This window comes from Salmo trutta, chromosome 12, assembly GCF_901001165.1.
Source record: "Salmo trutta chromosome 12, fSalTru1.1, whole genome shotgun sequence".
NCBI classification, from domain to species: Eukaryota; Metazoa; Chordata; class Actinopteri; order Salmoniformes; family Salmonidae; genus Salmo; species Salmo trutta.
Genome location: NC_042968.1, coordinates 45,904,243 through 45,973,570, shown reverse-complemented (window position 1 = coordinate 45,973,570; position 69,328 = coordinate 45,904,243). Strand labels below are relative to the sequence as shown.

The 69,328-nt window shown below is 42.0% G+C and overlaps 3 protein-coding genes across 7 annotated transcripts; all 3 read left to right on the top strand.

Moving 5' to 3' along the window:
* Nucleotides 1-9,036: 9,036 nt before the first annotated feature.
* On the top strand, nt 9,037-12,622 carry LOC115203652 (GDP-fucose transporter 1-like). Of its 2 annotated transcripts, XM_029768552.1 has the most exons (3): nt 9,037-9,189; nt 9,721-10,229; nt 10,519-12,622. In XM_029768552.1, the coding sequence occupies exons 2-3, from the start codon at nt 9,752-9,754 to the stop codon at nt 11,088-11,090; spliced, it is 1,050 nt and encodes a 349-aa protein (XP_029624412.1). In that variant the 5' UTR covers nt 9,037-9,189; nt 9,721-9,751; the 3' UTR covers nt 11,091-12,622. The 2 variants fall into 2 exon arrangements, with proteins under 2 accessions (XP_029624412.1, XP_029624411.1); XM_029768551.1 differs by lacking the exon at nt 9,037-9,189 and having other exon boundaries at nt 9,211-10,229.
* Nucleotides 12,623-16,961: 4,339 nt separating this feature from the next.
* Nucleotides 16,962-43,096, top strand: LOC115203651 (cryptochrome-2). Its single transcript, XM_029768550.1, has 12 exons — nt 16,962-17,268; nt 23,866-23,974; nt 26,179-26,321; nt 34,098-34,282; nt 34,412-34,500; nt 35,006-35,146; nt 35,953-36,264; nt 37,170-37,321; nt 38,089-38,291; nt 38,467-38,547; nt 40,653-40,825; nt 41,397-43,096. Exons 1-11 carry the CDS (start codon nt 17,111-17,113, stop codon nt 40,820-40,822), a joined length of 1,743 nt encoding a protein of 580 aa, XP_029624410.1. The 5' UTR covers nt 16,962-17,110; the 3' UTR covers nt 40,823-40,825; nt 41,397-43,096.
* Nucleotides 43,097-43,692: 596 nt separating this feature from the next.
* On the top strand, nt 43,693-62,831 carry LOC115203650 (inactive serine protease PAMR1). 4 transcript variants are annotated; one of them, XM_029768546.1, is made up of 13 exons: nt 43,693-43,993; nt 44,258-44,391; nt 51,358-51,433; nt 52,211-52,336; nt 54,893-55,007; nt 55,269-55,486; nt 55,704-55,811; nt 56,558-56,758; nt 57,463-57,690; nt 58,555-58,621; nt 59,322-59,584; nt 60,006-60,322; nt 61,939-62,831. In XM_029768546.1, exons 2-13 carry the CDS (start codon nt 44,350-44,352, stop codon nt 62,509-62,511), a joined length of 2,334 nt encoding a protein of 777 aa, XP_029624406.1. In that variant the 5' UTR covers nt 43,693-43,993; nt 44,258-44,349; the 3' UTR covers nt 62,512-62,831. The 4 variants fall into 4 exon arrangements, with proteins under 4 accessions (XP_029624406.1, XP_029624405.1, XP_029624407.1 ...); XM_029768545.1 differs by lacking the exon at nt 43,693-43,993 and having other exon boundaries at nt 44,061-44,391; nt 51,254-51,433; XM_029768547.1 differs by lacking the exons at nt 43,693-43,993; nt 57,463-57,690 and having other exon boundaries at nt 44,061-44,391; nt 51,254-51,433.
* Nucleotides 62,832-69,328: the final 6,497 nt, after the last annotated feature.

Genomic DNA, 69,328 nt, shown 5'->3' with positions numbered 1-69,328 from the left:
CTAGAAAATCGAATTGATCCCCTCAAAATTGATAAATATCACATTTGGTTAAAACTGAAAAAAGAACTTGTACTGACAGAAAAAGATGTGTTCCTTTGCGCAGTATATATCCCCCCTCAGAATCCCCATATTACTCAGAGGAGATCTTCCCCACCCTTGAGGAAGAGACGTGCCATTTCCAGGCCCAGGGAAATGTGCTCATCTGTGGGGACACGAATGCGCGCACAGGAACACTACCTGATCTAACGAGCACACGAGGGGACAGCTTTATTACAGGCCCTACTGTCTCTAACTGTCTTGATCTCCCCCATAAAAACAACAGTGACAGCATCGTCAACAAAAACGGAAGGGATCTGTTGCAGCTCTGTAGAAGCCTGGGTCTGTACTTTGTCAATGGTAGGTTACAGGGGGACTCTTTGAGGAGATTCACCTACTGCTCACCTCTTGGCCACAGTACAGTAGACAATATGATTACAGACATTGACCCATTCTCTATCAGCTCATTCACTGTCAAGCCACTAACACCTCTGTCTGATCACAGCCAAATCACGTTGTTCCTCAAAAGAACAGACATGGAAACAACCACACATTCGCAGCCCAGTAAGCTGTACAAGATCAGAAATTCATACAGATGGGCCCAAAACAGCACAGAAGAATACCAGAAAGCAACCTGGAACCAAAATATCCAAGCACTCTTAGATAACTTCCTGGATACCACATTCACTCACACTAAAGAAGGCATGAATCTAGCAGTAAAAAACATCAACTATATATTCAGGCAAACGGCAAAATAAGCACAATTGAAATTGACAAAAAAACTAAACAAAAGATCACAGATGACAACTGGTTTGATGCAGATTGTAAAATTATAAGGGAAAAACTTAGAACACTATCCAACCAAAAGCACAGAGACCCAAATAATGGTGAATTACGCCTTCATTACCGTGAGACTTTAAAACTCTAGAAACATACATTCAGAACCAAAAAAGCACAGTACAACAGCAAGCAGCTGACACTAATTGAGGAGTCCATAAACACAAAACTTCTGGCAAAATTGGAAAAAACTAAAAAAATCTAAACAAGAGGAATTAGCAATACAAAATGGTGACATATGGACAACCCATTTTAAAACACTCTACAACACCGTTCAAATTGACACAAACGCAGAACAACGCCAAATTCATGAGAAGTTGAATGGATTAGAAAAAGCTATAAAGGACAATCAAAATCCATTGGACTCTCCAATTACTGACCAGGAGCTCTATAAGAAACTTCAGGCTCTCAAATTTAAAAAAGCATGCAGACCTGATGGCATCCTAAATGAGATGCTCAAACTCACTAGTGCAAAATTTCAATTGGCTATATTAAAACTCTTTAATTTGATCCTGAGTGTAGGTTATTTCCCTGACATCTGGAATCAAGGACTCATAACCCCAATCTTTAAGAAAGGAGACAAATTTGACCCTAACAATTACAGAGGCATTTGTGTGAACAGTAACCTGGGGAAGGTTTTCTGTAGTATTATAAATGTAAGAGTTCTAAACTTCCTTAATAAGCACAATGTCTTGAGTAAAAGCCAAATTGGATTTATAACAAAACATCGCACAACTGGTCATATTTACACCCTGATAGATAAACATGTCTACCAAAATAATACCAAAATATACGCTTGCTTTATCAACTTCCAAAAAGCATTTGATTCTATTTGGCATACAGGACTGTTCTACAAAGTTATTGACAGTGGTGTTGGGTGTAAAACATATGACATAATTAAATCAATGTATACTGGCAATACATGCAACAATAAAATTGGCAAGAAAATAACAGAATTCTTTAACCAGGGGCGGGGCCTTCATCAGGGTTGCAATCTGAGCCCTGCACTCTTCAATATTTACATCAACGAATTGGCCACTATTCTAGAAAAATCCTCAGCCCCTGGTGTCTCCACAATTCAGAGGTTAAATGACTACTCTTCGCAGATGACCTATGTCTGCTGTCCCCCACAGCACATGGCCTACAGCAGAACCTGGACCTGCTAGAGCAGTACTGCCAGACCTGGGCCCTGGCAGTAAACCCCAAAAAGACTAAAATAATGATTTTCCAGAGAAGATCCATATCTCAGGGAATTAGACCAAAGTTCTCAATTGGTACAAAATATATAGAGTACTGCACACACTACAATATCTTAGGTTTAAAAAGAAGCTCAACTGGACACCTTAATGAGGCAGTGAATGAACTGAGAGAGAAAGCACGCATGGCATTCTACGCCATTAAAAAGCAAATTCAATTGAAATACCTATTAAAATTTGGCTAAAACTAATTGAATATGTCATTGAACCAATTGCACTTTATGGCAGCGAGGTGTGGGGTCCACTTGGAAAACAAGATTTCATCAAATGGGACAAACACCTCATTGAAACCCTGCATGCAGAGTTCTGTAAGATTCTCCTACATGTCCAGAGGAAAACTACAAACAATGCATGCAGGACAGAATTAGGCCAATATCCACTAATAATAAAAACTAAAAAAATAGCAATTAAGTTTTAGAAATATCTAAAATACAGTGACCCCCTCTCATATCATTACCAAGCCCTGCAATGCCAAGAGCTGAGCAAAGAAAATAGTCCGCTCATCCAGCTGGTCCTGGTGCTGAGTTCCACAAACCTGTTCTACTAACACACTGAAGCCTCAGGACCAGAACATCCAATCAATCAGGATAAACCAAATTACAACACAGTCAAAACAAAACTACATTGCTTATTGGGAAACACAAGCAAAATGTAGTGCTATCTGGCCCTAAATCGACAGTATACCGTGGCTAAATATTTGACCATGGTTACTGATTGAAACCTTAGAAAAACCTTGACAAAGTACAGGCTCAGTGAGCACAGCCTTGCCATTGAGAAGGGTCGACACAGGAAAACCTGGCTCCCTGTAGAGGAAAGGCTGTGCAACCACTGCACAACAGCAGAACCTGAGACGGAGCTGCATTTCCTGACAAAATGTAAAAAATATAAAACAATTAGAGAGTGTAATTTCCCCAAATTTGAAACCCTTATTCAAGGTTTCAAAAACCTCTCTGATGAGAGTAGGCTACCCATCCTGTTGGGGAAGGACACAGAGAGCTGTGGGTTGGCAGCGCACTACATTGCTGCCTGCCATAAGTTGAGGGACAGTGTCTGACAGACCAATCAACCTGCACATGTCCTCTACTGTATGCTTATTGTTATTGTTCAATTAATGGTTATTTTGACACTTGGTTATTGTTGTTACTGTTGTCCCATTGACCATTTTGATTCTCATTTTTATTTTTATATTGTATCCAAAATAAGCTTTGGCAATATGTACATTGTTACGTCATGCCAATAAAGCAAGTTGAATTGAAATGAATTGAGAGAGAGAGTATGAGAGATAGATGAGAGAGAGAGGGAGGGAGGGAGGGATGGATGGATGGATAGATAGATAGATAGATAGATAGATAGATAGATAGATAGATAGATAGATAGATAGATGATAGATGAGAGAGCAAGATATAGCACGTGTATCTAAATATCAGCAACAGAGGTAGCTTTCACTTGTCTGTGAATGAGCTGAGAGACAAATCAAAAAGATCATTCTATACCATTAAAATTACAATCTGGCTCAAAGTTTTCCAATCAGTTGCTCTACATGGCAGTGAAGTATTTTTTGTTATTTTTTTTAATCTTTATTTAACTAGGCAAGTCAGTTAAGAACACATTCTGATTTACAATGACGTCCTAGGAACAGTGGGTTAACTGCCTTGTTCAGGGCAGAACAACAGATGTTTACCTTGTCAGCTCAGGGATTTGATCTTGCAACCTTTCAGTTACAAGTCCAACGCTCTAACCACTAGGCTACCTGCCACTCTGGGGTCTGCTCTCTAATTATGAATTTACCAAATGGGACAAACATCCAGTAGAAATACTGCATGCAGAGTTTTCCCAGACTGTATTGCAAGCGCAAAGAAAACCTCTAAATTACGCATGCAGAGCAGAATTGGGCCATTACCCCCTCCTCATCCAAATAGAAAAAAGAGACATCACATTTTACAACCATCTAAAAACAAGTGACCCCAAAACATTCCATCACACAGCTCTACAATGTCAAGAGATGAAACAAGACAAGAGTCCCTTCAGCCAGCTGGTTCTGAGGCTCATTTCACTAACCCAAACCAACCCCATAGAGCCTCAGGACAGAACTCAGAAAATCTAGCCCAACCATCATCAGAAAGCAAAAAGAAAAATATATCACCTATTGGAAAGACACCACAAAAAATCTAAGTAAACGTCAATGCTATTTGGCTCTAAACAGACAGTAACATGGTGGCAGACTATCTGACCACTGTGACTGATAGAAAACTGAGGAAAACACTGACTAGATACAGACTCAGTGAGCACAGTCTGGCTATAGAGACCGATTGTCACAGGCAAACCTGGCTGCCCAGAGAGGACAGTCTGGCTATAGAGACCGGTTGTCACAGACAAACCTGGCTGCCCAGAGAGGACAGTCTGGCTATAGAGACCGGTTGTCACAGGCAAACCTGGCTGTCCAGAGAGGACAGTCTGGCTATAGAGACCGGTTGTCACAGGCAAACCTGGCTGCCCAGAGAGGACAGTCTGGCTATAGAGACCGGTTGTCACAGGCAAACCTGGCTGTCCAGAGAGGACAGGCTGTGCTCACTCTGCTCCAGGGGAGAGGTAGAGACAGAACTGCATTTCCTATTACAGGGTGACAAATACTCAGACCTAAGTGAAACTTTCTTTTCAGCATCTCCCTTGCAGAAGTAAAAACCATAAAAGATGAATGAGCTATCCCTTCAGAATTAAATAGCAGAGCAGAGCTATTAAGAGTAAATTCCATAAACAACTTCTTCAGGATTGGTGGGTCCCCTGCGCGACAGTTGAGCTAACATAGGCTAATGCGATTAGCATGAGGTTGTAAGTAACAAGAACATTTCCCAGAACATAGACATATCTGATATTGGCAGAAAGCTTAAATTGTTGTTAATCTAACTGCACTGTCCAATTTACAGTAGCTATTACAGTGAATGAATACCCTGTTATTGTTTGAGGAGAGTGCACAGTTTTGATACATGAAAAGTTATTAATAAACATATTAGGCACATTTTGGCAGTCTTGATACAACATTTTGAATAGAAATGCAATGGTTCATTGGATCAGATTAAAACTTTGCACATACACTGCTGCCATCTAGTGGCCAATATCTAAATTGCACATGGGCTGGAATAATACATTATGGCCTTTCTCTTGCATTTCAATAATGGTGGTACAAAAGAAATACAAAAAACGTTTTTCTTTGTATTATCTTTTACCAGATCTAATGTGTTATATTCTCCTACATTCCTTTCCCATTTCCACAAACTTTAAAGTGTTTGCTTTCAAATGGTACCAAGAAAATGCTTATCCTTGCTTCAGGGCCTGAGCTACAGGCAGTTAGATTTTGGTATGTCATTTTAGTCGAAAATTGAAAAAAAGGGGCCAATCCTTAGAGGTTAACTATTCAGAAGTCGCTGGCCATCTCCCCAGCAGGAATATGTAGGACACTCATATTTCCTGTTTATTACAGCCACATAGATACAGGTTGACATTGGTCTGGTTATGGTATGCTACTAGTTGTTGTAAAGATTATCTCTACCATAGGAAGAACATAAACAACTACACTAAATATAAACAATTACAATAGCATCTAAAACCAGCTGAAATATATAACCACAGCGTCCCCCAGTGGCCAAATACAGCATCGCAACCAGAAAATGTCCAATTCAACAGGGTGTGATTACTGGAGAAAGGTTTACTGAACTGAATTTCAGCTGCTGTATGAGCGAGGGATTTGGACTAACGACTACATCCCAGGCTTCCTCACATTTACAAGCATTTTTCTACACCAGCAATAACATCTGCTAAATATGTGTATTTGATTTGATTTGATTTGATTTTATCTTGAGCTTGATTATGACAATCTTCATTATGACTCACCATGTCATTCCAGGTCATAATAAAACACAAGTGGGACTTTCACCCCTCATTATTAAGTGGTGGTGTGTTGTCCATGGTGCTGGAGTAGGGGATAGAGTGGATGAGTTGGTAACTATGGTTCAAGACAGTGGTGGAAAAACTACCCAATCGTCATACTTGAGTAAAAGTAAAGATACCTTAATAGAAAATGACTCAAGTAAAAGTGAAAGTCACCCAGCAAAATACTACTTGAGTAAAAGTCAAAAAATATTTGGTTTTAAATATACTTAAGTATCAAAAGTAAATGTAATTCCTAAAATATACTTAAGTATCAAAAGTATAAGTATAAATCATTTCAAATTCCTTATAATAAGCAAACCAGATTGCAAGATTTTCTTTTTTTGATTTACGGATAGCCAGGGGAACACTCCAACACTCAGACATAGTTTACAAACAAAGCATTTGTGTTTAGTGAGTCCGCCAGATCAGAGGCAGTAGAGATGACCAGGGATGTTCTCTTGATAAGTGTGTCAATGGGACAATTTTCTTGCCCTGCTATGTATTCAAAATGTAACCATTGCTTCAGTCATCCTACAACAACTTTGTAAACTAGCTCATAACTATATCCCCATCTACTGGTCATAAAGGAATATTGCATACTGTCTGAGGGGCTGATGGAGAGGGATGAAGCCACATTATGGCTGAAGTTTCTGTATTGAACTGACAGTGTTTACCATTGTGTAGAAGCACATAGCGCTGCCCCACAGACACTACATAAAGAGCGACTGCACTTCCTGATTTGGCCTAGTTTTAGATTTGGTTCATTAAGAAATGCTATGACTGAATTCAAATGTGAGTTGGTTTCGGGATGTGGTTTGATGTGGGTGTGTTCCCATGTGGGAAGAGTTAGACAAATGTTTTGTTGATGGGGAGAACAGAATTAGATAGGAGACCTGACACTCAACACATCCACAATGTTATAAACTCTGCCTATTTCTACAGAAGGACTGGAGATGCTTTTGTCAGACTGTCTGCCTTTGTCGTTTGATGGGGAGTCCACAATTGGGTAGGTTTCATCTGACCTGTTCATACTTCAACATAGTGTCTGTCTGTGTGTCAGATATCACCTATTCTAACTGCCATTGGTGATAGAACAGTGGCTATGTGTGTATGTGTTCACAGAAACATGTATGGAGCCAGGACATGGAGACTTGCACGATGATCTGATGAAGTCCAGACTGACAGACGGGCTTGATACTGATGTCAAATCTTTTATTGTATTTTTTAGTATTAAATGTAATGGTATCAGTCAATATGGGGAGGGGGAAACACTGTGTTTTCTGCACCAGGACCAGGGACTTCCTGTTGTATACAGGACACCACACAGGAAGGTATGACCACTCTGTCATGTTTACCAAGGTAGCACCATTACCACCAGACAAAATGCTGATAGACACAGTATCTGTATCAGCTGGGAATGACAATAAAAGATGAAAGGCACACATTGTTATATTAGCAGAACACTGCTTCTATGGTATTATGTAAAGAGTTGTTCATTCTACACGGACCTGTTACTACATTTAAAAGTTATCAAAACACTTCGTTTAGAACATCAAAAAATATATATCAGAAATGGTATTCTTCTCATATTACTCTGCGACTGACCGATTGACAGCTTCCTCCAGCATCTCACCATATGTTAGTTTAGTTAGCGACTTCCTTCAAACTACACGCAGATACATACACATGGTCTCCACTAGTTCATCTGATAATGGACCTCTTCGCCAGATAGCAATAATTACATTTCACAAGCTAATTAATGGTCATATAATAATTTATGTGATACTGTACTGTGCATAAAGCAACACCTAGCGACCTCATCAAGATGTTCAGATCTCTTGGCATAGTGGCTAAGGTGTTGAGTTGACAGTCGCAGTACCCTGGTTTGTGTCTCTGTTTGGACTACCCCTGAATTCGCTACATCTGTCTCAGAAGTGGGATGGCGCCCACGCGTTGATCGGAGATACGTGAGAGACTTGGTATAGATAAGCGAGCAGACACGCATGCTCTCCCGAAGGAAGGGGGTAGTGCAAGGACTTTCGTAACCCAACACCTAGTTAGTCGTTGTGGAATTATTAGATTACATGTTAAATATTGCTGCACTGTCGGAACTAGAAGCACAAGCATTTCGCTACACTCGCATTAACATGTGCTAGCCATGTGTATGTGACCAATAACATTTGATTTGATTTGATTTAACCTCTTAGAGGTTTGGATCTCCTGACAGAGGGTTGGGGCTACACCCCATTGTGTTATAATTAGGTGAGACACTTTTATTAATAACAGTATTCAACGGGTAATACTTCATTATGCTACTTTAAATCAGGAAATATTGTGGTTTTAGCGTTTTCGTCAAGCAAGCACCAACACCAACATTTTTATAGCTGTAATGAGCAATCGTTTGATAAATTATTTTCCTGAATTTGATTTACTGTGGATATGGGTTGATACCATATTTAGTAATGAAGTAGATGTCACTTGTTAGTCTATCTGTTGTAACTAATTACTGACGTTCTACCGTTGACCTGATCAACTGCCCTCATCATGTCTCCCAGTGTTGAATGTTATGGTTCAAGTTTGATATCAGACTGGATTCGAGGACACATTGATAATGTATCCGTGAGTCTGTGACACTGTGTTATTCCGTAGCAGGTGATGTTGTGACTTCCAAGCTCCTTACAAGCTCTCGGGCTGGTGTTTACAGAACATTCGGTACTATTGTGAAGAGGCATAGACATTTTCTCTGATTCTGTTCTGGAGGCGTCTCCCTGAATTGTTGCATTAGACCGACTTTATCTGTTAACCTCGAATTCCCGTAACAATAGCCTACTGGGCTTATGTGTGTTGATGAAGTGAGGCATGAATGACAGAGAGAGAGAATTGGGTGAGTGAGCTCCCCATACCTGGACTAGGCTGTAGTATAGATAGACAGTGGCACAGGTGTCTCTGTCAGACAGGTGGCAAATCAGGAAAAGCAAGAAAATGATGTTTCAACCCGGACCTGTGGGAGGAGTAAACTAAATACTGTATGATTCGTTTACTTCCTCGTTTACTGTGCAATGCGATAGTAGCAAAAGTCACGTCTCTCTCCAGCTCGTGAGTGAACATTTTAAAGATATTGACGGCAACTAAGGTAAGGCATTATTAAGATGGGAATCGTAACATTATGGAGACAAATAAAGATAAAGCAGTAACTCATCATTATTTAAAAGGTGTCTGAATGTGTCTGGGAATTAGGTGTGTCATATAGCATAAACATATCAGGTAATTCTGATCGTATTGTTCAGTCTGTCATATAGCATAAATATATCTGGTAATTCTGATAGTATTGATCAGTCTGTCATATAGCATAAACATATCCGGTAATTCTGATCGTATTGTTCAGTCAGTATTAGGCTACAGTCTGTCTGACTGAACTAACATGTGCATATTGCGTTCGAGCTTCAAGTTGAACTGGTTCTTCTTACAGGATTAATGTCGCACTGTCTCTTTAAAAAAAACTCATATTGTCCAGGAAGTTGTCACGTAATCAGAGGACTGTGCTCATTGTTTGTATCCGATAGGTCGAAGGTAATAGGTATACTGTTACTTTGTAGCAGAGTGTTGTAATGATCTTACCTTAACCTATTCTATATCTTTCCTCCATGATTTCAATCATGAACAGGGTGCAGTTGAAACGCTCGAACATCTTGAGAATGGCTCTAGCAGGCTCGGGCTCCATGGATGAAGGAAAAGGCGAGACGTTTCTACTTAAAGCCATCAAAATAGGTGGTGTGGTGGCACTTTATTGGTTCATTTCAATAACCATGGTGTTCTTAAATAACTACTTGCTAGACAGTAAAGATTTGGACGCGCCGCTATTTGTGACATTTTACCAGTGCCTTGTGACTGTCGGACTGTGCTATGGCATGCACTTGCTATCCCACTTATGTCCGGGTGTCATCGACTTCCCCTCCGTCAAGTTCGACCTAAAGGTATGCCGGGAGGTTCTACCCCTGTCCATCGTGTTCATTGGAATGATAACCTTCAACAACATGTGCCTGAAGCATGTAGGGGTGGCCTTCTACACGGTCGGCAGGTCACTCAGCACGGTCTTCAACGTTCTACTCTCCTACGTGATCCTCAAGCAGACCACGTCCTTCTACGCCATCCTGTGTTGTGGAGTTATTCTAGGTAGGTGGTAATAATAACCAACCTATATCTGGCCTAATGCAAGTACTTTGACCTTGTAGAAAGTTCTCATGTCTAAGGCATATACCCAAGCCAGGCTGGTTAGACGAAGTCCTTCCTTCCAGGTAACCTATAATAAGTAACCTCACGCTTCTATAAAATTGCACCACAGGTTAATTAATTCCTACATGGACCACACCTGTATTGGCCATATATTGAACATAAGGTAAACTGCAAATTGCTGCTAAAGGACCATGTTGATGCTTCTTTCTTTGTCTGTCCCTCCCATCAGGTGGATTCTGGTTGGGTGTGGACCAGGAAGGTGTGGCGGGCTCCCTGTCGTGGACGGGTGTGTTTTTCGGTGTGCTGGCCAGCGCCTGCGTCTCCCTCAACGCCATCTTCACCAAGCGGGTCATGCCGGCGGTAGATGGAAACATCTGGAAGCTCTCCTTCTACAACAACATCAACGCCTGCATCCTCTTCCTCCCACTCATCCTCGTCTTCGGCGAGGTCGGCCACCTCGTCCATTTCAGCCGCCTGGGTGACCCCACGTTCTGGGGCATGATGACGCTGGGCGGCGTGTTCGGTTTCGCCATCGGCTACGTGACGGGCCTCCAAATCAAGTTCACGAGTCCGCTGACGCACAACGTGTCGGGGACGGCCAAGGCCTGCGCTCAGACCGTCATCGCTGTGGTCTATAACCAGTCCAGTAAAAGTTTCCTGTGGTGGACTAGTAACCTGATGGTCCTTGGTGGGTCTTCTGCCTACACCTGGGTCAAAGGCATGGAGATGAAGAAGGTCCATATTCCCCAGGAGGAGTCCAAAGAGAAACTGCTAGGGGAGAAGAGTGGTGCCGGGGTATAGTGGGACTAGGATGACCTTCCGTCATGGTGGTGGTGACCCGGGGGTATAGCGGGATGAGGATGACCTTCCGCCATGGTGGTGACCCGGGGGTAGAGCGGGATGAGGATGACCTTCCGCCATGGTGGTGACCCGGGGGTAGAGCGGGATGAGGATGACCTTCCACCATGGTGGTGACCCGCTGGTGACATAAGACAATGTAAACACTAAGGCCTAACCACGGAGTTGTTTCTATAGCGATGTTATGTTGGAACAGTTGGGCTGTGTGCTGTCAATCTAAATGAACATTACTATAGTAACACAAACAGGTGTAGGAAGGGGACGGGGTTGTTTTGTTACTCAGTGGACCCTTATTGTTTTATCATTTCCTTAGGTTACTTTGTCCAATTATTTTATTTGTTATTTATTTAGATTACTCAGTGTGTATGGGTGGGGGGGGGGGTCATGAATTATAACCTAAATCATTAGTCTCTGCTTTCAGAACAGCAGAAAACCTATTTTGTTAATTATTCACATGCCATGTCTGTAGGATGGTATCTAAATAAAGTGACTTTCCTGTATGCGGCATCAGGAATGTGATGCAAAACTGCAATATGAGACGGCGAAAGACAGTTTTTTTTATGACAAGTGGGGCTCTTTATGTTGGGTATACAGTTTGCATGTGGAGACTGACTGTAAGGCTACAATAGCTCACCTTAGTTAATAAGTGATTAAGCCAGTGCTGGTTTGATGGACAGCTTTACGTTATATCTTTGAAGCAGTGACACTGTGGGTGATAAAAAGTGAAAACCGTCAAAGCGATGGTCGGTTCTCTCTCGCTTCAGTAGGGGCACTGCATTTTGAATAATTGATGACAAAGGATGTAATCTGAACTGTTTATGTCCTGAGATGGAGATTTTCTATGACTGTTTCAGTGTGTGTGTTTTGTCTTCAAAGAAATGGATTATAGAAGGAATGTTAAAGATCATGTATGTGTTGATGTATTGTCTGTGTCCAGAAACATCAATCCTGAAGGAAGACTGTTGGGTAACCGGCCAAGTGGCCTGCAGGAGCATTATTATTATGTCATAACTCCTTCCTGTCTCAGTGCTGGGTTGAGACCCTGCACTCTAAAACAGCCTCCTTTCCTAAAGTCCTCTCTGCTTGTCCTCTTCTGTAGTGTCATCATTTCAGACCAATGAGAATAAGGAAATGGGACACTAGAAAATGAATGTACATAGAAAGACTCAAGGCTGGTGATCTGAGAGATCCTAAAATGTGGGTCTCTCAGATTTCAGGTTTTGCTTCTTTGATAGCATTTGATACAAAGTCTGTTTTTTTATATATATATTTTTTGCTCAGGGTTTGTAGTGCGTTGGAAGATACCGATACCGTACATGGGATTTCCAAAACTGGTTAGCCTACATAGATGTTTTTTTCCAGATTGTTTTTTTAAGAAAATATACAGATTTATTTTAGAAAATATAAAGTTATTCAGTGACTGTGACTTTTATATGTGTACTTTAGAAAAATAAATGAACATTCTGTTAATCATGTGTTACTCGCCTCTTGTAAATTTATTTTATCTGTATTCATGATCAAGCATAAATGTTATTTTTTTACACAGAACAATACTTCACTTGCTTATGCCTGAGCAGAAATCCCCTCTTCTAGGAGTTTGGTCAACTGAGAAGAGCTGAGGTAGTTAATGGTGTCAGACCTACGCAGTAAAACCCATTGGAATCGGCCACTAAACACAAAGCTAACACTAGATGGCACCAGTATAAAGGAATGAATACCTCTGTCAGTCCCTCACACTGTTCTGGTCAGAGGGTACCATCTGGCTGTAGTTAGTTACCTAAACAGCGTTAGTCCCTCACACTAGTAGTGTCCAAGTACCATCTGGCTGAAGTTGCTTTCTCACGGTCATCCCAACACCCGTGGTTATTTTGGAGTATTTATGGTGGTGTGCCTGTCTCTCAATCCCAACACCCAAGGTTATTTTGGAGTATTTATGGTGGTGTGCCTGTCTCTCAATCCCAACACCCAAGGTTATTTTGGAGTATTTATGGTGGTGTGCCTGTCTCTCAATCCCAACAGCCGTGGTTATTTTGGAGTATTTATGGTGGTGTGCCTGTCTCTCAATCCCAACACCCGTGGTTATTTTGGAGTATTTATGGTGGTGTGCCTGTCTCTCAATCCCAACACCCAAGGTTATTTTGGAGTATTTATGGTGGTGTGCCTGTCTCTCAATCCCATCACCCAAGGTTATTTTGGAGTATTTATGGTGGTGTGCCTGTCTCTCAATCCCAACACCCGTGGTTATTTTGGAGTATTTATGGTGGTGTGCCTGTCTCTCAATCCCAACAGCCGTGGTTATTTTGGAGTATTTATGGTGGTATGCCTGTCTCTCAATCCCAACACCCAAGGTTATTTTGGAGTATTTATGGTGGTGTGTTGGTCTCTCAATCCCAACAGCCGTGGTTATTTTGGAGTATTTATGGTGGTGTGCCGGTCTCTCAATCCCAACAGCCGTGGTTATTTTGGAGTATTTATGGTGGTGTGCCTGTCTCTCAATCCCAACAGCCGTGGTTATTTTGGAGTATTTATGGTGGTATGCCTGTCTCTCAATCCCAACAGCCGTGGTTATTTTGGAGTATTTATGGTGGTATGCCTGTCTCTCAATCCCAACAGCCGTGGTTATTTTGGAGTATGTACGGTGGTGTGCCTGTCTCTCAATCCCAACAGCTGTGGTTATTTTGGAGTATTTATGGTGGTGTGCCTGTCTCTCAATCCCAACAGCCGTGGTTATTTTGGAATATTTATGGTGGTGTGCCGGTCTCTCAATCCCAACAGCCGTGGTTATTTTGGAGTATTTATGGTGGTATGCCGGTCTCTCAATCCCAACAGCCGTGGTTATTTTGGAGTATTTATGGTGGTGTGCCTGTCTCTCAATCCCAACAGCCGTGGTTATTTTGGAGTATTTATGGTGGTGTGCCTGTCTCTCAATCCCAACAGCCGTGGTTGTTTTGGAGTATTTATGGTGGTGTGCCGGTCTCTCAATCCCAACAGCCGTGGTTATTTTGGAGTATTTATGGTGGTATGCCTGTCTCTCAATCCCAACAGCCGTGGTTATTTTGGAATGTTTATGGTGGTGTGCCTGTCTCTCAATCTAAAATGTTTACTTGTAGTATTCTCTGCCCTTCTACCCTTCATGTGTAACCAGATAATAAATGACTCATGATAACAACATGGACAGTGTGGACTGCACCCACACGGAGGACATGACATTCCCAAAACTCATTCTGTGAAAGATTGATGAATCGTTCCAATATATTGTGTAAATGAGACAACCATATACCCAATACATCCTATACTTTTCAGTAAAACTGTAACAAAGCCTGCAGATATAATAATGCTTTATAACTTCTTGTTGGTATGAGCCTTAATGATGTGTTGTAGTAAGGCTTATAACCTACAGTATATTATGTCTCTCTATCAACATTTCAGTTGACTAATTCTTACAATGTGTTCTGCAACATAATGCATTATACCTGCGCAGTATAAGGTTCTGAATAAAAAAATATTATGGAAATATAGCCAGCAGGTAAATTATAGGCTTAAAATACTACAAGAGTTATGTTTAATATATACATTCATATTTATATTGAACAGCTTGCAACACATTTATGTCCATCTTTTTGGCTACAATTGTATGAACAGCTTCTACCCCCAAGCCATGAGACTCCTGACCAGCTAATCAAATGGCTACCCAGACTATTTGAATTGTCCCCCCCCTACCCCCTCTTTTACGCTGCTGCTACTCTCGGTTTATTATCTATGCATAGTCACTTTAACTATTGGGCTCCCGAGTGGCGCAGCGGTCTAAGGTACTGCATCTCAGTGCTAGAGGTGTCGCAACAGACACCCTGGTTCGAATCCGGGCCGTATCACAACCCGGCCCGTGATTGGGAGTCCGATAGGGCGGCGCATAGTTTGGCCGGTGTAGGCCATCATTGCAAATAAGAATTTGTTCTTAACTGACTTGCCTAGTTAAGTAAAACATGTTTTATTTGACTATTGAATCATTAGGTCTATATCAGAGTCAGCATAACTGTCTTTATTATGGAGAATATCGATAATGTAACCTCTCTTATCCTCAGCAGTAATTGGTTTTACCCATCGTTGGTAATTGGTTTTACCCCTCATTGGTAATTGGCTTTACCCGTCGTTGAGTGATTGTTCCAGATTTGTGCGACATGGTAAATAACTTACATAAAACAATGAGGTGGTTGCTCACATATAGAAATATCACCGGTGGCGGGTAATATGCACTGCACAAAACAGGATAAGAGACAATTTATGCTTGATCTGAAAATGTGGTCGGAGTTGCCATATGGATAGTGTGACGCAATTGCAGAGCCTCTGGAAGCATGCAGAGGCCAAATTGAGCTCCATACCGCACATTCATGCACCTCTCAATTGTTTAGCTATAGTAGGCGCTGCATGGTCAATAAATGTCTGCAATGGCCGTGCAGCGGTGATATGGCCTCTGCAGAAGTCAGGGCATTTATACTTCTTGCGCTTCTCTGAGCAGAGCTGTTGTGAAGGAAGTTGTCAAAGAAGTGGGTTTGTGTTTATATAGGAACTCCCGCACCCACCTGCCCTCAACCAATCATGACAATACGTAGCTATACAGGAGCCCTCCCGCCCCCAATGCAGACGTCGGATTGACCATGCAGCACCTTTAAGTTGGCTTTAGTGCACTGCTGAACATGCAGCACCTTTAAGTTGGCTTTAGTGCACTGCAGACCATGCAGGACCTTTAAGTTGGCTTTACTGCACTGCAGACCATGCAGCACCTTTAAGTTGGCTTTACTGCACTGCAGACCATGCAGCACCTTTAAGTTGGCTTTACTGCACTGCAGACCATGCTGCACCTTTAAGTTGGCTTTACTGCACTGCTGACCATGCAGCACCTTTAAGTTGGCTTTACTGCACTGCTGACCATGCAGCACCTTTAAGTTGGCTTTACTGGACTGCAGACCATGCAGCACCTTTAAGTTGGCTTTAGTGCACTGCTGACCATGCAGCACCTTTAAGTTGGCTTTAGTGCACTGCTGACCATGCAGCACCTATAAGTTGGCTTTACTGCACTGCAGGTTTGAGTGGCGAGTAGGAGTCAGTGAAAGCTCATTTTCTCTCACTGTGATAAATTCTATCTCTTGAATGTGATGTGAATCATCTAAACAAATGTACTGTATTTATAGAGAACGTGTGAGAGTAGTTTTGAAAACATACCACGGAAAAGTGATGGGGCTGAGACAATGATGTATATAAACCCTGGGAAACAGTTGTTGGCCATTGAGAGGCTTTAAAGCCACCTGTCGGCCATATTGGCACTCCCCAGTAGAGCAGTCCTCCATGGGAATTAATGGAAAGTTACAGTATTTCACTTAAATGTTTCAAGGACAAAATTACATGTATTTAAGTATTTTGTTGTAGTAGTGGGGACAGTAACATTAGTCATCTCTAAAAATGATACTTAAGGGAATTTGTTAAAATACATATTTTGTATTTATTTATTATTTGTATAAATATTCATATAAATTTAAGTTCACATAATATATCTAAAAAGTATGCATTAAGCTGTCTTTAATAGAATAAACGTGGCACAAACGAATGTACACATTAATAAAGGCATTTTTTAGTGATTGTGCCAAGATGGAGGCGCGATGGCTTCAACACAGCGTCCCCGAAATATATTCTAGTGCATATATAAATCATTGTGTGGAGACGTAAGTCTATGGGTGGTGACTACACGTGTTGAACAGCCAATGAACGGAGAGAAAAACCTCTTGCTAATTGTAATACTACTGCACATGCCGTTTTGCAGCCAATGGAAGACGAGAGGGAAGGGGCAGACAATGTCCACTGTTGTTGAATGTGCCACAACTCAGTTGATACGTAATGTGGTGGATGCAAATAGTTTCGCCATAATTAAATTTAACGTCGTTACTTTTTGAAGGGACTTGATTTCAATCATGTCTGTGAATTCTGTCCATTGGTTTCGTAAAGGTTTGAGACTGCATGATAATCCAGCGTTGCAAGACGCATTGGACGGTGCTGAGACAGTGCGTTGTGTTTATATTTTGGACCCTTGGTTTGCTGGTTCTGCTAATGTTGGACTCAATCGATGGCGGTAAGTGACCATATAGCTAGGACTTCTATATTCTGTATAAGAAGGAAAGAAATTCCACAAATGAGTTTTTAACAAGGCACACCTGTTAATTCAAATGCATTCCATGTGACAACCTCATGGAGACATCGAAACTATGAAATAACACATATGGAATCATGTAGTAACCAAAAATGTGTTAAACTAATCAAAATATATTTCAGATTCTTCTAAGTAGCCACCCTTTGCCTTGATGACAGCTTTCCGCACTCTTGGCATTCTCTCAACCAGCTTCACCTGGAATGCTTTTCCAACAGTTTTGAAGGACAGAAAGAATAGTGTTGTATCTGCAAAAATTCACCTCACCTCTGTCACAGACTGGTCTTCCCTGGCTGCCTAACTCTGCTGAAACCCCTGTCATCATCTGATCCTCCTAAAATGAAGCATGACAAAGAATTACCTTTGTGTACATTTCTACATTATATTATCCAAGAATAGAATCAATGGTTCAATAATTGAAACGACTGCTACTCCCAGATCCCAGATCCCAGAGTGTAGCTTTAAGCTTAACCTGCTGTCCTGTAGCTACTGTAGGTCTACCCATCAATTCAAGATGGAACTTTGTATCATTCACTGAATATACTGCAAAATTCACTGAGCTCCATAGACTGGTCTTCCCTGGCAGTTTGACCCTGCTGGGACCCCTGTCATCATCTGATCCTGCTAAGACATGATGGGCACTAGAAGGCTGCATTCCTGCGGGATGTCTGCGGTCCCGACAGAGATCATTTCTGCACGGTCAACATTTTTCATGCTGCAGGCGGGAGCGGGCGGTCAGATAGACGACTTTGGGATGAAAATATTTTTGTTGTCCCACAGATTATTTTGAAACGATCATCTTTCTGCTTTGTATGCGTTAGCCTACCTATTGTATTAAAATCACATAGTCTTCGCATTATTCACTCAGAATTCGCTGCTTCAACTTCAGTAGCCTACCTCTCCTAGTTGGGCATAAGAGTTCAAGTGTGCCTAGTATGTGTGGTCTCATTGAAATAGAATAGGCTGCCTACATGGGTGGAGAATCAAGTGGCAGTTGAATATTAAATTAACTTAAATATGATTAGACTAGTTTACTACAGTGTCGTCTATAAATAAATATTGATAATGAAAAGAAGTGGAGGGTTCTCAACCAACGTGAGTCGAAGTGCGATCTAACAATGTAATGTGATTGAAAAGGAAAGACACAATGCACACACAGGTTAGGTTACTATGGTGACCACAGGTTACTATGGTGACCACATGTTAGGTTACTAAGGTGAGTGAGTGTTGCGCCTTTACATTTTCAATAAGTATGGATTACCCATTTATTTGCCTGCAAATCGTCCTCCTAAAAGGTAGGCTATATCCTATAGGACTATGCAATACGTAGCAAGTGTCGCTGTCATCATTCTTGCTGCCTCCAGTTCAGTAGCCATACCTGCAAGATCAGGTGCGCATGTGGTCTCAATTGAATAGAGTAGGCTATAGCCTATGTATACATGGGCGGAGAAGCACGGGACAGTTATCTTTACAAGGAAATGTACTTCCTAAATATTGATAACCCATATTTCTCCGTCTTCCCACTGCTAAAAGGTAGGCTATAAAAATAGCTCAACAGAAAGTGCAAGTATCTGCGTCTCTGCTCGCTTCAATATACATCTAGTATATTGGCTGTAATAGCCCAGTAATACAATGTAAGGGCCATGTGAGAATCTCTGGTAATTTAACCTATTTCTTAAGTTATTTTGGCGCATTTTGATATGACCTATATAGGGTGCAAAATTGCTGGGACCATGGCTGTCAAGTGAGCTGCGTCACATCCGCCTAAAATAGCATTAGGGGACAGCGGTTTGGTTTGGGACCGGTTCTATCGGTAGCGGGTGGGATTCTTCATTTCGCTCAGACCTCTACTGTGCACCATGACAGTGAAGCCTGTAACGTTATAACTGTTTATTACTGTGTCAGTGTGAAAAGTAGGGAATTAGCTAGGGAAACTGACATACTGACTAATACAACTCACATTGCACTGAAAAAACGTCAGAATATCAATCTTCAATCGTATGGCCGTTGGTTTCATCGTTTGATTCTGCTCTAGTTTGATTGTGGCAAAAATAATAGATAATATAAGCCAACTTTTGGCCAGCTCTCTCTAGCGGTACATCAACCTGGTGAAAGCTTGCCAAGTTAATTTACTTCTGAAACGTGACAAAACAAAGGCTACAAAACATGTCCATACAAACTACTGCTGTCAGATAGCGATATGAGGTGGCTATTATTACTATCTGACAGATAACTAGAGGCTAGAGCTGACCTGGCTGTGGTAGTTCCTCTCTAGTTTATTCATTCACTTCATTCCAGATGGGATGAAACATTAGCTACCGTTACATGTCAGTTACAATACTAGCTCAGCACAAAGTTGTGCCCGTGGGAAATATCCATTCTCTCCAAGCCAGTAATGGTTAATGATTTGAGCACTGTAGTTGATTAGACTAAATTATATTGTGAGATGACCTACTTGTTCATAAGAATGAAGACATTACTAGAACGGGAGAACTAGAATGACTGTGAACTATCAAGCCTGTATGATTATCAGTTATCATTAAAGCAAGTTAAACGAGAACCAGTTCTACTTTTCATTTTTCACACCAAATACAAACATAGGAACAAGAATTTACAGACGCACACAAACAATGACTACATCTCTGCTCACACCCCCGTCCCTATGGCCTTAAATTGTACACGTTTGTTTTTCTCAGTCGCCCATGCTATTTTAATAATAAATCATTACATTTTTCCATTCTGTTAATGGTGGTGGATTCATAGATTTTTTTCAAGACGAGTGAAACAAGAGAATCATCCAGCCAGTTGGGTATCTCACTACACCCCCATATGCCATGTCTTGAAATATGCAGACAGGTGGATAAAACATCACTTTACATTGTAATAATTCTGACAGCCAACTTTGTAGCTCGGCCCATAATTCTTGGAATATAGCATTCCCAGAACACATGGATTATTGAATCACTGTTAGTTTTACACTTAAGGCAAGACCCTGCCGTTGTGCTGTAGAATTTGTGAATTTTGTCTCTTGTATAATACATTCTATACATTAGTTTATACTGGATAAAGCTACATTTTTGTTACATTTTGTTTAATTAGTTATGCTTCATCTTTCCCTCCATCTTGTGCCAGCATCAGTTGTTTTTAAATCTTGGTTCCAATAGTTTATCTTTTTTTCTAAGAGATAGTCAGTTGGATATGCTCTCTGTAAGGTTTTGTACACTGCTCAAAAAAATAAAGGGAACACTAAAATAACACACCCTAGATCTGAATGAATGAAATAATCTTATTAAATACTTTTTTCTTTACATAGTTGAATGTGCTGACAACAAAATCACACAAAAATAATCAATGGAAATCCAATTTATCAACCCATGGAGGTCTGGATTTGGAGTCACACTCAAAATTAAAGTGGAAAACCACACTACAGGCTGATCCAACTTTGATGTAATGTCCTTAAAACAAGTCAAAATGAGGCTCAGTAGTGTGTGTGGCCTCCACGTGCCTGTATGACCTCCCTACAACGCCTGGGCATGCTCCTGATGAGGTGGCGGAAGGTCTCCTGAGGGATCTCCTCCCAGACCTGGACTAAAGCATCCGCCAACTCCTGGACAGTCTGTGGTGCAATGTGGCGTTGGTGGATGGAGCGAGACATGATGTCCCAGATGTGCTCAATTGGATTCAGGTCTGGGGAACGGGCGGGCCAGTCCATAGCATCAATGCCTTCCTCTTGCAGGAACTGCTGACACACTCCAGCCACATGAGGTCTAGCATTGTCTTGCATTAGGAGGAACCCAGGGCCAACCGCACCAGCATATGGTCTCACAAGGGGTCTGACGATCTCATCTTGGTACCTAATGGCAGTCAGGCTACCTCTGGCGAGCACATGGAGGGCTGTGCAACCCCCCCCCCCCCCCAAAGAAATGCCACCCCACACCATGACTGACCCACCGCCAAACCGGTCATGCTGGAGGATGTTGCAGGCAGCAGAACGTTCTCCACGGTGTCTCCAGACTCTGTCACGTCTGTCACATGTGCTCAGTGTGAACCTGCTTTCATCTGTGAAGAGCACAGGGCGCCAGTGGCAAATTTGCCAATCTTGGTGTTCTCTGGCAAATGCCAAACGTCCTGCACGGTGTTGGGCTGTAAGCACAACCCCCACCTGTGGACGCCGGGCCCTCATACCACCCTCATCGAGTCTGTTTCTGACCGTTTGAGCAGACACATGCACATTTGTGGCCTGCTGGAGGTCATTTTGTAGGGCTCTGGCAGTGCTCCTCCTGCTCCTCCTTGCACAAAGGTGGAGGTAGCGGTCCTGCTGCTGGGTTGTTGCCCTCCTACGGCCTCCTCCACATCTCCTGATGTACTGGCCTGTCTCCTGGTAGCGCCTCCATGCTCTGGACACTACGCTGACAGACACAACAAACCTTCTTGCCACAGCTCGCATTGATGTGCCATCCTGGATGAGCTGCACTACCTGAGCCACTTGTGTGGGTTGTAGACTCCGTCTCATGCTACCACTAGAGTGAAAGCACCGCCAGCATTCAGAAGTGACCAAAACATCAGCCAGGAAGCATAGGAACTGAGAAGTGGTCTGTGGTCACCACCTGCAGAACCACTCCTTTATTGGGGGTGTCTTGCTAATTGCCTATCATTTCCACCTATTGTCTATTCCATTTGCACAACAGCATGTGAAATGTATTGTCAATCAGTGTTGCTTCCTAAGTGGACAGTTTGATTTCACAGAAGTGTGATTGACTTGGAGTTACATTGTGTTGTTTAAGTGTTCCCTTTATTTTTTTGAGCAGTGTATATTTTACCTATAATATGAACATCCTTTTCTGACTCAAATAAGATTTCTGATCGAATCAACATTTCGTGATATGTAAGTTGCATGTATTTGAAACTATCTGCATTGGTCAGTCCAAAATTACTTTTTCATTCTGTCATGGAAATACATGTATTTATACGAGTCATTTATGTTTTCTATGCCTTTAGTTTTCCATGTGGACCAATTTATCAGTGAATTCTGAAAAGCTATCCAAGGATTGTTCCATAAGGTTGTTTTAGTGATAGTGGTTCATGTAGAATCCGTTTCATTCTCTTCTACATTGTTCTAGTGTTCTTAACTATGAAGTTGATAGTGTTCCTAGCTTTATCCTCTGAAAATAGACCGGTAAAATAATTCTGGGGATGAGCATGTGCATCTTCAATACGTACCAATTGTTTCTCTTTAGTACATTTAACTATAAGTAACTGTAAGTAAAAGCCTTGAGCAGTGAAAACCACCCTCAGACTTAGGAAGATGTAAAACTTTCCTTTTTATTCTAGACTTTTTATTTGTCCATATAAAGTCTTATGATCGAGTATACTTTTTAAAAAGAATGTCATCAGTGGGGTAATTGGTATTACTGAAAATAAATATTAAAGCTTTGGGAGCCATGCAATTCTAAACAGGTTTATTCTGCCTGTAAGATTTATGGGAATATTATTCAATTTAATTTGATCTGCTTTCATATTGTTGAACAATGGAATATAGTTATCTTTAGATATTTGTTGTCACTTATAGAGCATCCTAAGTACTTCATATTTGTTGTGGTCCACTTAAAGAGTTGCTGTAGATCACAAGTTTTCTTTTTTTCCTATTGTCATTTTTGTGCAATGCAAATTTTCTTTTTTACTATTCTTAAAATATTTTTTGCAAATGGTACATTGACTTTTCAATATTGGTCGGGTATATCAGGAGATCATTTAGAAATAAGCTTAGTTTATATTAATGTTTACCAATACTGATTGATACCGGTTACGTTTGGGTCATGTCTAATTCTTTCTGCAAGTGTCATTTTGTGTAAATAGAGAGGATAATTTGTCCCAGAAATGTTGAGGTGAATTCTATGGGAAAACCATCCATTCCTGGTGCTTTTCTCCTTGTGAATGTTTAATTGCTGATAACTGTTGATAATTGCTTCAGAGTTGTTGAGTCTAAGAAGACTATTGGATCTGTCCAACTGTTGTGTTTAATTCTGATTTATATAAATGTTTATAGAAGCTTTAAAAAAAATCGCATTAAATCATGTTGTTTCTAATTACCGCTTTTGTATATTTGTCTTTAAAATTGTAACTGGTTTTAGCAAGTATTCGTTTTGTGAGAGCAGTGAGATATTTACCAGGTTTATTTGCTATTAAGTAGTATCCTTCTAAAAACACCGGATTTGCCCCTGGTGGGATATACAATTAAATATGTGTATTTTTCACCATGTAAGGTACAATTCAACATTAGAAAACGGCCTTCTTGGTCCATGTGCTTCTTTTCATTTAGCAACGCAACAAGCACCAAAGCATAGGCACTTGTTTGTAGGCAAGAACAGAGTTAGCCCATGTCATGTTAGTTCATTCTTCTACATATTGCTTAACATTCTAACTGTACAGAAGAACATAACAGGAGGAGGAAACAAACTCTCATACTGATAAGAACTACACTTCTGTTAAGTTCACATCTGTCACCTTATCCTCCTCATGCAGATTTCTACTGGAAGCCTTGGAGGACCTCGACACATGCCTGCGGAAACTAAATTCGAGGCTATTCGTAGTACGAGGCCAGCCCACAGATGTCTTTCCAAGACTTTTCAAGGTGAGGAAATGTCAAATGAATGACCAAATCAGCTAGGATGACAAATTTGGTATGCGTAGATAGGCTGAAAAGCACTCAGACAGACACATACACAGATCTCCACATCGCCCTTTGTCTCATTCGCAGCGCTGCACTTGCTCGCTGAGCTATAGCCTATCTAACTGCTTTGGTAAAGAGTTCACACACCACTTCAATATGTCAGATTGCTTATGATACCCAGATGCAATGGTATTAAACTCTAAATAAAGGGCACAGGCTGCCTGCTGTAAGTCATGTACACTTTCTTGCCCTCACTGTGCACCTAGGCAATGCCGTTAGTGTTGATATGATACACAACCATGTCAGTCCAAATGAGTTGAATTACAAGGCAGTTGTGTTTGTGCGTGCCTTCTGTGAACCGCTACCTGGTAACATTCAGACAGACACCAGTGTTGCAGTAGTCAGGATCGGGGTTCTGACTCAATAGTTAATGGATATATGTTGGTGATGCTCCCCCTAGTCTAGGTGGGGGTTTTTCAGCATTTTATTCAGACGCATATTTGCATAAAATATTTTGGTACGGTCATTGACTTGTTTTTGAAAGGGCATGAATTATGCAAGAGCAGTAACTGGGTGCCTCGGTCATGTACAGAGCGCACAAACAAACACACTCACACACGCTACACTTCATTACAGTTGTGTGCGGGTACATCAAAGCTGGGACCGAGAGATTGTTTAACAGCTTCTATCTCCAGGCCATCAGACTGTTAAAACAGTCACCACTAGCCTTAGTTACTGTTCTAGCCGGTTACCATGCGGGTACTTTGCATTGGTGGCAAATCTGATGGCCAAATGGTAAAGAACGTCTAGACGCTCGAGAGCACCCTTACCTGCCGATCTATAAATGATGTCTCCGTAATCTAGCATGGGTAGGATGGTCATCTGAATCAGGGTTAGTTTGGCAGCTGGGGTGAAAGAGGAGCGAATTCGATAGAGGAAACCAAGTATAGATTTAACTTTAGACTGCAGCATTGATATGTGCTGAGAGAAGGACAGTGCACCGTCAAGCCATACTCCAAAAGTACTTGTATGAGGTGACTACCTGAAGCTCTAAACCCTCAGAGGTAGTAATAACACCTGTGGGAAGAGGGGCATTCTTCTAACCAAACCACATGACCTTTGTTTTGGAGGTGTTCAGAACAAGGTTAAGGGTAGAGAAAGCTTGTTGGACACTAAGAAAGCTTTGTTCTAGAGCATTTAGTACAACATCCGGGGAGGGGCCAGCTGAGTATAAGACTGTATCATCTGCATATAAATAGATGAGAGAGCTTCCTACTGCCTGAGCTAAGTTGTTGATGTAAATTGAGAAGAGCATGGGGCCTTGGATTGAGCCTTGGGGTACTCCCTTGGTGACAGGCAGTGGCTGAGACAGCAGATTTTCTGACTTTATACACTGCACTCTTTGAGAGAGGTAGTTAGCAAACCAGGCCAAAGACCCATCAGAGACACCAATACTCATTAGCCGGCCCACAAGAATGGAATGGTCTACCGTATCAAAAGCTTTGGCCAAGTCAATAATATTGCTTAGAATCAAGGGCAATGGTGACATCATTGAGGACCTTTAAGTTTTGGGGTCAAGTTTATGGAGCTCCTTTAGCACCTCAGACTATGTGACTGCCTGCAGGGATAATGTTTGTAGCGGGGCAGGGAAAAAGAGGGAGAAGTATCGGGGATAGTCACTTAGAAGGGGTGGGAGATTAGGAAATGTTGGACGGGCAAGGAGGCATGGCTGAGTCAAATAGGAATCCTGACTTAATGAAGTGGTGATTAAAGAGCTCAGCCATGTGCTTCTTGTCAGTAACAACCACATCATCAACATTAAGGGACATGGGCAGCTGTGAGGAGGAGGGTTTATTCTCCAGGTCATTAACCGTTTTCCAGAACGTCTTGGGGTTAGACCCACAGAGAGAGAACTGCTTCTTAAAGTAACTAACTTTGGCCTTCCGGATAGCCTGAATGCACTTATTTCTAATTTGCCTGAACGATAGCCAGTCAGCTTGAGTATGCGTGTGCCGAGCCTTTTGCCAAATGCAATTCTTGAGGTGGAGTAACTCTGCCAGATCACAGTCGAACCAGGGGCTGAAGCTGTTTTTAACTCTCGTTTTCTTTATGGGTGAGGTCATTACAGAAAACACCTGATCTAAGACCGCTCTCTACTCCTCCAGGAGTGGAATGTCACCCGGCTGACCTTCGAGTACGATTCAGAGCCCTATGGGACGGAGCGCGACGCCACCATCCTGAAGATGGCGCAGGACTTTGGCGTGGAGACCCGCGTCAGAAATTCCCACACACTCTACAAACTGGCCAGGTCAGAGTTAATTTTATCTCCTCATGCCACCACTTAGTACCTCACCACCAGCTTAGTGGCAGAGCTCTGGGTTGAAATTCCCCATTAGGATCAGCTTACCATCCCCACAACTTAACTGTAACCATTTGGAGGGGAATGCTAGACTGACCTCAGATCAGTGTTTAGGAGCAACTTAATCCACCTGTGCTGTCTGAGGGGCTGCTCTCATCTGATATTAGTTGACTGTTTGTCTGTAGTGGTGTTTGCCTCCAATGAGGTCTGCCATGTTGTTGTTGATGTTTATAAACACAGATCAATATTAATTATTGGTCTGGCACTTTGAAATGCAGGACAGAGTTAGCGAATATCGCTTCAGCATTTATCCAAGCCAAAACAGAGACCTACAGGGATAGAAATGGCCTTAATACGTCTGATTCACTCTGTTCACTTCTTTGGGATGGAGTTTGTAAAAGTAACAGTTGGCCTAATTGAGTGACTTTGACAGTTTTGCACAGCTGTGCTCTTTACTGCATCATTTCCTTGGCGCTCTATCTGCTGGTATCGCGTTTCCTTCTACTGAGAAAAGATGGATGCAATACAAGCTGACAAGGTCTGAATTGCAGGCAAGTCTTTTGTATTGACATTTCTGTTGCTTTGGTCTCCAGTGGATTGTGACTCAAAAAAACAGTGTGTGTCTGGATGGTTGAGTGGAGTGGCATGTTTCTCTCAGAGAAACGGACTTACTCTCATGTGGCAGTATGCATCTCTGAGAGAAACATGCCACTCCACTCAACCATCCAGACACACACTGTTTTTTTGAGTCACAATCCACTGGAGACCAAAGCAACAGAAATGTCAATACAAAAGACTTGCCTGCAATTCAGACCTTGTCAGCTTGTATTGCATCCATCTTTTCTCAGTAGAAGGAAACGCGATACCAACAGATAGAGCGCCAAGGAAATTATGCGATATGACATGGGCATTTACATAAGTATTTATACCCCTGAGTCAATACATGTTAGAATCACCTTTGGAATTGATTACAGCTGTGAGTCTTTCTGGGTAAGTGTATAAGAGCTTTGCACACCTGTATTGGTGGGTCTGGTGATGAGAGGAGATTCAGGCTGATAGTGGGTCTGGTGATGAGGGGAGATTCAGGCTGATAGTGGGTCTGGTGATGAGGGGAGATTCAGGCTGATAGTGGGTCTGGTGATGAGGGGAGATTCAGGCTGATAGTGGGTCTGGTGGAGAGAAGGAAGAGAGAGGAGGAAGAGTACCATGGGGAAGAAATCGATAGTTACAGTGCATTCAGACCCCTTGACTTGTTCCACATTTTGTTACGTTACAGCCTTATTCTAAAATGGATTAAATATTTTTTTTCTTCTCATCAATCTACAGACAATACCCCATAATGACAAAGCAAAAACAGGTTTTAGAAACGGAAATATCACATTTACATAAGTATTCAGACCCTTTACTCAGTACTTTGTTGAAGCACCTTTGGCAGCGATTACAGCCTCGAGTCTTCTTGGTTATGACACTACAAGCTAGGCAGACCTGTATTCGCGGAGTTTCTCCCATTCTTTTCTGCAGATCCTCTCAATCTCTGTCAGGTTGGATGGGGAGCGTTGCTGCACAGCTATTTTCAGGTCTCAAGATAGGCTTCAAGTCCAGGCTCTGGCTTGGCCACTCAAGGACATTCAGAGACTTGTCCCAAAGCCACTCCTGGATTGTCTTGGCTGTGTGCTTAGGGTTGTTGTCCTGTTGGAAGGTGAACCTTCGCCCCAGTCTGAGGTTCTGAGTGGTCTGGAGCAGGTTTTTGTTAAGGATCTCTCTGTACTTTGCTCTGTTCATCTTTGCCTGGATCCTGACTAGTCTCCCCACAGCATGATGCTGCCACCACCATGCTTCACTGTAGGGATGGTGCCAGGTTTCCTCCAGACGTTAAGATTGGCATTCAGGCCAAATATTTCAATCTTGGTTTCATCAGACCAGAGAATCTTGTTTCTCATGGTCTGAGAGTCTTCAGGTGCCTTTTGGCAAACTCCAAGCGGCCCGTCGTGTGCCTTTGATTGGTGGAGTACTGCATAGATGGTTGTCCTTCTGGAAGGTTTCCTATCTCCACAGAGGAACTCTAGAGCTCTGTCAGAGTGACCATCGGGTTCTTGGTCACCTCCCTGACCAAGGCCCTTCTCCTCCGAAGGGCCGGGCGGCCAGCTCTAGGAAGAGTCTTGGTGGTTCCAAACTTCTTCCATTTAAGAATGATGGAGGCTACTGTGTTCTTGGGGACCTTCAATGCTGCAGGCATGTTTTGGTAGCCTTTCTCAGATCTGTGCCTTGGCACAATCATGTCTTGGAGCTCTACGGATAATTCCTTCGACTTCATGGTATGGTTTTTGCTCTGACATGCACTGTCAACTGTATGACCTTGTATAGACAGGTGTGTGCCTTTCCAAATCATGTCCAATCAATTGAATTTACCACAGGTGAACTCCAATCAAGTTGTAGAAACATCTCAGAAGATTATCAATGGAAACAGAATGCACCTGGCTCAATTTCGACTCTCATTGCAAAGGGTCTGAATACTTATTTAAATAAGGTATTTCTGTATTTACATTTTTATAAATTTGCAAAATATCTAGTAATTTGTTTTCACTTTCATTATGGGGTGTTGTATGTAGAGGATTTGTTTTAATTTAATACATTTTAATGTAACTAGCTATAATGTAACTAGTGCTAGCTAATGCTACCTACAGTACTAGTCAAAAGTTTGGACACACCTACTCATTCCAGGGTTTTTCTTTATTTAAAAAAAAAAAGCTATTTTATACATTGTAGAATAATAGTGAAGAAATCAAAACAATGAAATAACACATGGAGCCATGTGGTAACCATTTTTTTTTTTTACAAATCAAAATATATTTTAGATTTCAGATTCTTCAAAGTAGCCACCCTTGCATGGCTGAGAGAAAGCCAAGTGTGCAAAGCTGTCATCAAGGCAAAGGGTGGCTACTTTGAAGAATCTGAAATACAAAATATATTTGGATTTGTTTTTTAAAACAATGGTTACTACATGATTCCATATGTGTTATTTCATAGTTTTGATGTCTTCACTATTATTCTACAATGTAGAAAATAATAATAAGAAAAACCCTGGAATGAGTAGGTGTGTCCAAACTTTTGACTGGAGCTGAATATATTCAAAATATGTTTTATTCGCTACTGTAGGTAGCATTAGCTAGCGCTAGTCAGCTGTACCTGTGCCAAAACTCTGGTATTTTTAATCCTACCGCTTGTTTTCCATCTTAATTGGTGAGCCAATTTTGTTTTATCATGCTCTCTCTAGTCTCTCTGCAGCAGACATATAGTGAGCAATATGTTTGAACATTAAATCGCAGTATTCGAATCGCAATACATATAGAATCGTGAGAATAGCAATACATATAGAATCGTGAGAATAGCAATACATATAGAATCGTGAGAATAGCAGTACATATAGAATCGTGAGAATAGCAATACATATAGAATCGTGAGAATAGCAATACATATAGAATCGTGAGAATAGCAATACATATAGAATCGTGAGAATAGCAGTACATATAGAATCGTGAGAATAGCAATACATATAGAATCGTGAGAATAGCAATACATATAGAATTGTGAGAATAGCAGTACATATAGAATCGTGAGAATAGCAGTACATATAGAATCGTGAGAATAGCAATACATATAGAATCGTGAGAATAGCAATACATATAGAATCGTGAGAATAGCAGTACATATAGAATCGTGAGAATAGCAATACATATAGAATCGTGAGAATAGCAATACATATAGAATCGTGAGAATAGCAGTACATATAGAATCGTGAGAATAGCAATACATATAGAATCGTGAGAATAGCAATACATATAGAATCGTGAGAATAGCAGTACATATAGAATCGTGAGAATAGCAATACATATCATAACGGCACTTAAATATCGTGATAGAATCGTAATAATATCGTGAGATCCATGGCAATTCCCAGTCCTAATGGGAAAGGTTAGATGAGAGAAAATGTAGGGAGAGGGGAAGTTTTACTTGTTGAAGTGAAGGGAGACCCTGACCACTGCAACAACAACAACAAAGTCAACCCTCACATGACGTCTTTTGTCTTCCCCTGTTGATCCAGAACAAGCGCACACACAGTCAATTACACAGTCTCATACCCAGCCTGATAATCTCCCCTTACTGGTTGTGAGAGATGATGACACTGTCACACTACACAACATGTGCTGAGGGGAGCTCTGCAGCAGTCAGCCATGGTGGACAGCATGTGCCTGCCTAGCCCCAGACAAGGCGGCTCTGTCCTGTTAGAGCGGTGCACAGTGTTCCTGCTCTATCTATCTATAGCCCAATATCATTCAGTCAGTTTTTCTTACTGCAAAAGGACTTGTGAAAAAGATTGGTTTGGTCTGAGGAATTCTCTGCTCTGTATATCTGATGAATTCCATTGCTCTCTCTTTCTCATTCTCTGCATTTGAGTCTTTCTCTCTCTCTCTTCAGATCGAGCATAAACTGGCTCTTAAGAACTCCAAAGCTTGTCATTTCTAACGGTTATAGACTGTGTTGAATATAAAGGAGAAGGGAGGGGTAGAGCCAGCCTGCATTACTGATGCTGTTGTATAAGACCTGAGGCAGTAAAGGTTGACCCTCCCTCCTCCATTATATTAAACACAGTCTATAACCGTTATAAAGGACAAGGTTTGGAGTTCTTAAGAGCCAATTTATGCTCGATCTGAAAATGTGGTCGGAGGCGCCGTATGGCTCGTGTGACGCAATTGTGGAGCCTCCGGAGGCATGCAGAGGCCAAATCAAGTTCCATACCACATACCATGTGCCTCCCAAATGTTGTAACAATGTAGAGGGCTCCTGTATAGCTCCGCGTTGACATGATTGGTTGACGGTAGGTGAGGGTGGCAGGTCCTGTATAAACACAAACTCACTTCCTTGACAACTTCCTTCACAGCAGCTCTGTGCTGCTCAGCGATGTGAAAGAAGTATGAATGCCTTGACTTCTGCAGAGGCCGTGTCACAGTAAATACTGCACGGCCATTGAAGACATCTGATTGACCATGCAAAGGCTCTCATAAATACACACTGCTCAAACTGTCGTTTTTCAAACGTTTTTTTCCTGTTCACGTCCCAGAACATCACTCATTCATCACGTACCTTGCAGAAAGCCTACAAGCCATCCGAGTCCCCCAAAACACCTACAATAGATTACCAGGATTACATTTCCTTGGTAAGCTTTTTAGATGTCCCAGGCACAGCTATTAGTAATCTGAATGTCCTGAATTATGTTGACTTGTAAAAGCTAGTCTGCTGCTGCAGCCGTGCCACTGGGCACCGTGCCGCTGGCCACTGTGACCTTCAGTGATGCAGACTTGGGTATTAACTGTGATTACACGCTGGCACAGCACATGCTGCATCTGTTGTACTGAGGTAAACAACACATTGGTTCAATACGTTTCCCTCTCCTGTGTGTGTGTGTGTGTGTGTGTGTGTGTGTGTGTGTGTGTGTGTGTGTGTGTGTGTGTGTGTGCGCGCTTGATTCCATCCCCCAAACTTCATGTCCTCAGAACAGGACTGTCTATTTACAAAAGGTTCCCTCTGTGTTTCATTATAACCCTTGGCTGCCATTGTGGCTCTGTGAAGGAATGAAGACGTGGCAAGGGGCTGAGATGCCAGATGCCAGGAAATACTCTTAAAATGACTGTTAATCTACAGTACCAGTCAAAAGTTTGGGTACACCTACTCATTCCAGGGTTTTTCTTTATTTTGACTATTTTCTACATTGTAGAATAATTGTGTAGACATCCAAACTATGAAATAACACATGGAATCATGTAGTAACCAAAAAAGTGTTAAACAAATCAAAATATATTTTTTATTTGAGATTCTTCCAAGTAACCACCCTTTGCCTTGATGACAGCTTTGCACACTCTTGGAATTCTCTCAACCAGCTTCATGAGGTAGTCACCTGGAATGCATTTCAATTAACAGGTGTGCCTTGTTAAAAGTTAATTTGTGGAATTTCTTTATTCCTTTAATGCGTTTGAACCAATCAGTTGTGTTGTGACAAGGTAGGGGTGGTATACAGAAGATAGCCCTATTTGGTAAATGACCAATTCCATATTATGGCAAGAACAGCTGAAATAAGCAAAGAGAAACAACAGTCCATTACTTTAAGACATGAAGGTCAGTCAATCCGGAAAATTAAGAACTTTGAAAGTTTCTTCAATTGCAGTCGCAAAAACCATCAAGCGCTATGATGAAACTGGCTCTCATGAGGACCGCCACAGGAAAGGAAGACACAGAGTTACCTTTGCTGCAGAGGATAAGTTCATTGGAGTTACCAGCATCAGAAATTACAGCCAAATAAATGCTTCACAGAGTTCAAGTAACAGACACATCTCAACATCAACTGTTCAGACGATACTGTGTGAATCAGGCATGCATGGTCGAATTGCTGCAAAGAAACCACTTCTAAAGAACACCAATAATAAGAAGAGACTTGCTTGGGCCAAGAAACACGAGCAATGGACATTAGACCGGTGGAAATCTGTCCTTTGGTCTGATGAGTCCAAATTTGAGATTTTTGGTTCCGTTCGCCGTGTTTTTGTGAGACACAAAGTAGGTGAACGGATGATCTCCGCATGTGTGCTTCCCACCATGAAGCATGGAGGAAGAGGTGTGATAGTGTGGGGGTGCTTTGCTGGTGACACTGTTGGTGATTTATTTAGAATTCAAGGCACACTTAACCAGCATGGCTACCACAACATTCTGCAGCGGTACGCCATCCCATCTGGTTTGCGTGAAGTGGGACTGTCATTTGTTTTTCAACAGGACAATGACCCAACACGCCTCCAGGCTGTGTAATGGCTATTTTACCAAGAAGGAGAGTGATGGAGTGCTGAATCAGATGACCTGGCCTCCACAATCACCCGACCTCAACCTAATTGAGATGGTTTGGGATGAGTTGGACTGCAGAGTGAAGGAAAAGCAGCCAACAAGTGCTCAACATATGTGGGAACTCCTTCAAGACTGTTGGAAAAGCATTCTAGGTGAAGCTAGTTGAGAGAATGCCAAGAGTGTGTAAAGCTGTCATCAAGGCAAAGGGTGGCTACTTTTGAAGAATCTTAAATCTAAAATATATTTTGATTTGTTAGTTTGATGTATTCACTATTATTCTACAATTTAGAAAATAGTACAAATAAAGAAAAACCCTTGAATAAGTAGGTGTCCAAACTTTTGACTGGTACTTTACATTTTGGGGAAGACTGGAACAGACTCTGGTCTATCCCCCTCCTTACAGAAACAGACTCTGGTCTGTCCCCCTCCTTACGGGAACAGACTCTGGTCTGTCCCCCTCCTTACGGGAACAGACTCTGGTCTGTCCCCCTCCTTACGGGAACAGACTCTGGTCTGTCCCCCTCCTTACGGGAACAGACTCTGGTCTGTCCCCCTCCTTATGAATCCAGGATGTGGCCTTTTATTTAAAAGTCTTAGAGGCAAAAACGGATGGGAAAAAAATCTAATTCAGACGAAGGCTTTTCTTTTGAAAAAGTTATCATCAGCTCAGAGCAATGAAGCAGTACCTCCCATTAATATTCATTACAGCACACTGTAGCAAAACTTCTGCAACGGAAAGTTCGGGTAGTTCCTCCCTGTTTCAGCCCATTTTCTTCCATTTGGTACAGTAACTAATGAATACGACCTGGTTAGTGAACACCTGTGGTTTCTCTGTTCTAGGATCATTGAGATGAACAATGACATGCCCCCACTGACCTTCAAGCGCTTCCAGGCCATCGTCCAGCGGCTGGAGCTGCCCAACAAGCCCCTCCCCACTGTCACCCAGCAACAGATGGACTGCTGCCAGACAGGCGTCGAGGCCAATCACGATGAGCGTTACGGAGTGCCCTCCCTCGATGAACTAGGTGAGGGACGTGAGAGTGTGTGTGTGTGTGTGTGTGTTGGTATCTCTCATCATCGTCTGCTAGTGATGATAAATTGGTTTGATTTTGAATGAAGGGAATTCATTTGACCATTTTTTTTTTATCGGGCAGGTTTTAAGACTCACAGTTTGGGTCCTGCTGTGTGGAGGGGCGGGGAGACTGAGGCCCTGGAGAGACTGAACAATCATATGGACAAAAAGGTGAGTCACCTGATCTGGGTGTATCCAGGCCTGACATAGTGACCAGCCGGCCAAGGCTCCCTGGCCACCTCGATCACAAACACTGAAGAGAAAGTTAGTGTGGATGCTTCTTCAAGTACTTTGCCTAATGATCAACCTACAGTATGTTTTCGTAGACACACATAGAGTGATAGCTCATTTTCCATCATGGCTAGTCACATGTGGACCTAGCTGACTCTGATCAACACGGTGATGGATACACCACCACCTCACTTGGCAAAAACCCTGTTAGAATTCTAGAAGAGCCTGTGGAATAAGTTCTCTCTGCCCTACTCAAGTTCATCCTCAAGTTCATCTTTATTGTGGGTGACCTTTGAACCCTACCATACAGAACATCATACGTAAAACAAAAACCATCAGTGCTGTTCTAACTATTCATACATCTATCCAGACCGCTGTAGCTAAATTCAATATCCACCTATTGCTGATGACTACATTACCCATGATTCTTTGCTCGGGTCCCTAGGGCTGGATGGCGAACTTGGAGCGCCCAAGAATCAGTGTGTCTTCCCTGATGGCCAGTCCCACAGGCCTGAGTCCCTACCTACGTTTTGGCTGCCTCTCCTGCAGAACCCTCTACTACAGACTCAGAGAGCTCTACATGATGGTGAGGTACTGTCTTCTGCTGTTCCTAGAGCGCTGCTGTTGCTAGAGCGCTGCTGTTGCTAGAGCGCTGCTGTTGCTAGAGCGCTGCTGTTCCTAGAGCGCTGCTGTTCCTAGAGCGCTGCTGTTCCTAGAGCGCTGCTGCTCCTAGAGCTCTGCTGCTCCTAGAGCTCTGCTGATCCTAGAGCTCTGATGCTCTGCTCTTGTGTGTGAAGTCACTTTCATCTCCTTGTTGTTTGATTCATATCTAATGTTTTGTCTTCTGTAAATCTCTCCTCCAATGCCCTCCACATATCCTGTTCACCATCCTGCCATCACCATCTTTCAATTCCCTTTCTCTGCCTCACCTTTCATATATCCCCTTAACCCCATTTCCACCACCACCACTCCTATCTACCCCTCCACCACACCACACCCTACCCCCATCCACTCATCCCATTCTCTTCCACCCCTCCTCCACCACACCCTACCCCCATCCACTCAACTCATCCCATTCTCTTCCACCCCTCCACCACCACACCCTACCCCCATCAACTCCACTCATCCCATTCTCTTCCACCCCTCCACCACCACACCCTACCCCCATCAACTCCACTCATCCCATTCTCTTCCACCACTCCTCTACCACACCCTACCCCCATCCACTCAACTCATCCCATTCTCTTCCACCCCTCCTCCACCACACTGTACCCCCATCCACTCAACGCATCCCATTCTCTTCCACCCCTCTACCACCACACTGTACCCCCATCCACTCAACTCATCCCATTCTCTTCCACCCCTCCACCACCACACCCTACCCCCATCCAGGCACGTAAGCACTGCACGCCGCCGCTCTCTCTCTTCGCCCAGCTGCTGTGGCGGGAGTTCTTCTATACGGCTGCTACCAACAATCCCAAGTTCGACCGCATGGAGGGAAACCCTGTCTGTCTGCAGATCCCCTGGGACAACAACCCTGAGGCGCTGGCCAAGTGGGCCGAGGGGCAGACGGGCTTCCCCTGGATCGACGCCATCATGACCCAGCTGAGGCAGGAGGGCTGGATCCACCACCTGGCCAGACACGCTGTAGCCTGCTTCCTCACCAGGGGGGACCTGTGGATGAGCTGGGAGAGTGGTATGAAGGTACGATGGACTCTCCATCTCTGTAATCTACTGCCTGATGTAGTGCTGCCTGATGTAATTCTGCCTTTTGGCCCGATGGAAATATAACTTGACTGGACGACACCATTTAAATCACTATTCTGTCATGTGTTTACCCAATAGGAGTAAAGCAGGAAGTTATGGTTCTATTTCTATGTGTGGTGGACCAACCTTCTCCTGGAGAGGTGTGCTTTTTGCTCTTGGTCCAATCTAACACCTGATTCTACTAATCAGCTGCTCATGGTGACCTTGATGATGATTAGCTGTGTGTTAGAGCAGGGCTGCAGCAAAGACCTGCACACCCAAAGACTCCCAGAGGAGGGTTAGTTTTCACCATCTAACCAGACTCTCAGATGAGGGTCTATCTCTATCTGCTCATTACTGGGGTATCTTCAGTAGGAACCAAACGGAACCAAACGGGGAGGGACCTACCTGAATTTGTCCAATACAAACTAGTTCTCATTTTCTATTATTTTTTTTACAAAAAAAGAGGCGCGGTGACCCCTTTGTTATTGTTTCAATTAAGGACTCTAACTTTAATAATGTTGTATCTTTATTTGTTACGTGTGTGTGTGTGTGTGTGTGTGTGTGTGTGTGTGTGTGTGTGTGTGTGTGTGTGTGTGTGTGTGTGTGTGTGTGCTTTTTGTGTTTGACCACTGGTTTAGGCCTAGTTGACTGGATCATGTCTAGATGGGATACAGATTTTGACAAATTGACATCAAAAGTTGAAATGTTTTGCATTTTAGCTAACCTTTACCCTTTTCCTAACCTTAACCTAATTCTCCTTACCTGCTAGGAAGAGTCAATTTTGACAAAAGCTGTATCCCTTCTGGACAACCAGGTGACTGGTTTAATAGCGTTATAATTCTATATGTGATGTATTGCAGGTGTTTGAGGAGCTGCTCCTGGATGCAGACTGGAGTGTGAACGCAGGCAGCTGGATGTGGCTCTCCTGCAGCTCCTTCTTCCAGCAGTTTTTCCACTGCTACTGTCCTGTAGGCTTCGGCCAGAGGACTGACCCCAGCGGAGACTACATTAGGTACACACAGAGCGCACACACAGGCTGTCCAATCCCCACAGGCCCCTCTACAGTAGTGTACTTGACAGATTCATATCACAATGGAGACCAATCTCTCGTTGAACACCAGAACAGAGCTACCAGGACGTCAGTCAGATTCACCTGGTTGGGAAACTTTTTGACGGCTAGATGTTTTTCCATCGGTCGACTGACCCTACTCTGTAGTTCACAACAGGCGGTGATATGAATTGCTCTGTGTTGCATTGCTCTCCCATTGAGCTAGTTTATGGTTGTGTAACGTCATGTAATTACATGGCTGGTAGCGTAACAGTCAGACTTAGGCCTCATGCAACATCCAACATCTGTGTGTGTGTGTGTGTGTGTGTGTGTGTGTGTGTGTGTGTGTGTGTGTGTGTGTGTGTGTGTGTGTGTACGTGTCAGGACCCAGTGACGCTTCTCTGATTCAGCCATGTTTTATATTATTACCAAGGATCTATTCTAGAAGTAACTCTGTCAGTAACATTATTTTATGTTATTACCAAGGATCTATTCTAGAAGTAACTCTGTCAGTAACAGTATTTTATGTTATTACCAAGGATCTATTCTAGAAGTAACATTGTTTATATTATTACCAAGGATCTATTCTAGAAGTAACTATGTCAGAAACATTATTTCCCATCATCCCCTCTTGTGGCTGTGTTAACAGGGTCAAAGCTGCACCAATGATGATGATTGGTGTTTTGTGGGTGGAACTAGAATTGCCCATGTTGTGTATGATGTAATTTCAGGAGGTATATACCCAAGCTGAAGGACTACCCTAACCAGTACATCCACGAGCCGTGGACGGCCCCAGACTCGGTGCAGAAGGCCACTAACTGTGTGGTGGGGGTGGACTACCCCAGACCCATGCTCAACCACGCACAGAGGAGCTGCCTCAACATAGAGAGGATGAAACAGGTCTACAACACGCTGTCCAACTACAAGGGCCTCAGTGAGTTCACACACACACTCAGTCACAGGTAGGGGTGAGGGTTGTAAGGTAGCCAACGTGCCAGGAACACTGTAGGCCAGGTTTTAGGAGGGACTGAACATTACCCCTTTCTTGTATATTTGTGCAGCTTCTATTTGTTGAGTTGATTATGTTAATGTACCCTTCTCTCTCTCAGGTTTACTTGGCTCCGTCTCAACAATCCAGGAGGAAGTGGAGTCGGCAGTAATGACTGACAGCTCACAGACTCACGTCAGCGGTAAGTCACCTGATCATGTTTAGTCTCGCCGTCCTGTGATGTCATCATGTGACATCGTCGTGTCGCTACAAACACTGTTCGACTACTTCCTGTCTGACTACATGCCCAGGCATTGCATTGCATCAACCAATGGTTGTGTGCAACGTCATCGACTGTGTAGTCGGGGCACCAGATTGTTATATCATATGATGTGGTTAGCTGATATGTTAAATACATATCCAGTCTGCATTGTAGTCAGACTGGAACCTGACCAGTGACTAAGATGTCTGATTTGATTATTAATGTCTGGGCTTGAACTGCTGTTTCCCCGATGCTCAAACATTACACGCAATGTAGAAGACCTGGATAACCGTTATTAGAATTCTTAAACAATTTGATGTAATTATTTATATAATGATCTCTTCGAAAATGTGAGCTTTGAAAGTGGGTTGTGATTGTGAAGTGAGTGTAAAAGCTTTGGGATGTATGTGATGCCACCTGCTGGCTGTTCTGTGTAACATCTCTGCTTTGCTTATACGGGGTAGGCAAACTTTTTGTTGCGTCAAGGACCACATCGGGATTTATAAATCCACCGGAGGGCCGCACAGATTTGTTTGTCCAAATCAATTTGCGAGAAAGGGAAGTTATTTGAAAATATCAAGACCCATTGCAAAATCAAGGCCCATTGCAATATCAAGGCCCATTGCAATATCAAGGCCCATTGCAATATCAAGGCCCATTATAATATCAAGGCCCATTATAATATCAAGGCCCATTATAATATCAAGGCCCATTATAATTTCTCTATACTTTATATCGCATTTTAAACGTTCAAGAGTGGCCTCGAATAAAACAATTTTTACCCCTTTTTCTCCCCAATTTCGTGATATCCAATTGGTAGTTAGTCTTGTCCCATCTCTACAAATCTCGTACAGACTCAGGAGAGGCGAAGGTCGAGAGCCATGCATCCTCCGAAACAAGACCCTGCCAAGCCACACTGCTTGTTGACACACTGCCAGCCGCACCAATGTGTCAGAGGAAATGCCATCCAACTAGCGACCGTGTCAGCGCGCATACGCCCAGCCCACCACAGGAGTCGCTAGAGCACGATGGGACAACGACATCCCGGCTGGCCAAACCCTCCCCTAACGCGGACGACGCTGGGCCAATTGTGCCTCATGGCTTTCCCGGTCGCTGTCGGCTTTGTAGTTACGCCGGTAGCACTGTGATGCAGTGCCTTAGACCGCTGCGCTAATCAGGGCCCCAATGATTATTCCGTTTTTTTATTCAAACCTCCCACGGTCCGGTTTGAATTTTCCCAGCCCACTAAACTGTAACTAACCTGCAGTCATTTCATATCTGAACCCAGCCAACTAAACTGTAACTAACCTTCAGTCATTTCATATCTGAACCCAGCCCACTAAACTGTAACTAACCTGCAGTCATTTCATATCTGAACCCAGCCAGCTAAACTGTAACTAACCTGCAGTCATTTCATATCTGAACCCAGCCCGCTAAACTGTAACTAACCTGCAGTCATTTCATATCTGAACCCAGCCCGCTAAACTGTAACTAACCTGCAGTCATTTCATATCTGAACCCAGCCAGCTAAACTGTAACTAACCTGCAGTCATTTCATATCTGAACCCAGCCAGCTAAACTGTAACTAACCTGCAGTCATTTCATATCTGAACCCAGCCCGCTAAACTGTAACTAACCTGCAGTCATTTCATATCTGAACCCAGCCAGCTAAACTATAACTAACCTGCAGTCATTTCATATCTGAACCCAGCCAACTAAACTGTAACTAACCTGCAGTCATTTCATATCTGAACCCAGCCCACTAAACTGTAACTGACCTGCAGTCATTTCATATCTGAACCCAGCCAACTAAACTGTAACTAACCTGCAGTCATTTCATATCTGAACCCAGCCCACTAAACTGTAACTGACCTGCAGTAATTTCATATCTGAACCCAGCCCACTAAACTGTAACTGACCTGGCTGAGTGTGTGTTGCATGCTGCATCCTAGCCAGCTAACCCAGCGGAGAGCCTTGGGGGTAAAGTGTGTTGCATGGTGCATCTCAACCTGCAGGATCTCTAACTGGGGCCCTTTTGGTTCCAGACTGGTCCTCTAACTCCGGACAGCAAGACCGGACACCAGCGGGACCCTCGCCCCCGAGGAAGAGGGGCCACAGCCCCAACCTGCTGGAGTTAACAGAGTGGGGCACCCAGGCCAAGGTCCATTGCTGCAGCTCAGCCCTTGTGGGGAGCTCTGACAGCTCCCAACAATAACAGGTAAACACCACTTTTATTCCCAGGGGTCTCTTGACAAAATAGTGGAACTAACTGTGGTATTGTGCCTCCCATGAATCAAAAAAATAAGTAAGTCTCCATACAAATCCACATCCATTTTTAGATGTCCTCTACTAGCAGACGGTAAGGATGTTACAGCAGTAGGCTTTCTCCTAAACCATTGGGCTTTGGGGAGGTGTTGGATCAGGCAGAACCTCCAGCTGTTGTCCCATGCCTTGAAATGAGAACATTAACAGGTCGTGGTCACAAAGCAAGACTCTGTGATCTACAAGAACCCACACATTAGATTTAAACCAGACCTGACAGAATGCCCATTAGAACTTAATGTTAAGATTCCAAAGGGGGGTCAGTTGATCTAGTGCTAAGGTGATTGCAGGTTGGTAGAAACCAGAGATTTACCAGATACTCTGTTGAAAAGTGATTCAATTTAGAAAATGGGAGGCATTGATGTTTGACAGAAGAGGATAAGACTGGAGTGTTGACCGTGAATTGCATCAGGAAACCTGTTTTGTATTCACCTACGCATTTGTGTGTTCTGTCTTTTTTTCCCCAGACTGTTGATGCACCTGGACTCAACGCTGATTGGAGGGAGAGCCCTCCACACACTGCCCTGCGTCATTCCCTGTTTCACCTCGTCCACGGGTCCATCGACTGTCAGTAGCCGCCATCAAAACCTGCAGAAACAACCCAGGCAGCGAAACAAACCTCAGTTGGTAGTTAGATCTGCAGTAATGGTAGAACGATGCCCACCACCAATACCATATGAACCTGTCACCAAGGCTTCAGTGCTATATAGGCTGTTGATCCAGCTGTTTCTCTCAGTAGAACGATGCCCACCACCAATACCATATCAACCTGTCACCAAGGCTTCAGTGCTATATAGGCTGTTGATCCAGCTGTTTCTCTCAGTAGAACGATGCCCACCACCAATACCATATCAACCTCTCACCAAGGCTTCAGTGCTATATAGGCTGTTGATCAAGCTGTTTCTCTCAGTACATGCTGACATTTTCCTGCTGTGTTTTATTTAGACAATCAGTAGCCGTTTTTATATTGATAAGAGTGTGATCAGTTCAGTCTCCAGTGTGTGTGTGTGTGTGTGGTTATATTCTGTAGTGGTATGGTTTGGGGCTAGGGGAAGCCTCACCCTGCAGCTGTGTATCTTTGACACAGCTTATGAAGGGAATCCTAATGGGTAATATGTGACACCCCTGTCGCGTGCCTCAGTTTGCACTTAGAGTATTTGACTCACTTCCTCGTTTGTCAAAATAACGTCTCACAAAGTTATATTTTGGCGGTGAACTGTCACTTTAAGTCTGCATAAAGCACTTTATTACATGTTCCATCACCACTACTTGTTGAAAACAGACTTGTTGGTGTGAGTATCTGTGGCAGGGTGTGAGTGTCTGTGGCAGGGTGTGAGTATCTGTGGCAGCATGTGAGTATCTGTGGCAGCGTGTGTATCTGTGGCAGGGTGTGAGTATCTGTGGCAGCATGTGAGTATCTGTGGCAGCGTGTGTATCTGTGGCAGGGTGTGAGTATCTGTGGCAGGGTGTGAGTATCTGTGGCAGCATGTGAGTATCTGTGGCAGCGTGTGTATCTGTGGCAGCATGTGAGTATCTGTGGCAGGGTGTGAGTATCTGTGGCAGCGTGTGAGTATCTGGCAGGGTGTGTTGATCCCAGTCCCATATAGAGGTAATCTGCTATTGTGCCTGCAGTATAGGGTCAAATGTAAACCATATTAATCTGTGTTTTACTAACTACACAGTTCAATTGATCTACAAGTTCTATCAATAAGTTCTGATGTGAAATGATTTGTTGATTGATCTGTCAAATAGCACAAGGGATTGTGCCGAGTATAGCAATTAATTGTTGAATCATATCAATGGATCATCACAGAGACATGTATAGAGATGATTATATATATTTTCTATAATAAACTGTATCTTTAGATATGTCTCTGGTTCCATCATTGCTTCAATGCTAAAGAGTTACTGTGCTTGCATGACTCGTGAGTCAAAACTAATCTCATGAGTCTGTTTCAGCAGTCTGTGCTGGACCCGTCAATGTGTTGTCGTCCGATGTAACCCCAAGTCACTCTGTCATGTATTTACCTTTCTTCTTCTACCCCTCATGGCTACTCATTTTATCTTTCTTTTGTAAAATGGATGTATTCTAAATCAATTTGTGCTTTGACTTAATTTGTAGAAGTGTAAATATTTGTTCCTAATTAAATGCTGTTTCTATACGTAACCATCAGGTGTCTGGCTCTTTGTTCAGGTGTGTGTAATTCAGAAAGGCAATGTTAAGATATTACCATATTGCTTAAAGGAATGATCCACTCAAAATAAAATCTACATGATTTTTCCATTTACCTTGGCTGTAGTCGATTCCCGAAGACTGCTTTTGGATAAGGCATTATTTGATAATCTTTGTATTCCTCAGATGTACACAAGATGTACATGAAGGGTTACTGGCTAGGGTTTGTAAATTATAGTACATAAAGTATAGGGGGATTTTCTTTGGTTTCTTTTCAACCTTCTCTAGAAGTAGGAGGCAAATGTCCATTAAACCTAATGGTTCTGGTCCCTATGGTCAGTTAAAATCTTAACTCTGAGTCCCATCTGGATGCAATGCCTGGAAAAAGTGAGATTTTTTTAACATGGAAACTGTATTCAAGCCAGGTATTGAAAAACAAACAGTGATTTGCAATGAGCTTTGCAGTGTCTGTCCGCCCCATTGCCTGGGGCCCTTTTGTAGAGAATACACTGTCATCATTTATAGAAGCCTTGCCCAGATTCGCTCCTATAGACAACTCTATAAACAGGAAGGACATTATTTCTGCTTATCGCTGTTTGTTGACATGGCCTCCCCGCGGATCTCGCAGGCCAGAGCCTGAGGGGGTTCCAGTACAATGACGTCCTGATTCAGGCTTCCCTGAATTCCCCCGCCATACAAACACAGACGGAAAACATCTTTCCCTGGAGTATCATCAACTCGCCATCTCTGTTTTCTCCATTAAAAGTGACAGTGTTTTTCCCTGCAACACTCTCGACATGCCAACATGCAGCCACTCCCCTTTTCCTTAGGAGTTCCAGAACTCCACATGGCACATCTGTAAAAACAGAAGCTGGATAGTTCTGATGCATGGTGAGTATGCATGGATGCTTGTCCATCATTACAGAGAGCGAGAGAGAGAGAGAGAGAGAGTGCAGAATGCCAGTGTGACTCCTGGTGAAAATAAAGGATTAAATCTATTTTAGTGTGGTGAGTGAGTGTTCTCCTCAACAGCTGCTTTGCATCTAGAGCCCAGAGAAAGAGAGGATAGTGGGATTGATGTGGAGCGTTCTGAACAGGAACACTTTAGATTCCAGACTCCTGTCACTCCTCAGTGACGTGTGTTCTGGTTCCTAGCTCTATGATTCTGGTGTGCCAGAGGACGCTGCCCACTGGGAGGACGACAATGCCCCCTCATCTGCAACGCAGACACCTCCTGCCTCTTCTCCATGTCATTCTACTCTGCCTCCATGCAACTGCCTGGCCCCACGGTAAGAGCTGGAGCGATGATGTCATCATATACTGATGATAACACGTTTCATTCAGATGTATGACTCTACAACGCCTGCTGTAACTTGTATTAGCCTCCCTATTCTGAAGTGTTCACACAACTTCCATTGTTAGTTTTTCTTTTGCAGTTGCTGAGTAATTTATTTCCTCTCTGAGTCATATGGGCATACCTAGTCATGTCTGGGTTTTAACTTCTCTAGTCACTTACCTAGTCATGTCTGGGTTTTAACTTCTCTAGTCACTTACCTAGTCATGTCTGGGTTTAACTTCTCTAGTCACTTACCTAGTCATGTCTGGGTTTTAACTTCTCTAGTCACTTACCTAGTCATGTCTGGGTTTTAACTTCTCTAGTCACTTACCTAGTCATGTCTGGGTTTTAACTTCTCTAGTCACATACCTAGTCATGTCTGGGTTTTAACTTCTCTAGTCACTTACCTAGTCATGTCTGGGTTTTAACTTCTCTAGTCACTTACCTAGTCATGTCTGGGTTTTAACTTCTCTAGTCACTTACCTAGTCATGTCTGGGTTTTAACTTCTCTAGTCACTTACCTAGTCATGTCTGGGTTTTAACTTCTCTAGTCACTTACCTAGTCATGTCTGGGTTTTAACTTCTCTAGTCACTTACCTAGTCAAGTCTGGGTTTTAACTTCTCTAGTCACTTACCTAGTCATGTCTGGGTTTTAACTTCTCTAGTCACTTACCTAGTCAAGTCTGGGTTTTAACTTCTCTAGTCACTTACCTAGTCATGTCTGGGTTTTAACTTCTCTAGTCACTTACCTAGTCAAGTCTGGGTTTTAACTTCTCTAGTCACTTACCTAGTCATGTCTGGGTTTAACTTCTCTAGTCACATACCTAGTCATGTCTGGGTTTTAACTTCTCTAGTCACTTACCTAGTCATGTCTGGGTTTTAACTTCTCTAGTCACTTACCTAGTCATGTCTGGGTTTTAACTTCTCTAGTCACATACCTAGTCAAGTCTGGGTTTAACTTCTCTAGTCACATACCTAGTCATGTCTGGGTTTTAACTTCTCTAGTCACTTACCTAGTCATGTCTGGGTTTTAACTTCTCTAGTCACTTACCTAGTCAAGTCTGGGTTTAACTTCTCTAGTCACATACCTAGTCATGTCTGGGTTTTAACTTCTCTAGTCACTTACCTAGTCAAGTCTGGGTTTTAACTTCTCTAGTCACATACCTAGTCAAGTCTGGGTTTAACTTCTCTAGTCACATACCTAGTCAAGTCTGGGTTTTAACTTCTCTAGTCACTTACCTAGTCATGTCTGGGTTTTAACTTCTCTAGTCACTTACCTAGTCAAGTCTGGGTTTAACTTCTCTAGTCACATACCTAGTCATGTCTGGGTTTTAACTTCTCTAGTCACTTACCTAGTCATGTCTGGGTTTAACTTCTCTAGTCACTTACCTAGTCATGTCTGGGTTTTAACTTCTCTAGTCACATACCTAGTCATGTCTGGGTTTTAACTTCTCTAGTCACTTACCTAGTCAAGTCTGGGTTTTAACTTCTCTAGTCACTTACCTAGTCAAGTCTGGGTTTAACTTCTCTAGTCACATACCTAGTCATGTCTGGGTTTTAACTTCTCTAGTCACTTACCTAGTCATGTCTGGGTTTTAACTTCTCTAGTCACATACCTAGTCAAGTCTGGGTTTTAACTTCTCTAGTCACTTACCTAGTCATGTCTGGGTTTAACTTCTCTAGTCACTTACCTAGTCAAGTCTGGGTTTTAACTTCTCTAGTCACTTACCTAGTCATGTCTGGGTTTTAACTTCTCTAGTCACATACCTAGTCAAGTCTGGGTTTTAACTTCTCTAGTCACTTACCTAGTCATGTCTGGGTTTTAACTTCTCTAGTCACTTACCTAGTCATGTCTGGGTTTAACTTCTCTAGTCACTTACCTAGTCATGTCTGGGTTTTAACTTCTCTAGTCACTTACCTAGTCATGTCTGGGTTTTAACTTCTCTAGTCACTTACCTAGTCATGTCTGGGTTTAACTTCTCTAGTCACATACCTAGTCATGTCTGGGTTTAACTTCTCTAGTCACTTACCTAGTCATGTCTGGGTTTTAACTTCTCTAGTCACTTACCTAGTCATGTCTGGGTTTTAACTTCTCTAGTCACATACCTAGTCATGTCTGGGTTTTAACTTCTCTAGTCACTTACCTAGTCATGTCTGGGTTTTAACTTCTCTAGTCACTTACCTAGTCATGTCTGGGTTTTAACTTCTCTAGTCACTTACCTAGTCAAGTCTGGGTTTTAACTTCTCTAGTCACTTACCTAGTCATGTCTGGGTTTAACTTCTCTAGTCACTTACCTAGTCATGTCTGGGTTTAACTTCTCTAGTCACTTACCTAGTCAAGTCTGGGTTTTAACTTCTCTAGTCACTTACCTAGTCATGTCTGGGTTTAACTTCTCTAGTCACTTACCTAGTCAAGTCTGGGTTTTAACTTCTCTAGTCACTTACCTAGTCAAGTCTGGGTTTTAACTTCTCTAGTCACTTACCTAGTCATGTCTGGGTTTAACTTCTCTAGTCACTTACCTAGTCAAGTCTGGGTTTTAACTTCTCTAGTCACTTACCTAGTCAAGTCTGGGTTTTAACTTCTCTAGTCACTTACCTAGTCAAGTCTGGGTTTTAACTTCTCTAGTCACTTACCTAGTCATGTCTGGGTTTAACTTCTCTAGTCACATACCTAGTCATGTCTGGGTTTTAACTTCTCTAGTCACTTACCTAGTCATGTCTGGGTTTTAACTTCTCTAGTCACATACCTAGTCATGTCTGGGTTTTAACTTCTCTAGTCACATACCTAGTCATGTCTGGGTTTTAACTTCTCTAGTCACTTACCTAGTCATGTCTGGGTTTTAACTTCTCTAGTCACATACCTAGTCATGTCTGGGTTTTAACTTCTCTAGTCACTTACCTAGTCATGTCTGGGTTTTAACTTCTCTAGTCACATACCTAGTCATGTCTGGGTTTTAACTTCTCTAGTCACATACCTAGTCATGTCTGGGTTTTAACTTCTCTAGTCACTTACCTAGTCATGTCTGGGTTTTAACTTCTCTAGTCACTTACCTAGTCATGTCTGGGTTTTAACTTCTCTAGTCACTTACCTAGTCATGTCTGGGTTTTAACTTCTCTAGTCACTTACCTAGTCAAGTCTGGGTTTTAACTTCTCTAGTCACTTACCTAGTCATGTCTGGGTTTAACTTCTCTAGTCACTTACCTAGTCATGTCTGGGTTTTAACTTCTCTAGTCACTTACCTAGTCATGTCTGGGTTTTAACTTCTCTAGTCACTTACCTAGTCAAGTCTGGGTTTAACTTCTCTAGTCACATACCTAGTCATGTCTGGGTTTAACTTCTCTAGTCACTTACCTAGTCATGTCTGGGTTTTAACTTCTCTAGTCACATACCTAGTCATGTCTGGGTTTTAACTTCTCTAGTCACTTACCTAGTCATGTCTGGGTTTTAACTTCTCTAGTCACTTACCTAGTCATGTCTGGGTTTTAACTTCTCTAGTCACATACCTAGTCATGTCTGGGTTTTAACTTCTCTAGTCACTTACCTAGTCATGTCTGGGTTTTAACTTCTCTAGTCACTTACCTAGTCATGTCTGGGTTTAACTTCTCTAGTCACTTACCTAGTCAAGTCTGGGTTTTAACTTCTCTAGTCACTTACCTAGTCATGTCTGGGTTTTAACTTCTCTAGTCACTTACCTAGTCAAGTCTGGGTTTTAACTTCTCTAGTCACTTACCTAGTCATGTCTGGGTTTTAACTTCTCTAGTCACTTACCTAGTCATGTCTGGGTTTTAACTTCTCTAGTCACTTACCTAGTCATGTCTGGGTTTTAACTTCTCTAGTCACTTACCTAGTCATGTCTGGGTTTTAACTTCTCTAGTCACATACCTAGTCATGTCTGGGTTTTAACTTCTCTAGTCACTTACCTAGTCATGTCTGGGTTTTAACTTCTCTAGTCACTTACCTAGTCATGTCTGGGTTTTAACTTCTCTAGTCACATACCTAGTCATGTCTGGGTTTTAACTTCTCTAGTCACTTACCTAGTCATGTCTGGGTTTTAACTTCTCTAGTCACTTACCTAGTCATGTCTGGGTTTAACTTCTCTAGTCACTTACCTAGTCATGTCTGGGTTTAACTTCTCTAGTCACTTACCTAGTCATGTCTGGGTTTTAACTTCTCTAGTCACATACCTAGTCATGTCTGGGTTTTAACTTCTCTAGTCACTTACCTAGTCATGTCTGGGTTTAACTTCTCTAGTCACATACCTAGTCAAGTCTGGGTTTTAACTTCTCTAGTCACTTACCTAGTCAAGTCTGGATTCTAAGTTCTCTGCTGTTAGAAAGCTGGGGACATTTTCTGTGTATTGCCACACTCATTTTGACCAGACTGTAATGAGAATATGTATGACTGTAGAACTCTATTAAACACCCTAGAAATTGAATTGGCATAATAAAATAATCCCTGTAAAAAGACGTCAGTTTAAACTAGAGATATCTGTTCACCTAGATATATTTCAATCCGCCGATGTTGCACTTCTGAATCTGCGGTGAAAGGTGACAGAGCTAGAGTGATGTTTGTCAGACCATGAGACATCCCCAAAATTGGTCTTCTCACAAAATCATCTGTAGCATCCGAACAGTTTGGCCTGACCCCTCTATGGAAAGATGAGACTCTAACGAACACGGTGCTGTTCTCCATTTTGCTCTACAATCCCCACAAACATATTAGAACATGTCTGTAGTCGGTGCAGCCGATCTGTCCACTTCTGTCTGTAGCATCCAAAACATTTTGGGCTACACACTAATATGATGTGAGACTCTCATGAACACGTACATGTGGTCGTTATGCTCTAGGACGCCCACAAGCCTCACAAGACGTGTCTGAAGGTCCCCGGTAACAGTTAAAAAATGAATGGAAGTGTATATGGAGACTTAGTGATAAAATAAAAAAACAACAACAAACGTTTCTCTCAGATATAATATAGGACAGACACTTCAGAACAAACTTCCTTTAGCTTTTTTGGGGACTATCTGTTGTTCAATGTAGTGAATCTGTTATTCAATGTGTTTGTATGAGCAGTAAGGCCAAATACATTTTTTCATCAACAATTTTTTTTAAATTGTATTTATACTTCAAGAGGTCTTAAAATGTCAAATCAAATAGATAAATGATCCTTGGTATGACCTTAAAACAATTCCATATAGATAGTAGAACCCCAGATTAGACAGGGTTTAGTCTGTAGAGGGTTAAAGACATGTCTTTGGCACCATCACGAGATAGGGTCAGATTGGGTTTGGGGGGTTACTTGCTATTGTAATGACCCCTGGGGGAGCACGATGTGAACTGTGAACCATGACTTTACGATTCAAGCACATTACCCCTGTTCCAATAGGATTAACCCACTCAGCAGAGTTAGTCACCAGAGAACTGTAGAATCACAGCATAGAATCACATTGGTTCCTTTTCTTGTCTCTCACATAGAACTTGGCAGAAGGCACCTGGAAGTTGATGAGAGGTATCTAACCAATTATAGTCTCACAGAGGATTGCTACCCTAAACCCTCTTCCAGTGTACACATGCTAAGCAATAAGGCCCGAGGAGGTGTTATATATTGGCCAATATACCACGCCTAAAGTCTGTTCTTAGGACATAGCCCTTAGCAGTGATACATTGGCTATATACCACAAACCCCTGAGGTGCCATATTGCCATTATAAACTGTTTACCAACATAAATATGACTGTAAATTAGTTTTGCATCATACCCGTGGCATATTGTCTGATATACACACTGCTAGAATGTTGTTTCAGCCAATCAGCATCCAGGACCCAAACTACTGTACCTAGTTTATAATGTAGCTATGGCTGCGTTTACACAGGCAGCACAATTCTGATATTTTGTCCAATCATTGGCAAAAAGAGCTGATCTGATTGGTCAAAAGACCAATTAGTGAAAATAAAATATTAGAATTGGTCTGACAGGTTAAACTCAGCACTAGAGCCCTAGTCAAACAAACATGATAACCAGATCTCTGAGATAGCAAAAGTAAGCTTTATACAAATAACTTTATCCCCAAAAAACACTCTTCCAGTACAGAGAAGAAACATTAAAATGTATTTACTGTAGCTAAATATTATTTTGGCAAGTATATGTCATGAATCCAAATGTGCATTCATGTAGACTACAGAGCATGTTATTTTACAAAAGCAGTAATCATAGACAAATGAATGCCACGTTTTCTTTTTTTAACTTTACCTTTATTTAGCTAGGCAAGTCAGTTCAGAACAAATTCTTATTTACAATGACGGCCTAGGAACAGTAGGTTAACTGCCTTGTTCAGGGGCAGAACGACAGATTTTTACCATGTCAGCTCAGGGATTAGATCTTGCAACCTTTCGGTTACAAGTCAAGTGCTCTAACCACTAGGATACCTTGATTCACAACATGCCAGTCTCTTTATGTGAAACTCCCTTGATACAGCATTGCTTGTTCTTTTGAGTTTAGGCTGGGTATCATGTGTTGTACAGGTATGTATTAATACATGTGTGAATTGGAAATGTGTTTCTTTTTGCATATCCCAACTCTCCCTGAGACACCCTCAGGGAATGGGGTCACAACCAGGGTCAGCCATTGTCAACGGCGACCCTGGAGCAATTAGGGTTCAATGCCTTGCTCAAGGGCACATTCTTCAACTTGCCGGGCTCTGGGATTCGATCTAGCGACGTTTCGGTTACTGACCCAACGCTCTAACCGTTAGGCTACTTGCCACGCTAAAATGGGCTTTAGGAAATACATTTGATTGACTGATTGATTGATTTTAGATTCCAGAGGTGTGGTGGATGACAAGTGTCCCAGCTCAGAGTGGAACCACATGTGTAGGGACTGTTGTGAGTACCAGCTGATCCAGTGTAGATGTCCTTCCCAGGGGGCACGGGTGGGCTACTCCGTCCCCTGCTGCCGCAACCAACTGGACCAGTGTGACCCCTGCATCATCCACCCTGGTAAACAACCTGTCAGACCTCTACCAAAGATACTGGTAACTAACCCCAAGATATCTCATTGTTGTCGTTTCCAGTGGGAGCAAATTAAGCATATTGGGCAGAACAGGCATGGAGGTGGGCAGAACCAAGCACGACCTAGCGAGATCCTATTGTCATGTTTTAGCATATATTTGCATATTTCCGCTAGGTAACACCTTCTTTGTGAAGTGTTCATGTGCAATAATTCAATTCGCCGTTGCATTCCTTGTAAACAAAACAATTTTTTGGAACTTTGGTAAAGGGTCAAGTATACAAAACTTAGTCCACTCTGTTCATAACAGATTGTAATTTGGGAAGAGAACTGTATTGACACCAAGTTTCATTTAGCTCTATTTTCTCCCTCTTTACGCCCCTGGACTTCCTCTCATCACCAAATTTGGTGGTGAGAAGAAGCTCTAAACGGATGCTTCATATTTCTACATCCTGTGAGACGTCTGTCTCCTTCTTTTAATCTGTGCCTCTACTGCTTCCCTGTTACTCCCTTCCAGCTTTCTTACCCAATATAACTGTTTGTACACTGACATTTTTCTTCTTATTCTTCACATGTTGATAATGCTTTACGTTAAGATGTACATACAAGGATTTAGTAGTTCATTCACTTTTTCTTACAGATTTATAAACGTTTAATTAACCAAAACATTGAAAGTGATAAAACATTGGTTGAAATTGCATGTCATTTAGCTGCTTGCAGAACACTGATCTTATCCCCTGACTCCCCTGTTTCTCCTGTTCCCTCAGGCTGCAGTCTGTTTGAGAACTGTAAAACCTGTCACAATGGGACGTGGGAGGCCAAGGATGATTTCTTCATCCGAGGGAGATTCTGTACGGACTGTCGTCAGGGCTGGGCAGGTGGAGACTGCAAGAGTGAGTCAGCTGTTTCAGGGGTAGAGCATTTTCTAAATTACAGTCCTTGGGAGTTTCTCACTTGTTTCATTGCCAGTTTTGGGGAGTAGTGAACTACATTGAAATGTTGGTACCGTTTTAGTAGTTAATTACTTTTTAGCCATATAATGTTAGTGGTGTAGCTAACAACTGGAACTACACACTACTTTTTAACCATATAGTGGTGTAGCTAACTACTGGAACTACACACTACTTTTTAACCATATAGTGATGTATTTAACTACTGGAACTACACACTACTTTTTAGCCATATAGTGATGTATCTAACTACTGGAACTACACACTACTTTTTAGCCATATAGTGGTGTAGCTAACTACTGGAACTACACACTACTTTTTAGCCATATAGTGGTGTAGCTAACTACTGGAACTACACACTACTTTTTAGCCATATAGTGGTGTAGCTAACTACTGGAACTACACACTACTTTTTAGTCATATAGTGATGTATTTAACTACTGGAACTACACACTACTTTTTAGCCATATAGTGGTGTAGCTAACTACTGGAACTACACACTACGTTTTAGCCATATAGTGATGTATCTAACTACTGGAACTACACACTACTTTTTAGCCATATAGTGGTGTATCTAACTACTGGAACTACACACTACTTTTTAACCATATAGTGGTGTAGCTAACTACTGGAACTACACACTACTTTTTAACCATATAGTGGTGTAGCTAACTACTGGAACTACACACTACTTTTAACCATTTAGTGGTGTAGCTAACTACTGGAACTACACACTACTTTTTAGTCATATAGGGGTGTAGCTAACTACTGGAACTACACACTACTTTTAACCATTTAGTGGTGTAGCTAACTACTGGAACTACACACTACTTTTTAGTCATATAGTGGTGTAGCTAACTACTGGAACTACACACTACTTTTTAGTCATATAGTGGTGTAGCTAACTACTGGAACTACACACTACTTTTTAGCCATATAGTGGTGTAGCTAACTACTGGAACTACACACTACTTTTTAACCATATGGTGGTGTATCTAACTACTGGAACTACACACTACTTTTTAGTCATATAGTGGTGTATTTAACTACTGGGACTACACACTAGTTTTTAACTATATAGTGGTGTAGCTAACTACTGGAACTACACACTACTTTTTAGTCATATAGTGGTGTAGCTAACTACTGGAACTACACACTACTTTTTAGCCATACAGTGGTGTATCTAACTACTGGAACTACACACTACTTTTTAGTCATATAGTGGTGTAGCTAGCTATTGGAACTACACACTACTTTTTAGTCATATAGTGGTGTAGCTAACTACTGGAACTACACACTACTTTTTAGTCATATAGTGGTGTATCTAACTACTGGAACTACACACTACTTTTAACCATTTAGTGGTGTATCTAACTACTGGGACTACACACTACTTTTTAGTCATATAGTGGTGTAGCTAACTACTGGAACTACACACTACTTTTTAGCCATATAGTGGTGTAGCTAACTACTGGAACTACACACTACTTTTTAGTCATATAGTGGTGTAGCTAACTACTGGAACTACACACTACTTTTTAGCCATATAGTGGTGTATCTAACTACTGGGACTACACACTACTTTTTAGTCATATAGTGGTGTAGCTGACTACTGGAACTACACACTACTTTTTAGTCATATAGTGGTGTATCTAACTACTGGAACTGCACACTACTTTTTAGTCATATAGTGGTGTATCTAACTACTGGAACTACACACTACTTTTTAGCCATATAGGGATGTACCTAACTACTGGAACTACACACTACCTTTTTTGCTAAAACAAAATGTGTGAAGTAGGCAATAATTTCCTTACTTTTTCGGCATCAGACCTGTCTAATTCCTCATACCTGTCTAATTCCTCCTACCTGTCTAATTCATCAGACCTGGCTTATTCATCAGACCTGTCTAATTCCTCAGACCTGTCTAATTCCTCAGACCTGTCTAATTCATCAGACCTGTCTAATCCATCAGACCTGTCTAATTCATCAGACCTGTCTAATTCATCAGACCTGTCTAATTCCTCAGACCTGTCTAATTCATCATACCTGTCTAATTCCTCAGACCTGTCTAATCCATCAGACCTGTCTAATTCATCAGACCTGTCTAATTCACCAGACCTGTCTAATTAATCAGACCTGTCTAATTCTCACTTGAAACATAGTTTGTATGTTTAATAGGCTAAATTACACACTATGTAATCACCTGACTCCAGAGTGATCTGTTCTTGCAATTTGTATTCTATGACATTTCATATTTATATATGATGAATCACAAAGTAACTTCAGTTAAGTAAGCTATGTTTATAACTTTAGTGTAGCTTAACTTCTGCCAATGCGATGTAATTGGTAGCTTGGTAAACTATATTTTCAGAGGAGCTTCCCCAACACTGTTCATTACACATTTATTTGAATGACTTGCTGCAAACATCTATGTTCTAATCTATAGTCATTTTGTGTTGCATTATGGGAGCTCAGAGTATGTGTTCTTGTCCCTAGCATGTGGAGGGGTGATTCGTAGAGCCCAGGGTCACATCATGCTGGAGAGTTACCCCATCAATGCGCACTGTGAGTGGAGGGTGCAGGTAGAGAGAGGGGAGAACGTGGAGCTCAGGTGGGTCCCTGAATTGATTATACTGCACTATACTGTCAAATTCATTGAATCTCTCATTGGCTTTCATGAAGTTGAATTGTATTCTATGAGGAAGTTGTCTGTCACAATCCAGTCGCAGCTTTTCATGGATCCGTAATAAAAAAACTTGATTCAAAAGGGTAGTAAGAGGCTGTCCTAATATGGACACTATATAGATTCATATCTTATCCTACTTGACAGCCAAACATGATGATAACAAAGACCTTGTTTGGATCCGCCCAGGTTCTCCATGCTTAGTCTAGAGCCTGACCACAACTGTCACTATGACTACGTGGAGCTGCGGGATGGTGACAGCCTGAGCTCCCCCATCATTGGCCGGTTTTGTGGGAATGAGCTGCCTCCACCAATCAGAACCTCTGGAAGCAAGCTGCACGTCCTGTTTGTCTCAGACGGCTACAACAACTTTGATGGCTTCTTTGCCGCTTTTCAGCAGAGCTCAGGTAGCTACAGGCAGGTTTTATTGCCATTATGAACAAAACTTTAGCATAGATGTTGCATGTCCTTATGGTTATATTTTGGCCAAGATTATTTCAATTATTTCAATCTATCAGCCTGTCTGTCTGTCAGTCAGCCTGTCTGCTGCTCAGCCTATTATTCACTATTCATTAATATTCTATCTAATTGTCTGTTTGTTTTATATTTGCTGCTCCCTTGCAGCGTGCAGCCCCTCCCCTTGTCAGCACCATGGAACCTGTTTGCTGAACCCAGTACAGTCTTTTCGCTGTGCATGTCTGGCAGGCTACACAGGTCAACTGTGTGAGAATGGTTAGTGATCTGTCTGGTACCCATAACCTAATTTCCTCCCCAAACAAAGTGAGTTATTCATTTCATTCAGGTATTATAAAACCTAGCTCTACTGCTTCCTGGGAGGAAAACATTTTACTGCAGTGGGTTATATCAGGGTCATACATAACGTTTTACTGCAGTGGGTTATATCAGGGTCATACAGAACTTTTTACTGCAGTGGGTTATATCAGGGTTACACAGAACGTTTTACTGCAGTGGGTTATATCAGGGTCATACAGAACTTTTCACTGCAGTGGGTTATATCAGGGTCATACAGAACGTTTTACTGCAGTGGGTTATATCAGGGTCACACAGAGTGTTTCTTGGTAGTCTTAAACAAATCTACATTGAAACAAAAGTATACACCTCACACACATGCTTATGGGCTTAAAAAAGAAGACACCTGTACAATGTCAGATATAGAGTTGAAATGTATTACATTTTGAGTTTGCATCACAATATTACACTTTATATGCACAGGAGACTGACATATAACAAAACTGTTTGACATAGAAACACCAGATTTTCATCAGTTACATTTTTTGTAAATCTTTATTAAAAATATAACATTCCACCCATGAGGCCAAAGGGGACGCTATTGGTCACTGACTGCAGGAAAAGGCTACGGGTCATTTCAGGAGTCCAGACCAAGCTGGGGATGGTTGATATAATATTTCTACACAGACAACACTTAGTCTCTCTCTGTCTCTCTCTCTGCCTTCCAGTTGCTAGGAGTCAGGTGTGTGTGTTGCCAGCGAGGCCCGTGAACGGGGAGCTCCTCTCTGTGTACGACCTGGAGGATGAGCTCCTGGCTGTTCAGTACCTGTGCCACCCACCCTACACACTGACTGGCACCCCCCAGAGGACCTGCCTGCCCAACGCCACCTGGAGTGGCACGGTGCCCATCTGTGGGAAGGTAGATAAAGGTAAAGTTAAAGATCATGTAAATGAATGGATCATCTTTATTGATCTCCTCCACAGACAGGAATGTTGCAGACCTGAGTACTGATGGAACAGGTACATTACATTAGATGATGCCTCACGTGTCAGTAAAAGAAACTACACAAGGAAAACAAGAAGAGAGTACACAAAGAAAACAAGAAGAGAGTACACAAGGAAAACAAGAGAGTACACAAGGAAAACAAGAAGAGAGTACACAAGGAAAACAAGAAGAGAGTACACAAGGAAAACAAGAAGAGTACACAAGGAAAACAAGAAGAGAGTACACAAGGAAAACAAGAAGAGAGTACACAAGGAAAACAAGAAGAGAGTACACAAAGAAAACAAGAAGAGAGTACACAAGGAAAACAAGAGAGTACACAAAGAAAACAAGAAGAGAGTACACAAGGAAAACAAGAAGAGAGTACACAAGGAAAACAAGAAGAGAGTACACAAGGAAAACAAGAAGAGTACACGAGGAAAACAAGAAGAGAGTACACAAGGAAGACAAGAAGAGAGTACACAAGGAAGACAAGAAGAGAGTACACAAAAAAACAAGAAGAGAGTACACAAGGAAAACAAGAAGAGAGTACTCAAGGAATGAGCATACACAACATAGTCATGGTAGAGCATTGAATGACCAGTCCATTTCTCAATACATGACTCTCCTCCATCTCTTCGTGTCTCTCAGAGCCCATTAGACCCAGTCAGAGGGGTTCAGACCCAGTCAGAGGGCTCGGGGTGTGTCCTCCTCCAGCCAGGCTGCACCATGGCTACCTCCAGCTGGTCCGGGGCTCTGGAGGAGGTCCTGACACAGTCAACTACTTCTGTAACACCTCCTACATCCTGAGTGGAGGCTCCCGGAGCACCTGTCTCCCAGATGGCTCGTGGAGTGGCCGGCAACCACTGTGTGTGAGAGGTATGCTGACAGAAAACAGCCATTTAGATAAAACACCTGCACATGTTTATCCACATTTATAAACTGACTTATTCCAGCCCTGAATGCTGCTTGGCAGACAGCCGTGGTTCGAGCCCTGAATGCTGCTTGGCAGACAGCCGTGGTTCGAGCCCTGAATGCTGCTTGGCAGACAGCCGTGGTTCGAGCCCTGAATGCTGCTTGGCAGACAGCCGTGGTTCGATCCCTGAATGCTGCTTGGCAGACAGCCGTGGTTCGAGCCCTGAATGCTGCTTGGCAGACAGCCGTGGTTCGAGCCCTGAATGCTGCTTGGCAGACAGCCGTGGTTCGAGCCCTGAATGCTGCTTGGCAGACAGCCGTGGTTCGAGCCCTGAATGCTGCTTGGCAGACAGCCGTGGTTCGAGCCCTGAATGCTGCTTGGCAGACAGCCGTGGTTCGAGCCCTGAATGCTGATTGGCAGACAGCCGTGGTTCGAGCCCTGAATGCTGATTGTCTGAAAGCCGTGGTTACAGCCCTGAATGCTGATTGTCTGAAAGCCGTGGTATATCAGACCGTGTCAGACCGTGTAACAAAACATACATTTTTACTGGTCTAATTACGTTGGTAACCAGTTTATAATAGCAATAAGGCACCTCGAGGTTTGTGTTATGTAGCCAATATATGGCGGCTAAGGGCTGTGTCCAGGTACTCTGCGTTGCGTTGTGCATAAGAACAGCCCTTAGGCGTGGTATATTGGCGATATATCACACCCCCTTGGGCCTTATTGCTTAAATAACATCAGACTGTACAGTGCTTTAGTGCTATTGTTTAAGTTACTGGACAATACTGTTGATTACGTGGTTAAGGGCTGTTTCTCTGTGTCCACAGCCTGTCGAGAGCCTAAGGTATCTGAGCTGGTGAGACACAAGGTTGTGAAGCCAAAGGCCCCATCCAGGTATGAGCCGTACATCCAGGTATGAGCTGTACATCCAGGTATGAGCCGTACATCCAGGTATGAACCGTACATCCAGGTATGAGCCGTACATCCAGGTATGACCCGTACATCCAGATATGAGCCGTACATCCAGGTATGAGCCGTACATCCAGGTATGAGCCGTACATCCAGGTATGGGCCGTACATCCAGGTATGAGCCGTACATCCAGGTATGAGCCGTACATCCAGGTATGACCCGTACATCCAGGTATGACCCGTATATCCAGGTATGAGCCGTACTAACACTACTATCCGTCTCATTCTGACTGTTTGTATGTCAATCTGTACACAACCGACACCTTGATTGAATTTATACACTGCTTCTGGTTTTTGAGTGGATTAGGTTTTATTTTACAGCAGTGGTGTCAAACTCATTCCACAGAGGGCCAAATGTCTACAGGTTTTTGTTTTTTTCCTTTCAATTAAGACCTAGACAACCTGGTGAGGGGAGTTCTTTATTAATTAGTGACCTTAATTCATCAATCAAGTACAAGGGTGGAGCGAAAACCCACAGACACTCTGCCCTCCTCGGAATGAGTTTGACACGTGTGTTACAGACAATAACTTCCCAGTAAACATTTATTCTACATCTCTTTTAAACATGTCCATTGTTAAGTGTATTCTCCTTGTACACAGACACCTTCTCTGTCCCCTACTACAGGAAAAGTCCAGTCCACAGGCTTCACACCTCATCCAGGCATAAGGTCTATGACAGTCTCCCCCCTGGCATGGACCCACCCTCCTCAGGGAACCTCTCCAGCACCCAAGACCCTATCCTTGGGGAGTTACCTCGTGGTTTCCACCACCTGTACACTAGCATAGAGTATGAGTGTGCCTCCTCTCTCTACCAACACTATGGTAGCCCCCGGCGCACCTGTCTGAAGACTGGCAGGTGGAGTGGGCGTCATGTCTCCTGCTCGCCAGGTGAGGGCAGCGCTGACTTAAAGAAAAGATGCAAAGAAAGGGAGATGTACTCAAACTTAGCCAATGTCTTGAGGGAATGAACAGATTTGGTTTTACGAATATGGTCCCACTTTATTTGATCCATTTATACAATTCAGTACACATTAATTAAACATTTCAGATCACTGTACAAGTGTCCTTAATGCATTTACGTCAGTCAGCAGATGCTCCGGTTAAGTGCTTTGCTCAAGGGCACATTTGACAGATTTTTTACCTAGTTGGCTCGGGGAATCGAACCAGCGACCTTTCGATTACTGACCGAACACTCCTAACTGCTAGGCTACCTGCCTCCACAGGTGTACATGGTAGTTAGAAACATAGTCAGAAACAACCTATTTCCTCTCCCATCTCTGACACCTACTTCTCTCTCTTTCTGTAACAGTGTGTGGTCAACTCCCAGCAGCCTTCAGCCCTCAGAACCTCACTGAGATTGGCTGGCCCTGGCATGCAGCCATCTACCTCCGCTCCCCCAGTATCCGCAGTGCTGGCTCTGGCCTACAGGGGGCACCAGAGGATGCCTCCTCTCCCTGGCAGCTGGCGTGCAGTGGAGCACTAGTCACCCAGCTCAGTGTGCTGTTGGCAGCTCACTGCCTGGTGGTGGCAGGAGTGGGCAAGCAGCAGTGGGTAGATCCAGCCGACATTAAAGTGGTGATGGGAATACACAGCCCGGGCCAGATGAGGACACTGAAACAACTGCAGGTGGGTGTGAGTGATGCTAAGCTAGGGGGATGCTGTATCTAGACAGGGGGTAAAAGTCTCTCTTGAAGTCTGTGAATACAGTTGTGAAGCCACTATAATACTGTCTTGACAATGTCTAAAAGGGGCAATCTGCAATTAAAACAATAACAAAGCAGGCACACCACCACTGTTTTTGGTAAAAAGCTGTGGAATGTGGCTGGAGAAATGTAACCACTCTCAAATTCATAGACAGAGCTATGGATTGCAAGGACTGACCATCCATAATGATAAAAAAATTATAGTTGTAACTGTATTTTGAGGCTAAACAGTGTTTGTTTACATTTACGTTGTTTACAAACATTGGAACAAAAGAAGCTTAAATGTTGGGTTCAGATGGGGTACGACAATATAACTAAATTCATGAGGCATTGTTAAGTTATACTCTAAAAGAATGGGTATAAGAATGGGTATCAATGGGTATTTATCATTCATTTATAAGTGGATGAAGGAACTGCAGATTGCTCTTTTAATGACTACCAAAACATGCCAAGGTGATTTATGATTGGCCCATTTTAAAGGTGCAGTCCAGTTGTCTTGATTTTCCATATCATATCAGATTATAAACCAACTTGTTGTTCCTCTAATACGTGTTGTGGTATAACTGTAAAATACCATTCAAAGATCCTGTTTCCTCCACATCATCATTTCCAACAAATGCTGTAATATTTGGATATCATCAGATTTACATTTACATTTTAGTCATTTAGCAGACGCTCTTATCCAGAGCGACTTACAGTAGTGAATGCATACATTTCATACAATTTCATACATTTTTTTTCTGTGCTGGCCCCCCGTGGGAATCGAACCCACAACCCTGGTGTTGCAAACACCATGCTCTACCAACTGAGCTACAGGGAAGATTTCACTGAAACACATTTCTGTCAGCATTGTAAAATCATTAGGTAAATGGAGCTTCAAGTAGGCCCATAAGGTGTTAATATGTGGGCAATATAGTCACTTCAAATCCTGAACTGAGAAACACCTACAGGTGTAGGATCTTAATTTGAGCCAGTTTGCTACAGCAGGAAAATAATCTTGCAGCAACAGGAAATGAGAATTATTATATGGATTATAATTAATGGACATGTTTGTAGGGGTTGATGTATTTTGCATAAGGGAAATCAAGTCTGTCGTATCAAAGTATAAATTTCAAACTTCAGAAGCCTTTCTAAACCTCAAATACACTACAAGTTTTACATTTCCTGCACTGTTCTTCTACAACAGGGTGATCAAATTAAGATCCTACATCTGTATGACACACTGGTATAAATCATATATTGTCATGTCAATGGGAGATGTAGGAAACCAAGGTTGGGGGTTTGTCCTAAACAATTAGACCACCTTGCGTTATGCACAAACACTTCCCTCCGGAGAACAGATTGTAAGACTATTGTCGCCAACCTCACCGACCAAATCTCAATGCACATGGCAAGTCAGTAAGCTGTGCTTAGGTCTGGCCAAGTTGCATGCTGGGACACTTATGTGTTTAGACTGAGCCAAGCAAGCTGCCACTGCTCTAACTCTCCGCACGGCATTAATTTTGCTCCATCTGTCTCATGTCTCCTCTGATCCAACAGGTTTCCTCTGTCCTGGTCCATCCCAGCTTTGATCCTGTGACACTGGACTCGGACCTGGCCGTTCTGAAGCTACGGGACAAGGCCAAGATCAGTGAGCGTGTGCTGCCCGTGTGTCTCCCCAAAATGCAAGGCGGGGAGGTGACAGCCACACAGGGCTATGCCACAGGCTGGCTCCTTGCATCTGACTCAAGGTTCAGTTCCACACCCAGCCTAGAAGCCGAGACAGCCCAGACTGGAGTGGTCGAGCTGGGGGATGTCGTTCAGTGCGAGAGGCAGTTTGCTCAGAGCGGGGCCCCTGTCACCATCACTGACAATATGCTGTGTGCAATGCGCCACCCTCTCAATCCCACCAAGCCTTGTCCCACTGCCAGCGCAGGCATTACAATCATACCATCTCCTGCCACTAAGCCATCATCGGGTCCTTCGGAGGGACAGGGGGATGATAGTGTTGTCTGGGAGCTTCTGGCTTTAGAAAGTTTTGGTTATGAGAAATGGAACTGTGGCCCAGGGCTTTACACAGTCCATACCCGGATAAACAACTTCAAAGACTGGATACAGAAAAACATGAAGTAGATCTCTGATTTGACTCCAGTCTCAGCCACTCTGTCACCATCATTGACAGTCTGTGTTATTTTCTAACAACTCACTTACTCACTGTTGCCAGTTCCCTGAAACAGATAACAGGGCTAAGTGCTTGGCAGTCTATTCGGCTGAGCCAATTGTAAACTTCCTAAGACGAGATGTGGGGAGGACAGTCATCCCTGGCACTATTTACTATGATGTATATTTAGCACTAATTACTATTATGTACACTGAACAAAAATATAAACGCAACATGTAAAGTGTTGGTCCCATGTTTCATGAGCTGAAATAAAAGATCCCACAAAATGTTCCATATGCACAAAAAGCTTATTTCTCTCAAATGTTGTACACAAATGTTTTTACATCTCTGTTAGTGAGCATTTCTCCTTTGCCAAGATAATCCATCTACCTGACAGGTGTGGCATATCAAGAAGCTGATTAAACAGCATGATCATTACACAGGTGCACCTTGTGCTGGGGACAATAAAAGGTAACTTTAAAATGTGCAGTTTGGTTACAATGCCACAAATGTCTCAAGTTTTGAGGGAGAGTGCAATTGGCATGCTGACTGCAGGAATGTCCACAATAACTGTTGCCAGATAATTTAATGTTCATTTCTCTACCATAAACTGCCTAGGACGTTGTTTTAGAGAATTTGGTAGTACGTCCAACCGGCCTCCCAACCGCAGACCACGTGTATGATGTCGTGTGAACGGTTTGCTGATGTCAACATTGAACAAAGTGCCCCATGGTGGCGGTGGGGTTATGGTATGGGCAGGCATAAGCTACGGACAATGAACACAATTGCATTGTATCGATGGCAATTTGAGTACACAGAGATACCGTATTTGTATTTATTATGGATCCCCATTAGATGCTAACAAGACAGCAGCTACTCTTCCTGGGGTCCAGTAAAATGAAGGCAGTTATACATTTTTTAAAACATTACAATACATTCACAACATATACCGTGACGAGATCCTGAGGCCCATTGTCGTGCCATTCATCCGCCACCATCACCTCATGTTTCAGCATGATAATGCACAGCCCCATGTTGCAAGGATCTGTACACAATTTCTGGAAGCTGAAAATGTCCCAGTTCTTCCATAGCATGTAATCTCACCAGACATGTCACCCATTGAGCAAGTTTGGGATGCTCTTGATCGACGTGTACGACAATGTGTTCCAGTTCCCGCCAATAACTTCACGCAGCCATTGAAGATGAGTGGGACAACATTCCACAGGCCACAACCAACAGCCTGATCAACTCTGAGAAGTAGCTGTGTCACGCTGCATGAGGCAAATGGTGGTCCACCAGATACTGACTGGTTTTCTGATCGGCGCCCCTACCTTTTTTTAAAGGTATCTACAGATGCATATCTGTATTCCCAGTCATGAACTCTATAGATTTGGGCCTAATGATTTGATTTCAATTGACTGATTTCCTGATGTGAGCTGTTGCATGTTGCATTTATATTTTTGTTCAGTATATATTTAGCACTGATTACTATGATGTATATTGACTTACTACTCATCCAATGCGAACGTCATGACCTGCAAGGAAATTATGAGGATTTTAGAAGTCAGACGCATCACTTGCAAGGCCAGTAAAATGATTATGCCCATATCCTAACCATATCATAGCCATAAAATCACCATATAATAGCCATAAAATCACCATATCATAACCATGCCATAACCATATGCTAACCATATCCTAACCATAAAATCACCATATAATAACCATAAAATAATATCATAACCATAAAATCCCCATATTATAACCATATCTTAACCATATCATAACCATAAAATCACCATATAATAACCATAAAATAATAATATCATAACCATAAAATCACCATATAATAACCATAAAATAATAATATCATAACTATAAAATCACCATATCATAACTGTAAAATCACCATAAAATCACCATATAATAACCATATCATAACTATAAAATCACCATATAATAACCATGTCATAACCATAAAATCACCATATTATAACATATCATAACATATCATAACATACCATAACCATGAAATCACCATATAATACACATAAAATAATAATATCATAACCATAAAATCACCATATAATTACCATAAAATAATATCATAACCATAAAATCACCATATAATAACCATAAAATAATAATATAACCATCAAATCACGATATAATAACCGATATTATAATTATATCATAACCATAAAATAACCATATCATAATCATATCATAGTCATATCATAATTATATCAGAAACATAAAATAACCATATCATAACCATAACATAACCATAAAATAACCATATCATAATCATATCATAGTCATATTATAATTATATCAGAAACATAAAATAACCATATCATAACCATAACATAACCATAAAATAACCATATCATAATCATATCATAGTCATATCATAATTATATCAGAAACATAAAATAACCATATCATAACCATAAAATAACCATATCATAATCATAACATAACCATAAAATAACCATATCATAATTATATCATAGTCATATCATAATTATATCAGAAACATAAAATAACCATATCATAACCATAGCATAACCATAAAATAACCATATCATAATCATATCATAGTCATATCATAATTATATCAGAAACATAAAATAACCATATCATAACCATAGCATAACCATAAAATAACAATATCATAACCATAGCATAATCATATCAGCATCATATCATATCATAACCATATCATAGCCTTGTTTCATCCGTGGTTAAATACAAGCTTTTTGTACATTTTGGATCATTTAAATAATATAATAATAAATACTTTTTTGTTGAACGTATGTGTGTATGTATAGTTGTATGCATGTACTGTACTGTTCTGTTGTGTCTGTCTGTTTGTCGATCCCTATGTACAGTACAGTAGGTCTACGCACTTTACTATGCTGTACTATACTATACTGTACTGTACTATGCTGTACTGTACTATACTGTATTGTACTGTACTATACTGTACTATACTATGCTGTAAGTACTGTGTACATTAAAATGACTGTGAAGGTGAATGTGTGTTATGTGTACCTGCGTGTCTGTGTTGGCGTGTGTGAGCCTCACTGTAGACAGTCAAACATGTGCTGTCAGTCATTGAGAATCACTTAGAGGATTTGTGGTCCTTATCCTCTGTTTGTCAGACAGACAGACACCTCAGCTTTCCCCCAGCTCCTCAGAACAGAACGACACCCTTAGAGCCAATGGAATTACACAATGGGAGATTCTCAGTTGGATTTCCTTGACTCCTCGCGTCCTCTCTCCTCGCCTTCTTCTCAAGACCCGCTGGAGGAGAAGGTCAGAGGCGTTTTGAGAAGGAGGCGAAGAGAGAGGACGCGAGGAGTCAAGGAAATGCAATTGAGATTCTTCTCATGCATGCTACCATAGCAACAGTCACTACCATGGTTAGTGTGGATATCAATGGGTAACCCAAATCATGGTTGACCATAAAATCGAATGTATTTGAGAAGTGGTTGGAATGGTGTACTGAAGCTTCAGTTACTGTTCTCTAAATCAATGACTCACATAATAACTGTACAAATTTCTGTTCAAGTGGAGAAGGCAGTTACACTAATGAAAAAAAAGTAATTGTGATTGAATTGTGATACTCAAGAAGACACCATACCAGTTTAGTGGCCTTGCAGTTAAGTAACGCTCTCGTTATAATGACAACTAAGTGTATCTTTAATAGAGAATAATGGGATGTCAGGTGATTGAATCTAGACTTTCACTTGGAGGATCCAGGTTGTCATGACACTGTAAATGTGATGGGGAATAAAGCCTAGTAATCCATTGATTCTTAGCTTGGCGTACAACCTCCCTCCCCCATTCCATCACACATACACACCTGCATACTAACACCTGAAGGGTTTGTCTATGTGTTTGCCTGAGCTGGATAGAGGGAGGTACAAGGCTTTCCTGTACTAACAGAATAGTAGGAGTAGAAACTGTGGGGAAGAGCTGATGCTGCACTTGAATGAAACTACTCACTTGCATCATTGAACATAGATTTGAGAGGATTTCCATTTCAGAGTATTCATGGCCAATGTCTGAGTGAAAGTTTCAATACATGGAACCGTATCCACAAAGCATCTCACAAAAGGTCCTAGGAATCCTGTTAAACCATTTTTTAAGACTATAAAACTCCCAACTCAGAGTAGGTTTTAGGATTATGTTAAAATAGATAGTGTTACATGTAGTTCTAGATTATTTATAGATACTGTTGCATGTAGGTATAGATTATTTATAGATGCTGTTGCATGTTGGTATAGACTATTTATAGATGCTGTTTCATGTAGGTCTAGATTATTTATAGATACTGTTACATTTAGGTCTAGATTATTTATAGATTCTGTTACATGGCCTATATAATTTATAGATATGGTTACATGTAGGTGTAGATCATTTATGGGTTGATCATATAGAAATATCAAAACATTATTTTAACAACTCCAGAGCAGTTGCATGTGGGGCAAGAACCACTGACTTGCTGCATTTTTCTATGATCAAGACACTTGCTGGTAACTCTTAAGTGATTAGGACAGCTCATGAGGTGTCCTAAATAGCTGTCGACTAGGTGGGACTCTGATGACTAAAGAGGCTTCATGCATAGCTTTTATTTTTACCACTACTACTACCACTACCACCACCGCTACAAATACTACCACCACCACCTCCGCTACAAATACTACCACCACCACATCTACAAATACTACCACCACCACCACTACAAATACTACCACCACCCCACCACTACACTACCACTACTACCATTACCACTACTACCACTACAACCACTACTACTAATACCACCTCTACCACTACCACCACCACCACAACTACTACTACCACTACTACTAATACTATCACTACCACTACTACCACCACCACCAGCACCACTACCAGTACTACTACTACCACTACCACAGCCACTACTACCACCACCACCACTACTAATACTACCACTACTACTACCACTACTACTACTACTACTACTACTACTACCACTACTACCACCACTACTACAACCACCACTACTACTAATACTACCACTACCACTAATACTACCAGTGCTACTACCACTACTACTAATACTACCACTACCACCACCACCACCAGTACTACTACCACTACTACTACCACAACGAATACTATTTCTACCACTACTACTACTACCACTACCACTACTACTACTAATAATAATAAAAAAATACTTATACAACTACTTCTACTACTACTACTAATAATAATACTTCTACTACTACTACCACTACCACTACCACCACCACCGCAACCACCACTACTACTACCACTACCACCACTACTACTACTACCACTACTACTAATACTAATACTACTACGACGACTACTACTTCTACTACTACTACCACTACCAGCACTTCTACTACTACTACTACTACTACTACTACTACTACTACTACTACTACTACTACCACCACTACTACTACTACTACTACCACTACTAATATTACTACTACTAATAATAATAATAATACTTCTACTACTACTACTACCATTACCACTACTACTAACACTACCACTACTTCTACTAATACTACTTCTACTACTACTACCACTACCCCCACTACTACTACTACTAATACTACTTCCACCACCACTACTACTACTGCTACTGCTGCTACTACTACTACTACTACTACTACTACTACTACTACTACCACTACCACCACTACTACTACTACTACTACTACTACTACTACTACTACCACCACTACTACTACTACTACTACCACTACTAATATTACTACTACTAATAATAATAATAATACTTCTACTACTACTACTACCATTACCACTACTACTAACACTACCACTACTTCTACTAATACTACTTCTACTACTACTACCACTACCCCCACTACTACTACTACTAATACTACTTCCACCACCACTACTACTACTGCTACTGCTGCTACTACTACTACTACTACTACTACTACTACTACTACTACTACCACTACCACCACTACTACTACTAATACTAATACTACTACTACTACCACTATTACTACTAATACTACTACTACTACTACTACTACTACTACTAATACTACTGCTACTACTACCACCACTACTACCACTACTACTACTACTACTACTACTACTACTACTACTACTACTAATATTACTACTACTAATAATAATAATAATAATTCTACTACTACTACTACCATCACCACTACTACTAACACTACCACTACTTCTACTAATACTACTTCTACTACTACTACTACTACTACTACCACTACCCCCACTACTACTACTACTACTACTATTTCCACCACCACTGCTACTACTACTACTGCTGCTACTACTACTACTACTACTACTAATACTAATACTACTACTACTACTACCACTATTACTACTAATACTACTACTACTACTACTACTACTAATACTACTGCTACTACTACCACTACCACCACTACTACTACTATTAATACTACCACTACCACACTACTACTACTACCACCCCTACAACTACTACTACTACCACTACTACTACTACTACTACTACTCCTAATAATAATAATAATACTTCTACTGCTACTACTTCTTCTACTACTACTACTACTACTACTACTACTACTACTACCACTACCACCGCTACTACTATTTCTACTACTACTACTACTACTACTATTAATACTACTACTACTACTACTACCACTACTACTACTACTACTACTACTACCACTACCCCCACTACTACTACTACTA

What these genes read in the sequence shown, in the direction of transcription:
- LOC115203652 (XM_029768551.1), top strand. Translation starts at nt 9,701, where the DNA reads ATGATTTCAATCATGAACAGGGTGCAGTTGAAACGCTCGAACATCTTG. An exon ending in GTGTTGTGGAGTTATTCTAG is followed by an intron (nt 10,230 to 10,518) that starts GTAGGTGGTAAT and finishes CCCTCCCATCAG; the next exon opens with GTGGATTCTGGTTGGGTGTG.
- LOC115203651 (XM_029768550.1), top strand. Translation starts at nt 17,111, where the DNA reads ATGTCTGTGAATTCTGTCCATTGGTTTCGTAAAGGTTTGAGACTGCAT. An exon ending in ACACTCTACAAACTGGCCAG is followed by an intron (nt 26,322 to 34,097) that starts GTCAGAGTTAAT and finishes TCTCTGTTCTAG; the next exon opens with GATCATTGAGATGAACAATG. An exon ending in TCAGAGAGCTCTACATGATG is followed by an intron (nt 35,147 to 35,952) that starts GTGAGGTACTGT and finishes ACCCCCATCCAG; the next exon opens with GCACGTAAGCACTGCACGCC.
- LOC115203650 (XM_029768545.1), top strand. Translation starts at nt 44,262, where the DNA reads ATGATTCTGGTGTGCCAGAGGACGCTGCCCACTGGGAGGACGACAATG. An exon ending in CTGTGGGAAGGTAGATAAAG is followed by an intron (nt 56,759 to 57,462) that starts GTAAAGTTAAAG and finishes CGTGTCTCTCAG; the next exon opens with AGCCCATTAGACCCAGTCAG. An exon ending in GGACACTGAAACAACTGCAG is followed by an intron (nt 60,323 to 61,938) that starts GTGGGTGTGAGT and finishes CTGATCCAACAG; the next exon opens with GTTTCCTCTGTCCTGGTCCA.